At 38.3% G+C, this 72,089-nt stretch overlaps 1 protein-coding gene across 1 annotated transcript; it reads right to left on the bottom strand.

The window, feature by feature from the left end:
- Positions 1-12,698: 12,698 nt before the first annotated feature.
- LOC133993746 (gamma-aminobutyric acid receptor subunit beta-2-like) lies at positions 12,699-69,550 on the bottom strand. Its single transcript, XM_062432793.1, has 10 exons — positions 69,468-69,550; positions 69,222-69,319; positions 68,498-68,565; positions 41,019-41,239; positions 27,845-27,927; positions 18,756-18,893; positions 16,695-16,847; positions 14,098-14,342; positions 13,365-13,505; positions 12,699-13,073 (listed from the first exon to the last, which is right to left on the bottom strand). The coding sequence occupies exons 1-10, from the start codon at positions 69,548-69,550 to the stop codon at positions 12,699-12,701; spliced, it is 1,605 nt and encodes a 534-aa protein (XP_062288777.1).
- Between the last annotated feature and the right edge of the window lie 2,539 nt (positions 69,551-72,089).

Here is a 72,089-nt window from a genome sequence, read left to right as displayed (position 1 = left end):
GTACAACATGAGGGAAATATCTTTGATTTTCTTCCAGCAGAAAGCAACCGCCTGCCTGCACGTTGTACCATGCAAGGTTCAAAGTGACACCCTGCAACACAACAAAGTGGCAAAACACACAGACATCAGCAGAGCCACAAACAGGGGGACAAAGACACACATAAACAGAAAGAAAGACACATGAGCACACACACACACACACACACACACACAAATAAGCCCATTATTAGATGGATCACTGTGTTCCTGCCTTAAATACAGCATGTGATCTTCTGCAAACCCAAGTTACAGCTACCTCCTACTCAGCAAACCCAACTCCACAATCTCTGGTTAAGTAAGTTAATCAAGCTTTGTGTTTTATAAAATTGTAATTGACCATTTTAACAAAGAATCTGTTTCATTCTCTAGCAGAGAACAAACAGATACAGTACATTGTGTAATCTGTTCATCCAGTGAATGTTAGAGCTGGGGTTATTTCCTCGACAAGCAAGCCAGCAGCAAGACACACACATAAGCGCTACACAATCACACAGTCGCTCACGTTGCTGACAGTATCTTTGCTCTAATCAGAATCTTAATTAGTCTGCTAGCAGCGTCCCATTAACATATATTCCCCGTAATTACCTAGGGACACACAAAACAGAAGGAGAGAGACAGAGACAGAGAAATTAAAGAAGTTTCTTGAAGTTTCGTAAGATGAGAAAATAAATTAACAAAGCAGAATAACAAAAGTAAAGCTTTAATCTGTCAACGCCGTTCTCTATCGCTGACAGAAAAAAAAAGCACAGCTCAGCTTAATAGCTTTGGTGGGCAAAGACTTTACCAACCAAAGTCAACAGAAATGCAGTTGTATCATTGTAGCACTCTGTTCAGAGTAATGATTCGGGGCCAATTTCACAAAATTGATTTGCCAGCAGCACTGCTTACACACAGATCGCAAATTGTGCCAGGGCGTCATTTTCATAAATGATAGTAAACCCCAAATTGCAGTTGCAGTCCTACAGTCATCTCACATGTCTATGGTGTGGTATGGTGTTTCTTTTGATTAGTTAAGCCTGTCAAAAATAACCTGAGAATAAATGATCACATGTTGCAGGTCACGGCTTGCATGTTGCTTGCAAATTTGGTGAAACAGGCACACAAGAAAACTGTTTTCAACATCAAGAATTAACCCCTAAGGTAAATGTGTCACTCCAGTCATGGCAGTATCATGTTACAGTATGTGTAACAGTTATGTGATATGTTTTGTGTTATTCGCTTGACCTGTATTTTTTGTAATATGAAATTTGTTGCAGCCATGTCACAACAATTACTTTTCAGTGTTTTGTTTTTTTGACTCTTTATTATATGAGCTTGTGCTTGAGCTGTATTTGTGATGGATGTATAGCACTCAAATCCAATCCAATTATTAGTGTTTTCCCTGGCTCAACATGAAGCCAACATGTTGCCTAACAGACATGGACATTATTGCACACAAAATGAGTTGCTTAACTGACATAATGGATATGGGAAGTTTAATGTTTGCGCTAAGAGCAGCTGTGTCCTTGTCTACAATTTGCTTAGCTGGATTAAGAAATAACATAAAATAGATAAATATAATAAAATACATACATTATACCACACAATGCTCTGCAGAACAAACTCCATAAAGAGATGTCACATTTCCTGACTTTGTTCTGGAAAACACAGACTGCCTTTTGAAAGACAGACCACCCATGTCATAGTCGAGCAGAGCAGGTGCACCCAAATGCAGGAGGTAGCAGGAAATGAAGAATACTCATTATACTCATTATTGGGGTTCAGGCGTGCAGACAAAGTAAAACTAAACAGAACAAATTATCAAAAAAAAAACTTGAACAGAGCAACAGGACTTTAATTAACTAAACTGATGAGGGGATAAGGTGCAGGTGGAGAGATCAGGTGAGAGGTATGAGGTGATGAAATAGGAGAACAGAAAAGAAGCTGGCTGGGGAAAACACTGTGACAAGAACAGGGCTAAAGAGGCTGATGCAAGACAGGTGTGGAGGGAGAAGCAGTAGAGGAATACAAAAAGGGAAAGGCAGAGCAAAGAGAAAACCACAACTGAGAAAACAACACCTTTCTTCAACATGGATCAAATGTTAACACATAACACACAATTCAGGGGCAAAAGGCCAGGGGCTGAATAATGGCTGCCTGGGGGCTCTGCTGATGGATATAACAAATCTGGAGGGTAACCAGGATGCAGGACAGAAGAGAGGAGCAGGTCTGGAGAGCAACCAAGAGGAGAACCAAATGTGCAGTGCTGTTTTGGAAGATGACGTGGAAGCCTTCAATCTAGGCAGAACTGCTCTGGAGCTCAGTCAAAAGGCAGAATAGATGGACGGAACCACTTTTGAGGTCAACATCATAGCTGGAGGCTAGGACTGGAGGCCAGATGCTGGAGTGCAGGACCAGAGTCTGGTGGCTGCAGTACAGCAACTGGAGTGCGAAGCAAAAGGAAGGCAGCTGGAGGTCTGGTTGGGCATCTGCGAAGACGGCTGACTGAAGGTCTCTAAGTGGAGATGAACAATGAGAGGCTGGGCATCTGGGTACAAAGGCAGCCAACAGCTGAAGCTACGGTAGATCGGAGAGTGTTGACTGCTGAGGATCTGGCAAGACATTTGTATATATGGCCAACGGCTGCGGCTCTGGCTGCTGAGCTGGCTGTGTTCACCAGGAGACAGGCAGGTGAGCCGCTGGAGACAAGGAAACAGGAGGCTGCTGAAGAACAGGAACAGGTAACTGCTGTAGATCAACAGGAGCAGGCTGGGTGTCAATAGTGGCGTTAGGCATTGGAGGCACTATGGCGCTGGGCTGCTGAGAGAGCCGGTGATGTCTGGAGCAATGAGGACCACACCGCCTTTGTGGTTCCTTAGTATCATAGGGTTCAGGGAATGAAAAATCAGGGAATCGGGTTCAGGACAAGAATGAAGCAGGCTAGCCAGCTCAGGACAGGCAGGCCCTAGGCTTATGAACTTGAGACTAAAAGACTGGAGAACAGGTAAGTTGGGAGCAATCAAAAGTTAAAAGTTCGTTAAGATCAGAAATATTTCAAAACTCAGTAGTAAAATATGTCCATATTTTCAACTGAGGTTCAATGAGATAGAAGAGAAACAGTCATTGAGTTAATTTGATGAGAAAACCATCAGTCTATTTTGTTAAGTGTGATGAAATCGTGGTTTGGAAATGCCCTCTAATATCTGCTAATGAGTGATCTTGATGAAATTTAGTGAATTACACAGGGCCGCATACACACCCAGTGCTGTCGAAGTTTATTCACTTTTATTACCTGGTCAGTCTCAAGTTTTCACATATACTGACAAAAACAAACTGAGACATCTTCACATCAGATTCTCTATCATTGTTGAATGACATTGGAACATTGAAGCTTTCATGTTAGATTGGCTCTCCACCAGTGCATGCCCTCCATTCAGCCATGTTGCCAGTAGAATGACCTTTATCTTCACTGACACTAGTGCTCTACTTAAAAAAACAAAACAAAACATTGATTTCAGTGGAAAAGGCAAAAAAACAGTGCTGTAGCAAATAAGAAAATAAGATTGAAAGTAAAGACTTGTTTCTCCAACATAGAGTGTTGGTGTTCAACCAACATAGGATTTGTGGACAATTTGTGTCTGGATGCTTACTTGCCATTATTGGCACTGCTGCCAGACTAACCTGCTGGTTCTGTCAATGATTTCCCTTTGTATCTGTTTGAGTCCTTGGAAGTTAACTGTGGCTAAGGGTGCTGCGGTAGAAGGCAAAGCACTAATTGATCAGTCATATTGTGACACAGTTTTGCTGTAGCAAATCTTGCAGTATCAAACATGATTCACAAAAGTGCTTTACAAGAGTGGAAAGCAGGTTTTCATATGGGACAAACATGTGCATACATTCAGATGCAATTGTTCATGAAGTTCAGCTTTTATAACAAGTATCTTTCATAGGTGAGTCACCCCTTAACAATGGTGCTGGTATGCTATCTTGGTTGAACAAACACTGCTTTCCTTTGTAAATATAATCTGGAACACTGGATGATTTAGAAAAAACACAACGTGGGTTACACACAGACACACAGGCGGTTTGTGATGACCAAAAATGGTGTTGTGGGTGACAGATGAAAAAAAGCATTTTGCATCAGACTCATATGTCTTTGTGGTAATGCCAGGCCTGCCTACCGTTCTGTGTCATGACTCATGTCGCACTATCCAGTCCCACCCGAACTCTATTTCTAAATCACCTTGGCTCACTTTCAAGTCTATGCATCACACTGTGTTTGTATAAAAATGGCAATGCAGATTTGAAAAGATCTTTGTTGCCATGGGATGCATATTCTTTTGATTAAGCCGGCTTATGCTGTGCTATGTATGCATTTTGAACACACACATCATGAGCTGGAGATGGCACAGTATCTGCCAACAAAGATCTTCGACTGGAACTTTTTTTGTTTGAGTGCCTTGCGCAAGGGCACCACAGTTATTATTTTGTGGCATCTCATTTATCCCAGCATTATTTCTTTAGAAGTGACATTCCGTCAGATATTTTAAAGGATGCAGTCATGTGGCACTGCTTCAAATCGGCAGTCAGCAGTGACAGCTGTCTTCCTGAAATAAAACCACATTGTCTCATTAACAGCTTCCTATGCTCTCAGGAATGTCAGTGGCACAATCTGAACCAGGGACATTCTGGGCATGTCTGTCTGTCTCTTCCACCGCAAGGCCAGCACACATGGAATGTCCTGGGGCCAAAACAGAAACAGTGGATGATGATACAATATTCCCATTGGTCATACTGGGAATCCACATAATTAGGAGGGAGGATGCCTTGACTGCCAACAGTTTTAGCATGAGTAACACATTGAACAACTTTTTTGTGGTAAGTCTATTTGGTAGGGAAATATTGGTGATTTTTTTCAGTCTTGACATTAGCACAGCAATTGAGCTATGTCCACCACTAATGTAAAAATGACGTAGTAGTCAAATGATTATACTGTATAAATTGTGATAATGAATGCAAAGGCCTACATATGGTGACTTGATAAAACAGTATTTTGTTCTGAAAATGTTGATCAACACGTATTTATTTATACAGTATAAAGTTACAGGGAAAGTGCACATTAATAGACATTTCTGTAAATGTACCAGTTTAGCCATCTTGGCTAATTTCAGCTGCAGTCCCTAGGCAGGTGAAATGACAGCTACTATAGCATAAAAATGCATACACTTTAAAACAAGGACTATGATACATAAATGATTTTAAATTGTTTTTAAATGAATTAGGCTGCACTTAGTGCACTTTGTAATTTGGCTACAATATTCCTGAGATCATAAAAAAATAGGGGTGCAATGTTGCATGTTTTCATCCCAAACCGTCATGGTACAGATGTAACAGTTCAGTACATGTAGCTGTTCAAGAATATGCTCCGTGACCCAAACAATTATTGTAAAAATAGTTAAATAATCCACCTATGCCATTGTGCGGAACAGTAATTCTAGAGCTTGAGTTAATGAGTATTTCATATATGATATATATATATATATATGAAAATGTCATAACACTGACAATTTAGCCTTTCATATAAGTCATCTTTGTTGTACTATACAGAAGGCAACAACCTCCATTAATGATAATTTACTTTTGATAATGGCCTTAATAATTGATTTACAGTCACTTCTACTCATTATATCAGAAATCCAATTATTAAAAATTGATCAGCAACTGTGATGCATTGAATGAGTGAGTGATAGCGATAACTTTACTTTTTCATAATTTGTTTTTGCCATTACCCGATTTGAATTGCTTCCTTGGGCAGTGTTGTACACATGTAGCACATATTTTATGATAGGCATGGAAAACATCTGCATGTGGCAACAACTACAAACACCAATCTTTATGATGTGAGGCCTTGAAATTAAAGTGCAAATGTGTGAGCAGTGGTTTGGAAAATGTATCCACTGACTGCCAGCAAGTGTAAAAATGGCCTTGTAACAACTGAGCTTTGGAATAAAGTTGTTTGAAAACATACATACCTAACTCTAACTTAGGCTGTGAATTGAGTTTTATGGTGGCATATATGGCATATGGATAACTAGTAAGTCTCAGCTGAAGCTTACACCAATTCATTTTGCTATGTGAGCATGATGATGAACAACAAATGTGGAATATATTGTAAAATGTACTGCATACCCACATAATCCAAATTTTAGCAGGATCTCATCGTGAGTTGGGATATGCTGTTTAACTTGGTGTTGTACTGTAGGTAGGTTTATCATTTTAATACAGGTTTGTGGGAGTAAGACCACTGCTCTTACCTTGTAACTGTATATGTTAGGGCGGAATGCTGTGTTTGATTATGTTAAGAGGCCCACTGCTCTCCACTCATCCTGGTTTATTTTCAAATAAGGTATATGCTCTTTTGGGATGAGCAGAACATTGTAAGATGTAAAAAATCATATATAGTTTGAGGCCCTCACTTACCCGTGTCATGGAGATGTATAACACTCATGTAACATAGGCTATGTGTGTATGCAGATATTTGTCTTGTGGTTATTTGCCAATGGCTGTTATCATAAGCCAATATGTTTGACCAATTACAGATCATTTCTTTGTTTCTTCAGAAATTATAATAACATAAGTTTGTTCTCTGCTCTTTGAGAAGAGCTGATGCCAGTCTCTGTGTATACTGACTTCCTCTTGTATAATAATATATTTTTTAAATATTCGACCCAGCAGTGTTTTGTGTTTTATTGTATATGCAAGTCACATAGATCATAAACATACACCTTTCTTTCGTCTGTTTCTTTAAATAATGTGGCGAAAGAACTCACAAATTTAGAACTGTATACAATATTTATTGACAATGTATTCATTTCCATAGGTGTTTCATAATAAAGACAGACACTGACTTTTACAGGGCTTATCTTTGAAGGGTACAGATCTGGGTTTCTGGGAATGTTCTTGTGAATGGCACATACAAGGATTTTTCTAGGTGGAGGGTGTTGAGAGGGTAAGAAGGATTGATGCTGCTTGGAGTGAAGTCCAGGGCAGCAGGAGGCTAAGGCTTCTTCTGTGAGTGTGTGCAAACATACACTGTCACCAAGATGTGTCATTTAGGCTTTTAGGATGTCAGTCTGTCCTTGCCCTCCAGAGAGTGCTCTGCTGCCTGATGAAAACCTTGCATTTCCAAAAAACCTTAACTTTCCAGGAATGAAGAGAAACGCCATTTTCAAACCAGTTACGACTTTGTGTTTTTAAACTTTATACAAGGGATTATGAAAAGATTTCATGAGCATACATGTCATTACGTTTTCAGAACCCCTTAGAGGACAATGTAATAATTCTGTATAGTATAAATGTGAAAATTGCCAAAATTGGATTTACAAGGTTTTTCCAAACAACAGTGTTTGCAGTTTTTTTTGTTTGTTTTTTTTGTTGTTGTTTTTTACACAGGAGTATAGAAGTATAAAAATATATGAAACAAAATGCTGTGAAGTACAAACACATTTTCAAAGTGTAGAACTTATGAAGCAGACCTTTCTTGCCAGTTGTCGGTGTGCTTTGGAAACACGTTACTGTCTGGCCGACATACATCCACAACACACTCTCACACTCAAATACACCATGTCATACTACATACAGTAATAATTATTCTGAAGATTAAGAAATATATTTATATTGGGTAGGTTGAGACTTGTTTATGGCTGAAGTGGTCTTAGTACCTTAATGACTTAAGACACTTTTCGTTTTTTAAAATTCTGCTTATGCTAGAAAAGTATCTCATACTGTTAGTACTGTATATGGTATCATGGAATAAGACAGTACTCAACAGACAAAGCCAGCTACTTACAGATAAAACATTTGAAACAAGCTCACTAAGATACTTTTCCTTATAAGTAAAATTCTGGGTTTGAAGTTGTAGTTTGTAATTGTAGTGTTGTCAGTAATGTGTATTGTGCTGACCTGAGATGGTTGAATTTTGGGCTGATACAGAGGCATTACCAGCATCTTTATCACATTGCCCTTTGTGTGTGTGTGTGTATGTGTGTGTTTGAGAAGGTGGCTTACATTAAGCTGTAATTAGCTGATCATTGGTACAAGAAATTGTTATACTTTTGCTGACACATTACAGCACATACATGCTGCAAAAGAATATCAACTACATTCATGAATATATGTTACATTTTGGCAAAACCAAAGAAATGTGCTTTGACAAACAGCAGAAGGAAACAAAAAGTGATTAAGTGACACTGTAAAATAGACTATTTACATTGTTTCACATCGGCTTTGCATTATTTTTACGTTACAGTATAAATTATGTGGAAAATGTATTTTTGTCTTTTCTGTAGAAAGCTCATATGTATTTATATACATAAATAATATGCTCCAATTTAAGATTAATAACAGTGTCTCTGATATATACATACTTATTTAAATATGCTTTCTGGGACATAATCCCACATTTGAGTCATCCACATTTATATATATATATATATTTTTAAAATCCAATGCCAATAATCAATTTTCTAATAGAATTCAGAATCTATATGGATCCCTTTTGTGTGAATGTGTTTTTAAACCTACTTACAAAATAGACACTTTAGTTTAAGAAAAAGGTATATTCAAACAAACAAACAAACATAAATGATAAGAGGGATTTTGTTGACATAATCACAAAACTATCACCCCTCCTTGAAACAAACAAATAAACAAATGAAACAACTTACTTACGATGTGCAGTTTTTCAATAACTTGAACAACACATTGTGGATATGATTAGTTCTGATGAGTAACATGTAAACACTAGGTGAAAGTCCAAGGTTTGAGGCTCAAACTGTACTGGACTTCAGAGTTTGTGTCAGTTATCAGGCAGTGCTTTTTAAAAACACATATCATTATTTTAACAGGTATAACTGTTACATAAATGCTTTTTTTTAGAACAAAAGTAAATATTTTTAATATCATCAATATCAACATTATTTGCAATACCAAAATGTAATTACATACTTATGTACTTACGACCATACATACTTATGCATACATATATACCTATGCTCATCTGTGAGGTGACTTTAAAACACAAAAAGCACCAATGAAGTGAAACAACTGAGTGAGAACCAGGAAGAAAAAAAGATTAAGAACAGAATCCCAAGGAGTTACTACTATACAAAGCATGCACTTAGACATGGCGACATTTTAAGTAGACAATTAGAATATTTATGTTTTAATCTACTAATGTGTTAACTCACACATCCACAATCAAAAATGAATGAAAGACCAGGATAACTTAACCCTTTGAATTAGGTCCTTATTGTTTTAGGTGAACAAATAAAGAGGCATGTGAGACAAAAGACACAAAGACCCAATTTACACCTGACAAATTATATGGATAATGACATTCGATACATGGGTTTTGGCATTTATACCAATATGGTTTTAACATGTGTTCTCATTATCTGAATTGTGCAAATATTGTGACAGGATCTCAATGGCTGGCAGACTTGTCAATACAGTTGGAGACATAATTCATTTCTAAATCAAATGTATGTGGGGGGAAAAATTGCTAGCTACTTTTACATAGATTGCTTAAGTTTAAGCTCAAAGAGGCAGGTAGACCATTTAATTTGTCGGGCTGAGTTTCTTTTCCAATATATGTGGTCATGCTGCACAGATTGAGATCTGATCACAATGTGAGTCTGACCACCCTAGACTTGCTGAACTGTTCACATTCCGATCCCAAGGTATTTACACCTTGCATTAATAGGCATTTTCCTTATCCAGATAATGTATCCAGATACAGATTGCCAGGTGTAAATGGGGTAAAAGGGTCCATTTACCAGTCCTCATTCCAGTGTGATTTTTGGAATTACCTTACTTTAGAATTACCTTAGAATTTCACATGAGAGCCTTTGTCGCTCACAGCAAAAACTAATCAACTTTGCACGCTGGCTCATCTGACTTGAATTTTGAGAGAAGTTTGCATTTCACTCTTAAATATAAGATTCAGTAGTTTGGTGTCATGGCCTCTTCTCTGCATACACAGAGTTCATTCATTCGGACAATGTGGCAAATCTATGGGGAGGAGTATAGCGGGGTATGACACTCTTGTATACTACAGCCCCAGTTGTATTTTTATATTTTAATCTTGGTGGAACATAAAGTGTCATGTCATGTCAGTGAAGTTAATCTTAATACAGCCCCGATAAGCACCAGGTAATAGAAGAACTACAATACAGCCTTTATGGCTTTTAAGAACTTGTGTGCAAAATTCATCTTGATCTTACCGCTATACAGTATGTCCTTGATGGTAGTCAACCCATTTTTGTTTATTCTGGAAACAATGTATTAGGTTCTTAACCTAACATAATTAAATAAATCTTACTCAGGGGGCAGAAACAATACAACTCATCTGCAACAAAAAGAAAAATCACCACCACTTAAAAAAAGAAATACAAAAAAATTCAAATAATAGTGTCAATTGCTGACATTTTATGGTTTTTGTGCTTTTTATGCATTCTGACTTTTCTGGGGACATAAAGAGTCCTTTAAGCTTTGCCATCTATGTTTTCCTTGAAGCACAAAATAATCAACATGGATAATAAAGTGCCTTTTCAGCTGCTGTTCACATTTTTTAAATCAGAATTGTAAATGTGTATCCACCAAAGTGAGACGAGAGAACTGAAAATTGAATTTAGTAGGTCATATTAACTCTATTATAAATGCTATACATTAGATATTTACACATACCGTAAAAACCGGAAATTAACATGCACCTTTGTTACGTAAAATCCAGAGAGAGGTTTGATCTCGATGTGGTTACAGGTCTGTAAAAGGACATCCACACTAAGAACGGTAACTATAACAATAACTATAAAGATAATGATGTGAACATCCACACTTATGAACTATAACGTCCTGTAAACAGTGGTGTCAAGCACACGCTGCGTGCTCCAGCTGTCGATGAAGATAATTAAAATAGGCTATTGATGACCTGTTACTGCTGTATGTTGTACAGAGGAATAAAAAGAAACCCAGAAGGGTTCACAGGCAGGTTCTGTTTCGGTATGTTGCTCACAAGTATTTTGGGACACTAGTTGCTGTGATGTTTCAGTATTTACAGACCAAATTGATCCAACCAACAGATGTTGAAGCGCAATGTGCAAAAGCGCACAGGCGATGAGCTTTTATTGTGCTGTGGCAGAGACAAACAGTATGAGCACATATCTGAATCCTAAAAGATTCACTAACTTTGTTGTTTTTCCACTGGATGGAACAGAGGATGATGCTTTGTTTGACTCTGGGATTGACACAGAGTCCGAGGACAGTGTGCTTGGTGAGCCTCAGTGAGCATACAGCAAAGTTACGGTGTTCTTTTAAGAGGTTTAATTGGAACTCAAAGCCTAGCCCAAACTGTTACGAGTTAATAGCCTACCTACCGGTCCAGTTCAGTTAAGAAAAATATTACTGGTAGTAGTTAGCCGGCTATTAACACAACACTGTTTCAGGTGTAATATGTGTGTTTTGATCGTGTTTCAAATAAAAGTAAATTTTAAAAGTTTTGGAATAACTTGTAAAAAAACATGTGTTTATAAATGAATAGCTACTGGTGCATTCAAATAAACCAGTCTTTAATAAAAAAGCACTTTTCCCAGCATGACACCCCCCAAAATGGACTGCGTCTTATACACTGGTGCAACTTATTTACCAGTCTTTACGGTAGTTACTTAAGATCTAAACTAATTTCCTCAGACACAGTCCTCTCCAAAGACATATACTGTGTATGTGTGCCTTCGGGTGATATTCAATAATAATAATAATTGTAACACTTTAGTAACTGAACACAATTATTTGATATTCTCTTCTTACATATTTCTCTTTCCCCCTTTCGTTCTTTTATCTATTCCATCAGTTTGAGACAGTGGATAAAACAAAATTCACATATATCCTTACATTAAGTCATCAGTCAGATCTTCAGTCAGCTTCTTGAGAAAACTGATTTATTGGAATTGGAAAGTTTTGGAATGATCTTAGTTCGTGATATTGATGCCACCTTATCACATGGTTTATGGATTGAGGAATGCTAAGCAATAAATTAGAAAATGTATAGTTAGTGTATAGTATATTTTAAGGTAGAAAAAGTTTGAATCTGAAATTTCTTTCACATTACATGGTATTGTGAAATGTGAAATGCAGGCCCTTATGATGTAAGTATGAAATTAATTCTATTAGCAATATATTTTGTTTCTTTGACATATCTTAGAAAACCCAGTTGACCTGAGGCTTCCTTCAGCACTTGTAAGCAGTCTCAGTGAAAGTCCATTTAAAACCAATATGTCAAGTTGTATAACTGATATGTTGGCAATGAATTATATGTACTGTAAATCTAATATAATAAAAACATTAAAAATATGCAAAGAAACACAATTCACAAAATGTGTAAAATTCTAAACAATGACTTGGGAACAGGCACCTTATATGTTTGTAATCTCTCTTCTATAAGGTTTTCACGTGTTAGCCAGCAAATGCGGTATTCCAAGATATGATGGATCCAGTCCTGAATATAATAATTCAGTCCAGTGTTACAAGATCACAAAAATGAAACAAACCAGATACAAACAAGAAATGAGCAACATATTTTGCTTTTTGTTCTTGCCCTCGCTGATGTCCCTTTTGTTTTTCTTTTAATTGACATAGTAAAGCCAGTAAACAATGTTGAAAAAGGAAAAAACAGTTGGGAACATCACCCTTGACCATTTGTCAATGGAGTTTACATCAGTCAAATCTGGGATGGTGATCTTTAGCTGTGATGCGCTCCTCCGTAGTCGGCTCCTCTTTTGAGTCATGTGCCGCTCCAACGTGTTCCGGCCAAAGTTGTGCCTGGCCAGCCCCGCTTTGCGGTACTGCAGAGTAGAGCTGTCGTATGTCAGCATGGTATTCCGTGGGTCATTCAGGCCCAAAGCCAGCTCTGTAACTCCCATGTCGTTCTTGATGTCCAGGGTACCCAACAATATGTTTTCATGTGCGTCCATCTGCCAAAGGGAAAGAGTCGAGTTTGTCTAGTGTACTGACATCAGGCAACAACATTTCCCTAACAATACACATTTTACTGACAAAAATGATATTTATAGTGATGGATATCATAGGAATATATTGGAATTGAGCTTGGAATTGCTGACCTGTCTATATGGTTTGATGAAGAATATAATAAATGCACAGTCCGTAAAAGCTAAAAAAATAAACCTGCTTTACATTCTTTTTAAAAACAAACAAAAGAACAATAATGATGACATACATGTACAGTAGCTGTTAAGCCAAGCTTGACATTTTCATACAGGTTTTTGCAGTACCTTATTCTTTTGGTCGCCAAGTCCAATTGATGCATCATCTACAAAGATTGGTTCCCACATAGAATCATGACCATCGAGATCCCTTTGTTTCATTCTTGCATACAGAGTATCATCTCTGCCAACTACATTCCCCACCAGCCACTGTAAGCACACAGAATGACCATGGTTACTTGAGCACATCAGCTTACCCATGTTATGGTGGCCATTTTGCATTTCTGCTGAACGTTTGGTTCAAGTCAGGTGGGAACACAAAATGGGAAAGTGAAGGCAACTCTATCCAGACAAAGAGCCACTGAGACCTCCTTACCCTCTATTTCAGCTGGCAAAATGTCTCATTTGGATTTCAAACAGGGATAGTACAAGCTTATTAGACTGCTTTTACTTGGCACAGTGAAGGCAGGAAACATTAGGTCAACCCTTCATTTCATGTGGTGACATTTCTTTTCTTTGATTATAATTATTCTGAGCTCCTTAGACAGCTTTATGAATAATTAAATTAGAATTTCATGGCATGGTAAAAAAAAATTTAACTACAAGAATCTAGAGCAAAGAAAGTACTTGAAACTACTTTCACTTGAAAATGTGAACATACAGTGGGAGCAAACCTCTATATATACTGAAATTTCTTTTAAATGAGTTTGATAGAAAATAATCTGAACCTGGGGAGAATCAGCCCTTTATAAATGCATAAAAAATTCCTACAAATTATTGAGGTAAACTTAGCTTGACCTACCTTGTTTGGATCCATCCTCATCTTTTCATTGTTGGCTGCAGCTATCTTCTCTGCTGCCCTTTTCTGACGCTGGGGGCCCCGTCCAAAGAAGATGTAGTTTACCAGTGCATACTCCAGCAGAGCCATGAAGACAAAGACGAAGCAGCCCATGAGGTACATGTCAATGGCCTTTACATATGGGATTTTGGGGAGGGTTTCTCTCAGGTGGGTGTTAATGGTAGTCATGGTGAGCACCGTGGTAATACCTGATAGAGAAAGACCATATTCAAATAATTAGACGTGGTAAGAATAAAAAACATTATAAGTAAAAGTAAGAAATAATTATTTCTTAATACTATCCTGACTATGTTTTGAGAAATGTTCTCAAAGTTGTTGAAGAATGGCATCTTAACTTTGTGTGTGACAGTTTTAATCCCTCTGACAGCAAGGTATCGTTGTGATCAACTTGATACCATGACTGTGCTTTATTAAGACTGTCAGGATCAATAAGACTGAGGGCCTTACCCCCATGACTTCAAACCATGCATTAAGAGATGAGCTAAAAGATGTGCACCTGAAGCAGTGCAGTAATTTGCAATTCAAATGTCAACCTTGGTCTTGTTCATTAGCAGACAACTCCTACTGAGGAAACTTCGAGACAGTTTCAAAGTCTTTGCCCGGCAAGCTATGGGGATAGATACTAGATTGACTGTGCATATCAATGTGTTGAGTTTGTGCTTATAATGAGTGACATGCTATCCCTTGCAGTAATTTGTAGACTTGTAGTAATATTTTTGTAGCGTAGCATAGGCTCTTGGATATTGTGTGCTTACAATTGTGTGTCTATGGTATTATCTTTATGCAGGAATTATAAATGGCATGAGAGGCCAAAATCTAAAGCTTAAATATGATTTGCCATGCATGATTAAATAATTGTGTTCTCAGCTCCTATAGCGCTCATGAAATCCTCCTACACGCACCTGTGTTTTCTACTTTGAAAGCACACACAGTGTGATTATTTAAGGCCATTTCTATTGAGAGTCTCAGTAAACAATTACTAAATTATTATACAGCTGTCACAAAGCCACCGCTCAAAATAGGATTCAGGCAATTTTCCCAAGCTGTTGCTGCAAGAGCTTAACAATAACAACAAAGGATTTCAGCAGCACAGTGGCCATGTGATTCAACCATTACAGGTCTATTTTAATGCTTTAAACCAGGTCAGAGAAAAGTAGTTCCTGAATCTGGTGTAGATTGGGGGGTGACCGAACATTTCCCAACTCTGTTGACCCGTCCCCATTATGGAGCATTACCTTTTTTCCCATTAAATCCCATGCATGCCTTCCCCCCGGATCACTAAATGCAGCTCAGTCTTCAATCAGCGAAATTGCCTTGTGGACTAAAGCGAGGGATGGGTAGAAGGATAGATGCAGCTGCATGGATGGAGTTTGGTGAAAAGAAGACAGGGAGCTTCTGATTAATACATAGTAAGCTAGAAGCGCAATCCAAACCTCACAGGCTACATGGGGTTTACATAATCAAGGGCAAAATGTGACTTCCAGAAAAGCAAGGCTCTCAAATCACAGTGGAAAAAAGTCAACGTGGTCATCCACCATAATATACTGTATCTCTGGGCTAAAGCAACTTTTGTTGTTCTGGGGTGAATATTGTATCCTCTTAACATGCTGAGTGAATGTAAGAGAAGTAAAACATACTGTATTTGAGGATCAGCACAGTGCTTTCTTTACTAGAGCTGTATGTTGATCATGTCTAAAATGAGTAAATGTCACAGACATAAACATTCAAGATACAACATTCTTAACATACTGTATCTCTCTGATGATGAATTTTGTAGACAGGGTTCTACCTAATTACTATATTTGCAGCTAAAACAATATATCCCCTATGAGACACAGGTCAAGCAGCTCTACCACAGACAGCATATTCAGAATATTCAGCATTTAGGTCTTGCAGCAGATTTTATTGGTTGACATAATGTCTTGTAAAATCCTTATAACTATGCTAGCGGCAATTTTGGTCTACTTGTGGTTGGGGAAATCTGTCAATCAGTTAACGACTTGGCCCAGATTGAAATACACTATTGGATACTATTGGACACTACTGGATTGTCGTGAAACATTTTACACTTTCATGATATTCAGATGATGAATACTACTGACTTCCATAACCCCCTGAAATTGTCCAACATGTTAGTTTATGATCAAATACCTGCAATGACTTTCCTATCAGCCTCAGCTGGACTTTGTAATTAGTGCTAATTAGCACATTTTAGCACACTAACATGCTAAACTAACACTGTAAACATGGTAAACATTCTACCTGCTAAACATATACATACTACCATTATCATTCTGATCAGCATGTGGCCTCAAACAGCCACTAGCATGGCTGTAGGCTCTTATGTTTTCCTTCCACTTGTGTCCATTTCAGCCTCCAAATGAATGATGTAATGATGTGAAATTGGAAAAAACATCATAGCTCTCCATTGAATTTCCCCTAGTTACTTTATTTCAGTGCCAGTGCAATCACCATTAAAAGGTCCATCCTTATTTTGACATGGCCTGCCTTTCTATCTGTATTAGTATCGCAGGCCTCACCTAGAGCCACTCTGGCAGCGGAAGCATCATAGTTGATCCAGAAGGAGACCCAGGAGAGAATGGTGATGAGGATAGAAGGCATGTATGTCTGCAGGATGAAGTACCCAATGTTTCTTTTTAGCTTAAAACTCAGGGAAAGACGAGGATAAGAACCTGCAGAGATGGGGCAGGGGAAGAAAAATAGCAAGCAGAAGCAGTATTAGGTGATGTATTTCCACAATATTTGCCACAGATAACAGGTTTCCAGAACATTATGTTTATGTTATTTGAGAGAGAGATTTGGAGCTTTCCCTTACAGTGCATATTTTGAAAATCCTCAGACCTCAGCACAAGTTCAGACAATTCCTCCTACCTCACAGGTTGATATTGTGATTATTATTGTCATTATTATGATTTTTTACAGCAATTCTGTAAATTCTGTTCAGTTTTATGATGAGAAGGCTCTCGAAGAAATTATATCAATTAATATTATATCTGTTAATCCTAATTATTGATTATTTATACATCTTCAAATTAATTAATACCACTCACACTGAAATATATTCAGTGAAGTAAGTTTTTATTTTTATTTTTGCTTATCTTTGCTCTACTTGAATGAAGCCCATAGCATAGTCTTGGTAAAGGCAAATCGTATCAGCACACATTTTTCTTTCCTTAGGGAATTGGCTGTATTTTGGTTGGGGTTGCGTAACTAAATTTCAACCTACATGCATTACATTCGAAAGTCATGCAGAAATAGAGGAGCAGCGAGGGAAGAGGATTAAATCTTTTAAATTAAAGCACCAACTATACACTAGGCTCAGCTCCTTTTAGTTAATGTCACCACTTAGATCCACAGTTTCAGTTAACTTCAGCATGAGCCACCTAGAGAATCACTGAATTATTTATTCATGGAGTGAGGAAGCAACCGAGGTAGAAAATATATGAATTATTCATAAAGGCACCAATGACATTGCCTATCCTTTGAGTGATACATGACACTTGTATTGGATAAACGCCCAGGCACTTGTGCTGATGTTTGCATCTCTGAGTGACCCCAGGGTTGATCCCTCCATTTCGCAATAGACAGCAAGTTAAAAGGGAATCCCCTGTCTTCCATATCTCATATATAAGGTAATATAATCAGGCATTGCAGGGACACACTTGGGTAGACTTACTTGCATGCTTCTTAATGGCACACACACACACACACACACACACACACACACACACACACACACACACACACACACACACACACACACACACACACACACACACACACACACACACACACAGGCATACACTGTGCATTCATCAGGAAGCATTGTGTTATTAATAGAGTTCAGAGGAATATGTAACCTCTGCGGACAGTTCATGCCCCTCATTGATGGAATCTCTACATTCTTAGTGTATTAGAGTTTTGTTCTCATCCAATACAGTAGCTACCTCAGAAACAGTATTCAGCAGAACCACTGTCCCGCTTACAGTTGCTTGCTGGCATGACAAATTCATGAATATGAAAATGCTACAGAGATGAATATTTCATTGTATCAGACAACATTCTTTTTTGTTTATTGCTGTTAAATAAATAATGGTGTCTTCTTTCTCTGGGGGCAGAACTTGATTCAAACGTTTGTATGTGTGTTCATACATTTGCATAAAATTGAGCATTTCTGGCAATAAGTGAATGCTATTTTCAAATCAATAAGTGCTGACTGATGAAATTAATCAATATTTGGTGACAATTTATATATATATGAAATCGATATTCATGATTTATGATATTTACAGTGCCCTCTTATTGATAGCATAATGATAGCAAAAGGTAATAAATTAAATGACTCTTTAAAATGGAAATAAAAGCAAAATAATGACAATGATGTTAGTATGTACAAACACTTAACATAACATTTATAAAGATAATTATTTCAGGGTTTTATATTTGATATAATTTATTTATATTTGAATGCATATCTGTGCTGGTGTTGGTGTTACTGTGTCCCATGAACCTTCAACTACCACAAGCCCAACTTGGTCACTTTTTATGATTGGCGTAATTCATGTTGCTCAGAGCATCACCTGTGGAGAAGACGACATTCTTGGAGATAAGCTTATGATCCACAATGGAGAACTGGGGCAGTTCAATCCTGTCAACGCCTGTCACAGCATTGTCTCCTCCTCGCCAGTAGAACTCGATGTCATCTGTTGTATAACCATCTGAGATGATAATGAAAATACAGAGCATGGGAATCAGTATTGAGGATTGTTAATTGTCATATGAGCAAGAGTACACACACACACACACACACACACACACACACACACACACACACACACACACACACGCACACACATTGGACACATGTTGGTTAGTGAATTTGGTACGCTGATTTTTTAAACCTTTATTCATGAGTACCCATAAAGTTAGGTTCATTCAGCTGCCCACTGCAACCACCACAGACTACAGTAAGCCACACAGCAGTTGGATGCCTTGTTCAAAAGGAACCTAACCATCCACCTTTGAGTTACTCTTGAGCAAGGCACATGCCTGTTAACTATAAATTATGAAATTAATTTAAACATACAGCATTTCACATAGTAGCTGAAGAGATCTCTTATATGAGTCACCTTTATTATGTCTTGTCCTATGTGCAACTAAATTATTAATACCTAGAGCGAGAATGATTAAATTAAGCTTGGCATCCATTTTCATCACTAAAACCCACTAACATTTGTAAAGGGACAGGAAACATGTCCATTAATATTAATCTGAACCAAAGCTACTCCTTCTTTTGCTCTCATTTTGGCCAAATCAGTAGAGACATGGACAGCAAAGCGGCCAGTGGGCAGAAGCAATAAATCATTGAGTAACATGGTACTCTAGTTATAGCTGAAGACAAGTGCTGTTCAAAAAGGCAAGAAGAAAAGTAGTACATTTTCATTAGACCATGAACCTTGGTTGTTGCATAATCCACAGTCTACTGTCTGTAGTTGTCATGTCTGCTGACTTCAGGGCATATGAGAGAGGAGAAGGATGAGGATGAAGAGATGAAGATAGACAGGAGACGGCCAGGGTTGGTGTACTACATGAACACAGTTACACTTGTAATTTACAATGTGTATATTTATATATTCATCATGTGAATCCATCTTCGTGCGTTGCAATGCCTCTTTCAATAGTGCTGAACTTTGGGTTTTCTTTATTTTTCTTTTTAAACCAAGAGAGACAACAATTAAAAAGCACAGCAAACCAGATCCTCTTCCATCTTTGCATCCTGACTAGATAAGTCAGGATGACTGACTAAGCTAGCAGAAAAGTTCTCAAAATAAACACAGATCATCACACCAAGTGTAAACTTGTTTAGCTGAGGTGGAGAAAGCACGGCATGCAATACACTTTGCAGCCTGAAAAAAATAGTGTAGTGTTACATCATGAAACAAAAAACAAAACAACATCACTCTTTATGTGCATACAAAGCATTACATTTGAGGTAACAGCAGGAAATGGATTAAACTACAACAGGGAATGTTTTCCATGATCTCAACATACAACATAATAACCATTTGTGATGGTTGCAACAATTATTAAGACTGCATGTTAGCTGCAGTGGGGATTTACACGCATGTTAGTTGAGCGATTACTGTTATATCATTTTGATTGCATGTGTGGAAGTTTACTCTCTTCTTTGTATAATAGTGTATAACCATCACTTTATTGCATTAATAATCATGGAGATTTAGGAGCAAGAAGGGAATTAAAATGTTTGATTTGCAATAGTATATTCAGTATGTGTGTGTGTGTGTGTGTGTGTGTGTGTGTGTGTGTGTGTGTGTGTGTGTGTGTGTGTGTGTGTGTGTGTGTGTGTGTGTGTGTGTGTGTGTGTGTGTGTGTGTGTGTGTGTGTGTGTGTGTGTGTGTGTGTGTGGTATGGCGGTGGTGATGGGGATGGACTGGATGATGAATGAAAGCCTGCTCAACAGAACAATTTAGAGGGAACACCCACACCATTTCAATGATGAGTTCATAAAATACAGACCTTCAACACCTCCTTTCATCTCTCCTCTCTTTTCCTTTGGTCTTCTTTCCTTTTTCTTCTTACCTACTCTTCTTCTTTAACTTGTTCTGTTTTTATCTCACTTTTTCTCATTTGATTAAGCTCTCCTCTCTTTCTCTCCTCTGAGTATTTTAATCAGTTACTTCTATGTCATAACTACCAGTATGTGTCCATCTATCTTTCAGTCTACCTTATTCCTCACTTTTCTCCCTCCCCCATACCCTGCTCTTCTTAATTAATACTTGTGTGACCTATTTAGTTGCTATGAATTATTAAAAAAGACTCTTCAGTGGCTGCTTTCAACACTCTCACATTCTGACATCTCTTGTTCCCCTTGATGAAAGTGGAGTTTTGTGCTGAATACATTAAAAAACTATACCTGCTTTTTCTCTCATAAAAATATTGTATGTCCATTTATGTACAGTATAATCTGGGTGGTCATAATCAATACAATCTCAAAATGAATTCTAAAAGCAATATTTAGTCAAAGGAGGGGTGGTAAAATGAGATTAATGTGGTCTCTTCACTCAGTTCCAGTAAAACATCTGGCTGCATTTTGAAACAACTGCAGACAGTTAAGTGCATCTGTACTAAGTGCAGAGTGTAAGGTAATTATATTAGTCAAGATTGAATGAAATAAAGGCAGGTCAGTTCAGGGGCAGACTTAAATAACTTAATTTTGGATACATTTCTTAGGCGATAAAACCACTGCTGACTAACCTCCTCTACTTGAGTTGCAAAGTTTGACTTAGAGTCAATACGGATTGTCTGCATAGAATTATTTTCCATTTGATTGGTAATCCTTTGATATTTCCTCTTGTGCCACTACCAGAGCCAAATTCCCACTTTTCCACAGGAAAAGGTGGTTGCCATTATATTTCCAACAATGCTTCTCCCTAGAGGATGGACTCTTTGTACACTCTGTGAGCTTTCCTTCAGCACTCCACACCACATCAAAATGCCACATTTTCATATTATATCTCAGCATCTACTGGGAAGACTGTGATGCAAACCATAGCTTTATCTAAGTAGTTATTTTAACCCAAATTATGATATTTCCCTAAACCTAACCTACCCATTTTTTGTGTGTCCAAATGTAACCAAACTTTACCATACCATTATCAAATTACATATATTAATAATATAATATTTATATTCTGCCTTTGCATTCATACTGAAATTATTATTTTGCAGTGCATAGCTAGATTATCTTAATAACATTCTGGATAAAAATGAACTGAAAGAAGAGAAAGACAGTGATAAAAAACAATATATATAAAAAAAGAAAATGATCTGCAATATGTCACAGACAAGAGAGTTAGCCTAGAGTCTATCTATTAACTATGAAACGATGAAATGAGAAGAGAGGACATCATGTCCTTAATTTCACAGTGGTATGAGATGCAAAGTCATCCTTTTAGTAAAAAGAAAAAAAATAGTTTGGGTATGACTATATATATTTTATACTCTAGCACAAAGGCTTCTGTCATGGTTTCCAAAGTCTGGGAATGTTGGCAGGCCAAAAAAAAGAAAAGAAAAAAAAAGAAAGAAAGAAATTGCTCACGATAACATCAGAGGAGATAACCATACAATACTAAAGCTATTTAACTGGGACTCTGGCATATCTCCCTGACCAAATCTGACTTCAGGCCTTTTTATCAAGCTCATGAAATAATGTCTCAGTTGATTTGTTTTAATAGGAAAAGGGGGATTTTGGAGGGTGATAAAACACTGGCTTTGATATGGCTCTGGGCAAAACATGGAATCAGGAAAAACTTTTTTTTTTTTTTACTACTTAATGATGTGAAACATTATATACCTGTAATAAAACTTAAATATAGAGCACAATTTCTATTATAAACAGTCCTGTCATTATGGCATTGACATTGCTCAAGTCCTTTTATATCATTGTATTCAAACGTTTTACGCATACAGTGTTTACAAACTTCAGAGAACAGCACTTTAAAATCAAAAGATGTTACAACCCCCTTAAATTATTCACCATGAAAAGTAATATTGGGGAAAAATATTGTGTCACACACACACACACACACACAAGGACCATTCAAATCAATCCGCCTGAACAACTGCCTTCTTCTCGCTCTCCCCTGTGAGCTGAGAAGGCTATTCCACTCTTAAATATGTCTCAGATTAATTTTTGATTCTATGTAGTTCAAAGCGACTTTAATGTTATGCCTGGTGTCCAATTAAAAATGTCTGCAAACTTTTGCAATACACAACAAGCTGCAGCTGACTGCATGCCTGGACAGGGACCGAACATCTAAAGATAAGATAAATAAATAAGCCATGCAGGCCCAAGTGTAGAAACCATTCACACCCCAGAGAATGTGTGCAGCTTCTAAAAATGGGTTGTGATGGGCAGAGATAGCAATACAGAAAGAGTGGAAGTGGCTATGTCCATATGATGTGGATCGCTGGTGCAGAAAATATAACTATTACTTGGTAGACATGCTGTAATGAAATGATAGTTTCATCACGACCACACAGCAACTGCGTGAAATAACAGTTTTTTTTCACTCTCTTCTCAGTGAATACAGAAATAACAAGGATGTGTCTGTTTGTCATTGCGTGCATGTGTAAGGATGTGAATGTATCAGTGCAGTTGTACCCTGCAACTTTCCGTCAATCTGTGTTTGATTATCTGTCAGCACTTTTTTAACCAGTTGCACTTATGGTAAATTCACCATTATGCTGTCTCCTGAAGAGCCATCTGCAGTCGTACATATGCTTAAGGTAAAGCAGCCAATCAAGAAGTCAAAGGTGCGTAGTATTCAGTGTAACGGATGAGTGACCATACACTAGGTATGATTTATTGAAAAGGTGCACAGCTGCTGTTGTGAAGGCAATGTTACATATTTTACTAGAATCAGCTTCCAGTGAAGGTGCAGCAGCATATACAGTGCTATACGGTACTGTATAGTGTAACAGTGACCCAGAACATCAAGAGTTTAACCCTTTTAAATAATGGATGAAATGGGTTTCCTTGCTCTGATGTAAAATCTTTGTGGCCTATTACACTAGTTTGAGTCCTGGATTACGCATGCATTACAGAGATGCTGAGCAAGTAGCAACAAAACAAATGCAGGATGACAGGGTTTAGCTTGAAAGATTATAAACCAAATCCCCATCTGTTATTGCTGAACATGAGGTTGTGATAGTGTTATATTAAAGCCAGAGGTCCAAGGTAAGTTTACCTCACACATAATAGAAATACAGTAAGTCAGCTACTGCAGTGTATGTTTGTTATGAAGTCCTTGGAGCACTAACAACGTTAAAGATAACAGCAGAATCTGAGGAACAAGGAAATATTTTCTGTGCCTTCTATATATCATATCATTCATATATATATCATTCATGTATTCCACAAAAATCTGTTAAAGGGGTTACATTTACTGCTGCTGCTTTTGTTGTTGTCCTGCCTGTGATTTTGTGATTTGAGTGGAGATCATCTGCTCATCTGCATCATTTTATTCAAAAAGTGACAGAACTGTGTAAATGTGTGTATGGTAACTTGATAATGATAATAGGTGAATGAACTTGCTTTTGGAAATGAAAACAACACAGTGCTCATAAGCATGCTGATACAGCAACCACTGTGCTGAAACAGGGTGTTATTATGTGATAAGATGTTGGTAATTAAACCAGGGTCAGCAATTTAACTTTTGCCTAAAATAACAGTCAGCATGAAGGCATGAAGGCATGAATGCCTGATTCATAATCGAAAGTTTCTGTATGTTGTATTTAACCTGTCAAAGCTATTTAAATCACAGACATCATTTACTGGCTCAATACCAAGAATATAAGGAGATGTCGGAGCATTCAAAGTCACTGGAAACAAGCCATGGTTCCAAGATGGAAAAAAAGCAGAGAATGAAATTCTAACCTTGGCAAATGTGTGAAAAAAACAAAAGATGGGAAGACAAACAGAAGCACAAGCCGAGACTAGGATAGTGAGAAACAGACACACTCAGGGGTTTAGACAAGAGACAGAGCACAGCTGCATAAAAAAAACAACAACGACAAAAAAAAAGAAAAACAGCCAGACAACCCAATGAATGGCATCATTGAAGGCAATGCTAGATCACAGTCTAAACCAGCAGAGATCCCCTACATACCGCTGTTCCTTCATCTCCCATGGCTCAGATGAAACAAAAGAGGAAGCTTGCATGTTTTGGTTTCACATTTTTATCTATCTGGCACATCGCATTTTCAAGTGCTTGTAAAGTACACACATGTACACACACATCAACACCTAGATGTGTGTGTTGATATGTGCATGTATACACACACACAGCCACACACACACACAGCCATAGTCACTAACAGTTACTACTCCAAAGCCAGTGTGTTTTAACATAGTGGGGAAAAGCCTGTCTCCAAATTAAAAGAGAAGGATATGTGCTTGGTGTACTGTTGACTGAGACACACTCATTTTGTAAACAGCCAATGTCCCTCAGTCCCCCTCTCTTGCCTATCATCATTCCCTGAATTATGTTGAAACAAGTAGTTAAATGGACACTGCACAATAGGAGGTAACACTGGCAGTTTGAAGTGCTACACCATCTGACCAAAGGTATACCAAGTTCCAAATTAAGGCATTTTTGCTTGTTGGTACTTTTGGCAAGAATAACACTAGATGACAAGCGAGCAGTCTTATGTACAGTAATATCAGAATGAAGGTCATCCTCTGCAGTGTGAGCACAATGCTGCTTTAATACCTAATTTCTCCCCTGAATGTGAGGAATCAGAACATGAGGCCCAAGAGTTTCTTCCCCTTTTTTTTTTGATGACCAGTTTTTCTAAGCAGCAGAGCAGTTGGTTCAGATTAATAGAAGGGAAAAACTATGTTAACACATAACAATAATTGATTTAGGATGTCTGAGATTGTGAGAAATCTAAGATGGTACTGTTTCTCTTTTTACTTCATTAGCACATGAATGCACCATGAGTCATCTTTATGGTTTTCATTTTTCAAGTAAATTGTTGTACTGCACTCCTATGAATGGAACCCAATGAAAGGTAGAAACATACATTTGACTATTTATATCCTTTTGGTGTGCTACATATGTTCCAGTAATGTAAATAATAGTGTTAGTGTTTTGTCAGGGCAAAATATGTAGAAAAAAACAGCTACAATTTTCTCAAAGGCCCCAGGATAGAAATGATGCTGAACAATCAGAAAGACTGAAAACATAGAAATATTTGCATCAAACATATTATTTGTGCTTTGACAAATATCCTGTTTGGATTTGGGAAAAATTCAAGTGAAGCTATCTGTAATCCAGGAAATCCTGTCTCTGTGCATAATGCTTGCATCCCTCCTCAAACAGAAAGGGTTGGAGGGTGTTCAAACCTCTCGGTAAATCAAAGAAAATCATTATCACTGGACGTCTCTCCATATACTGTAGGAAAAAAGATCCTCCGTGGGACAAAAATATTAACATATTAACATTTTCTTTAGAGGCTTGATAACCATCCTGTCACGAGTACTTACTGTGAGCAGATCATTAGGGACAGTGGTACCTTAAGTTCACTAGGAAATGGCTCATGAGTGGGATAGCCTCTGGTACTTGCCAGCATCTTACCCGAAACACTCTAACTTTTGCACAAAGCATTCCTAAATCCGTGCTAATAAGTGGCAGTGACAGACAGATTTGGTAGGGGAAAAGGGCAGTGATACCAGTTTGAATTTGATAAGGAGCTGTGATGCCAACTGTACTGACATTAGTAAAGAAGAAGATGATGCTGAGTGAAGTCACTTTGTCAAACCTGTTGGTTTGCACCTACTGATTCCCTTTAATTATGTTTGATTCCCTCCATATCAGTGTTCTTTCCATGCTCAGGGTTTTCTTTTTAAAGTTTTTTTGGATATTTCTGGCTACCAGCCTAACAACTTATACCTTGAGTCCAGATGGTCCCAAATTATTCATAAGAATTATTATAAGATGTGTTTTAATCCACCATTTAATATGAACAAACATTTTTCATGGTTAATTGTCATTTCATGCAATCTGTAATGCAGTTGGAGAGCCTTATGTCAACATCATTCACCAGACAGATATATTTTGTAAAGTGGCTAAGCCATACAGTTGTGATGTCTTACTCTCCAAATTCACACAAAAGAGAGAGAAAATCACTAGATAATATGATCATGGAGGCACTGGGATCATTGCAACTCTGTGATGACAGAGCTGAACTGATGTTAAATTATCAAAGTTTATGATATCAGTGATGTGAACATTTCCAATGAAGGTATTGTTACTATAAGCATCGTGTTAAGTATCAGGCCTTTGCAAAATCTCAAGATCAAATCTTTTGTATTGTGCCTTCTCAAGTCAAAAAAACTTTGCTCTTCATGTTCTATGTCCCTCTGTGCAACAGTGTCAGCTGTAGGCCTTCAACTTCAGTTACACAATTACAAATTGGAGGTGCCACAGCACCCACAGGACACTATTTGTGATGTGCTGGCCATGAATTGCTATCATTTAAAACTAAGCTACTGCTGTGAGCTTTGGACAGCATTAGCAATAGCGCCACTTTATCACTTCAGCACCATGGACAGCACACAGAGCACATAGTAATGCACAGCACTAGTTGGAAGCATTCATTGGCTATGACAAGTTGCCCATTTGATGAGGGCTATTTGGGTGTTAATCATGGATTGTTCAGAGCAAATGGTATGAGACAAAGAGCAGACCAAAAGGAACAACTTTTTGGGCAATAAAAAAAACCCAACATTTATCTGAATTGGTTCAATATACTATCTTATTCTCTCCGGAAGAGCAAATGGAGCTGAGGATATATTAAGGAAAGGAACAGGGGTTTCAACTTTTACCAAGGGGCATACTGGAAAATCGGATGGGAGGGATTATGCTGAAAATATTAAAATTCTGAGTAAATCCATGTACAACAGTAAAGCACAAATTCTTGCAACCAAGTACAGGCCCAGTTAGACAAAATTCCTGACAGCTTACTGAACAAATCTGTGGTTATGCCAGTCAATGATGGTACAGACTGAAAGCGGTGACACAAGAAAGCATATTAATAAACAACAGCAAAGAATGATTAATGAATAATGGAAATATTTACTCACAACTCTCTATCTCTAGTGTGCAGTTTTGCTCATCCAGTGGATACCTTCTCAGGTCCATCATACAAGCAGCAGTGGTAGTGATCCTGAAAAGACACGACAATGATATATCATGTTCCATTTAATGCCATTTTGGTACAAACTGATAGAAAACAAATTTGATATCTGTTGTTTTCAGAATAACATTAAATTCAACATCTTGTCTTATAAGCAGATACAGACAAATTGAATTACACTGACTGATAATGCAGAGCATGTAAGTGATCAGATCTTAGCCAACACTGAATTGCATTTATGAGAGCAGTTTTCTGCATTACATTTATTTAAGACAAACCCTAAAGAGTAATCTATCACCAAACAGAAAAGCTGTGTTTTGCTGCCCTCCCTGGTGGTGTTCCCTTGAGGGATAAGTAATTTGTGACAGCTGTCCCAAATCTACCTTATACAGTACATATACTCACCACCTATCCCCATCTACTATGAGCCCTGTATTGGCCCTTGATTGTGAATTCAATTTTACAAATGTTTGTGGAAAAATATTAGAACAATTTACCTTTATTCATCAAATATTTTATAATCTTATATCATTTTATAATCACATATCACATTTATTCAAGAATAACAATGAGTATTTACTATCCATGTAACCATGAGTTACCAAACAAGGGTTAAAATCCTCAAAATCTCTACAGGAGCCCTTGGGGGTTTGGGGTGATGGTGATGTAAGTGGGAATTCCATTGGGGATTACAGGCCCAAAGCTAATCCTTATGTCCCAGTTTTAGCATTGTTTGGATAATCCTGTGAGTCCTCTGTTAGACCCTACCTGAGATGTGAGTCACTGCGGAGATCAAACACTGTGGGACAGTGGTGACAGCAATTGGCCAATAGTACAGTAGCAGTGTTTGTACTCTGACTGCTGCATGTCATACCCTCGTGAAATATGTGGGATTAAAGGAAGTGTATTACATCTCGATGACTGAAGACTTTTCAAGTCAAAATAATTGCTTGAATTAAATGCTACTTGCTTTTATTATAATACTGCTATTACCATTAACAGTACTACAGAAGAAGGAAGAAGCAGCAGCAACAGATGAAATCACATCTTTTTAAAATGTAGTCTTAAAAATAGCTTTTACAACAAAATTACAACAAATATGTCAGATAAATATAAGAGATCACAACATAAGTATGTCCCTTCACTGTCATCTCTCCAAAATCACAAAGCTTTATTTAAGTGTGGGATTTTCATGGTCTTTTTTTTGTGAGTGTAACTTTTTTTGTACCCATCCCTCCCTCCTGGATGATTTGACTGGCAGTGCTTTGCTTTGTGAACACTGTTGTTGAGAGTGAAAAGTTGTGTGAATGAATAACAACAATAAAAGAGAGGGATGGGAGGTTTTCCCATGTGTGTCTCAAATTAGAATCAAAGCGCTTGTCATGTTTCTTTTATTTAATATATATATCATTGATTTTCAACATGCACATACACATAAACATAAAAAACAAACAAAAAAACAAACAAAAATCTTAATAGCACCTAAATCAAGAATCACAACCATGTAACAACATTATCTACACATGCTATATGTTACTAGTATAGCACAAAAAAGATATCTGCTGCATTACAGCATTAGGACACCAGAATTCAGAGAAAGAGGACAGGAAAGGAGATACATTCATAAAAAGAGAAGAAAAAGGGAATTTAAATTTAAGGATAGGATTCACTTTTAAAGTTAAACCACCCCTCTGTACTAAGTCTAAAATCAAATGAATTAATATTGGTAGCCAGATTTTTAAGAAATACATAATGTTCCCCTTTAAAGTAGCAGAGAGGCTTTCCATCACTAAAACCTTGTATAATTCTCTGTACCACTGTGTTACCATTGGGGGTTTGTCTTTAGCTTGTCATGTATCAAATCCTTAAACCCTAAAGTGTCACTTCAGAGGAAAGAGTATATGAGGTGCCGCCACAACTTCACAAGAAAATATAAAATGATTTATGGTGAAGTGTTGATCTTTAAGCTAATACATGTATCTCTCCTCTGCATCTGAAGACACTGGTGAAGTCTAAGGAGATTAGCGTTCAGAGAAGATATGATGCATCCTACACATAAATAAGTCCAGCAATGTTCCTCTCTAAACATTTGTGACGGCCTCATGGCCTCTAACCTAAATTCTGATTGGTTATTTGGGATCTGGGAAGTGGCTCATCATGAGAGATGGTCAACACCTGGATTGGTGTGAATGCTCCTTTATAAATAGAGCTCTGAGCATTTACTCTCTCTCTCTCCTGTTTGAGTTGCTGGGTTTGTTTGAGCTTTGGTTATTTATATTCTTGTTTCATCTTACATTTACACACACACACACACACACACACACACACACACACACACACACACACACACACACACACACACACACACACACACACACACACACACACACACACACACACACACACACACACACACACACACACACACACACACACACACACACACACACACACACACACACACACAATTCAATACATTTATGTTTTCTAGTTTAAAGTCATGTGTGGTCTCCATCTTTTGTCCTACTGTACCTCTGAGCCAGGTTGTGACACATTGCATAAATTAAGGGAGTTTTTGGGAAGTGGCTCTTCATGAGAGATGGTCAACACCTGGATTGGTGTGAATGCTCTTTTATAAATAGAGTTCTGAGCATTTACTCTCTCTCTCTCCTGTTTGAGTTGCTGGGTTTGTTTGAGCTCTGGTTATTTATATTCTTGTTTCATCTTACATTTATACACATTCACACATACACCCATACATTACAAACCTTACTGATGAACTGACATACATAGTTACTTTAGTTTAATTCAATACATTTATGTTTTCTAGTTTAAAGTCATGTGTGGTCTCCATCTTTTGTCCTACCTCTGAGCCAGGTTGTGACACATTGCATAAATTAAGGGAGTTTTTGTAATTGCGCATAACATAGGGCCACTGGAATAGACTTCAAACACACTGTATCTCGTGCCAACATTGTTAATTAACAATAAGTCTCAAAGTTATCATTCATATAACAAGTATCATCTAAAGAAGGTACTTAAAATGACAAATGTAAATCATACTACCCTGTAGCAGGCTGAAGTGGGATCTAGCCTTGATGTCAAGCTCCTAAGGTGCCACAAATCAACACTACCTGACACTATTGAGCATGTTGAGAAAAAAGAGATCAATAAGTCTGTAGATTATTATCATCATTTCAACTCTGGTGGCCTCAAGAGTGAGTGTATAGACAGATACAAGAGTTTCAGGCAAGAGGGACAGTGGAGCATAAAGCTGACACCTGAGGCTTAAATGTTTTGCTTTTCCTCTGGAAGAATACAATTTTGACATAAATGCATGTCACCACAGAGGCTAGGATAAACTCAAAGTTGATATAATCAGTGATGAGATGGAACTAGATTATATATTTAGTTCTTTAGCATGAAAAAAAGTGCTGATTTTTCTTTTTCTTTAACATGTATTTATCTCTATTGTTATTTTTCTACTAGTGAGAAAAACATGTATATAATCAAAATGCCAAACTCATTGATATAAAGTATTTCAGCATCATGCACATTTTTTGACACTGAGCTTGTCTTTATTTCTTAAGAGTTGGTTCAAAAATATAACTGTGACTTTTTGACAAGGACTAACCGTAACACCGCATCTTGTATAATTCTACTTGAAATCGTACTCTAGCTTGCATACATACATGGATTGTGTGAAATGAAATGCAAATGAAACAAAACAGTTTAAAGCTGGTTTATTTACAGATTGCTCATAAACCGAGACTATACTATTTAATAACAAATAACTAGTTTGGGGAAATGATTCATTAACAGGTGCAAACAGCCTTCTGTTGTACTTATCCCTATCATGTTTTGTGTATAAATGTCAGCATAACATTTACCCTTCCAATCACTATCAAAAGAAAAAACAAGGATGGATAGTAAGGGATAATAACAGCAACGAACCATGAGTCAATAGATAAGGTTATGTTGTCCATCAGACTTTATGAAGGGAACATAAGGACGAGGCTGTGAGTAATAGGCTACCATTCTTTCCCTGGCTCTGGTCTTGTGTGAGAACTTGACTCCCACTGAGGGAGTCTCCACAGAGCAGCACAGCATGGTGGGTAATCGTCTAGGCACACCTGACAACATAGATAAATTTGTGCCAAAGAAGAAGCTCATCTTGAGTCCAATCCTCTGTGTTACACAGCAGAGATAATCACCCTGTGTGTCTCTGTGCCTCTCTTTCTTTATTTTGCTCTCTACTCTCTTTGCTCCTTTTCTCACTCTTCCATTATTCAGACCAACAGTCACTGCAATGGCAATCTTTTTGCTTTGTATAATCTTTGTATTTCTACAATCCGAGCCATGCAAGATTCATGCAATTGCATGCTGAACAGCAGCACAAAACGTTGTATGTGATCCAATTTGACAGCAAGCTTCTGAAATAATGATAATACGTTCACAAACCTGCTATGGTCATTGTTTTTCATATTTGTTCATGTGTCTTTTAGAGAGGCATCCCATTCTGTCAATAAATCATCATAGTATGTCCAACCAACCACACTCACCACAGGCACCATATGGTGGACAGGTGGGCCCATCCCTACCCAGTTCAAAACAGTCTTTATGGCATACTCAATAATTTTGAGGTCATCCCAAAACCAATAAAAATAAAAATGTAATTAAAAATAAAAGGAAAACAAAGAGATTTGTTATTTTGCAGTGCTTGAAGGATTGTTTCAAGGACTAACAAAACTATACTATCATATCCCCCTCAAGGGCAAGGATAGCACTGGTCCCTATTAGCCTCCTCCACAAATACGACCAGACATAACAAGACAAGTTTCACAAAAAGTAAAGAATGATCAAAATCCTATTGGATTGTGTGTCTCCTAACCAAAGTGTGATGAAACAAGTTTGGTGGAGATCATAAATTGGACAATAATATCTAAAATAGCAGGAAAAACTTTCTCAATTTCAAAGAACTTATGTTTACATTCAGTGCAAAGCATATATCTTCAAAACTCACAACCTTTCTCCTTCCCACAGTCACACTGGTTTCTTTTTAACCAAACATTGACTATGATCCAGAGCATTGGTTCAATATATTTTACTGACACACTGCCTATTTGTTCTGTTAACATATGATTATGGCTCTCAAAAAGTCCTAACAAGAGAGGGCAGCAAGGCAAAAGAGACCACAGGAGTGAAATGATGAAAAGAGAACAGATGAGAGAAAATGAAAGGACAGAGGATGTCAGGTGAGACATAAAGGGGGGCTATCATAACAGCACATTTTAATAGCAATAAAGAAATTCAAAGGAAGGAGTTCTGGCATTCTGTTTCATATTACAAACCTCAGGGGTTTCCACCCCCCAGAGTGAGATGGGAAGGTTGTTTGAGAGTAAGAGGTTTAGATGGATTCTCCTTTTCTTTCTCTTGTCCCCAGTCTTTGTCAGCGTTTATTTCTCTCTGATGGATTTGCTGCTGGTGATGGGGCTGTGGCTTCCAAGTGTTTAACCAAGGAGTAAATTGCCGGTTACTTTCTGGCAACTTTCTGATCTCTGTGTCAAGATGGAGTCAGTGGTGTAGAACCAAGAGCAAGAGCCTCTGGCAGAGTCTTTGAAAAGACTGTGGGAAAGGTAAAGGTTATGCATGTTTGTGTGTGGTTTTGCGTGTGCACTTGTGCTTTTGTGCGTGTTTGTTATGTTGCTGTCATTCTGTGGATGTGTGTGCATCTGTAAGTGCCTGTTTGTGTTTGTAGCTATCTAGCTCTTCATTTACCCTCACATAGTTCCCTGCTTGTCCCCAAATGATGCACAACAGCTTTTCTTGCTCAGTCTTAATACAGCCCTTGGTTGCTTGGATACTGCCTGAGGACATTGCCAACCACACCAACTGAGCTCCATATGTTGCATCACCTGCAGTGACCCTCCATATTTATCAGACTGAGCTTGAAGCTTCTGTACCTGGATGGATGAAACTTGTGAGGTCAAATCAGGGCCAAGTAGCCTTAAGGGTTGCCAGCAGTCATTGGGATTCAGGCCAAGTAAATGTGTGGACTGTTTGTCACACACTCGGGATCCATCCATATTTTGAACAAATACAGATGAGAGAAGGTCTCACACTTTTATTTATTTTTTTACGTAATGTTTTGACCCAATAATAATCTTCCTCAGTTCCTTCCTTTTTGTTAATTTTAACTTTTTTTCTTTTACCAAGTAAGTGAGTTTTCTGGTGAACCTGTTTCTTAATAATTTTCAACGACTGCTGAATGACAGCTTTGATAACAGGCCAAAACAAGACCCACTGGTGATAGAAAGGAACTAAATACATTTTCATCAGTTAATTATATAGTTAATGCTGCCCTTAAGATCAAGAAAAACAAGATTACTGTAGGTCAAAAACTATATAGCTGGGCCATGTATGGCCAATGTGTGAAATTGTGGCCACTTTGTTACAGGGACAGTCAGTGGTAATGTCTATAATATTAATTTCTAGATCTAAAATTCTCTTTTGCAATTTTCTGTAGTGGTCGCAGTAATATGTGCAGATAAAGTGGACTTAAGTAGCATATCACATGACAGTGTTAAGAATTGTTTGAGTAAAAAACATTTAAAAAGCTATAAATGCAATACCTTCCACTCATATGTTGGGATCAGGATTTATTTTAATTTGAATTATAACTACTGTAACTATGTGAATTACCTATCTGTTAACTCTGTATGCTTTTTCATCTGTTTCACTCACTTTTTACTCCATTGAGTGTTTTGTCAGAATGAAGGTTTTTTGGGGTGCTTTAAATGTACGCTCTTCCTCTATGTGCCTTTTTTATGCCACTTTCCCAATTGATACAGTATGTGGTGGAAACTGTAAAGGAAAGTGTTGACTGCATATTCGGTGCCAATTCAGGAGGCTTATCCCTAACCAGTTACAGTCAAATCAAGTGCCCCTGCAGAGCAGCCACCCCACACTTAACTGATATAACAGCTATATGAGTCTCATATTTTATCTGCAAGACTGCTGTTCATTGTTTGTGATGTAAAAACATCACAAAGCTTGTGTCCTAGTATTAGTTCAATACAGTCTCTTCTGCTGGCTGATGACAACGCTGTCAGCTTATAAGTCATTCACACTGGACAGTGGAGGAGATGATAGAGAGGCTGGTATATGTCTGTTTAAACAGGAGACATTGCTGTATTTAACAGAGAGTGTCAGAGCTCGGAGTAGGAAACACAGTGTCTCTGCATCGCACTGCTGTCCTCTGCTTCCATCTTCCTGGACTGATTCACTTTGAAAGAGCAACGGCCAATGGGGAAACTTCTGCACTTGTCAGGGCTGACCCATGATGTTACTTCATCACTTACTCAAACACTTACTCATGGACAACTGTTACAAGTTACAGTTGCAAGTCCATCTTGGCCAGTAAAAGTGACAATTTGGGTCAATATGTACAAGTCTTAGGGGGACAAATGATTGGGGAGAGTGTGGGTCTGGGTTTGAATGTATTTTTTGAATTTATAAAAGGGGCATGTTCAAATTCAAATTGGGGTGTGAAGTTACTTTTCAAGTAGCCAGATACGTAACTCTAAATCATTCAATTTGTCTCAGTAACTGCTGGATTTCCAACTAGGCAACTGCTACTGACATGTTCAGTATCAACTTAAACTTTTTTCTGTTACAAACAGGCCAAAAAAATCAGTTAATGCAGCCTTAAGTGACATTTTGAATGCAAGACCTGTACTTTGAATGGAATGTTGTTTTATATAGTGGCATTGCCACTTCTTTTGTAAATGATCTGCATTACATCTCTTCAGTTTCCTGCAGAGTTCTACCATTTCCATTTAGAGACACAAAATGTGCTGTGCTAGAGCCACATTACTTGACCCCATGACTATGGACTTCCAGCACATCACCTGCCCAGCTTCTGCATCAGTGGATGAACAAGTGGCATTCTACGACACATTTCTGAGTGGTGTCTTTGATCTTCATGCCCTTATCAAGACATGTTAGGTCATTTTTTCATGCTTTGCTCCCTGGTTCGGCCATGATCTGTGTAAAATAAAAACAGATGGATGTGACATTTCAGATGCTCTGGACTCATTGTCCATAAACTGGCCTTCCATGAACATCAAAAGACTTACACAAACTCCCTTAAAGATGCATTGTCACAGTTCTAGTCCTAACTTAATTGATAACAATCCTGACAACCCTAAGCATCTTTTTGCCACCATAAACCATCTCCTGAAGTCACAATCATCTTCCCCAGTTGAGTGGAGCGACTTTTTCAGAGCCAAAGTCAATCCGCCCCCTCCTCAACAAGCCCACCCAGAAGTTCATGCCAGCTACAAGATCTATCTCCAAGTTGGAGAATATGGTTGCTTCTAAGATTCAGGACCACCCTAAATACAACTAACTATTTAAAAAAAATTCAGTCAGGTTTTTGTTCATCATACAGCACTGAAACAGCTCTGATCAGGATTGTGAATGACCTGTTGATGACAGCTGATGCTCTCTGTTAACTGTGGTAGGGCCAACTTTTGACATCAAATAGGAATGAGAGTTGTTCATCTTGTAGAGGCCTGTGTGTGCATGGCACAAGGGAAGAGGGAGATATGCTGTGCTGCTACAAGAAGAGCCACTGACTGAGATTACATTGAGCAACATGCATGGGAATAAATCAAAATATAATAGATGTGTGTGTATTTCTCCCTTTCCCTTGAATGGTCTGAAATACTTGCTCCTTCACAGTGCTGCTGTTGTGGTGTGTTGCTCTATCTTGTATGTATCTGTCAGTGTCCTCTTTGTACACTGTGACATTATCATTTATGAATGTGTTTTTTACTGTGTGAAGCAATGAACATGTGGTGTGAGAGTGTGTGAAAACTGTAAATTGCGTGATTCTCACAGTCATGTGTGAGAGTTGGCAGCCCTGCCTGTGGTGTTCTGCAAGTATTGGTTCCTGGCCCTATCCAGTTTAACCTCTCCAAGCTCCCCCTTGCATGTGTCAACAGACATGAGATGTCTTTTCATTGCTATGCTAATGATACCCCGCTGTACATCAAAAATGCCCAAAGCTTTTCTGTTGCTATGTCATGCCTCAGCACCTTGGTACTCCACACCACATTCAGTCATCCCCCATACCTTGCCTCGCCTTTGATGGCCAGAATATCCTCCTTTCATCCTCAGTCACTAATCCGTGTCTTAGGTTTGACCCTCAGCTGATTTTTAATGACTATATAAGACATCTATGCAAAACCTCTTTCCACAGTCTAAAAGACATATATAAACGCTCCTCTCTAATCCTGTCAGATACAGAGAAGCTCCACTACATTCAGAACAGTGCTGCCAGGATCCTGATGAGAGTACGAACAAAAAAAAACATTTTACACCAATTCTGTTATCATTGCACTGGCTCCCTTCCTCCTTCGAATTGACTACAAAGTCCTGTTACTCACATACAAATCCATCAATGGACATGAAACCTCCACCCACACCCTCAGATCTGCCAGCAACTTGCTCCTCTGGGTCCCAAATACTAAACTCCACACCATGGGGGATCGAGCCTTCTGCTCTGCTGCACCACATGTGTGGTCCAGCCTTCCTAACCATCTGAGGGCAGACCCTAGTGTCTTTTATTCAGGAAAGGCTTTTATGTCTTAACTCTATTAGTATTTTGTGTGTCCTATGTTAATAATACTGTGCACTCCAAGGTTCACTATGAAGAAAAATTGCAGTAGAAATCAAATATATTATGTATTATTATTATTTAAATCAAACCTTACTTGAGTATGCTAATACCTCTAGTAGTTTGTCAGAAAAGATCTTTTTTCTGCAGTCTTGTTGTGCTAAGTAATCCTCTATGAACAAACTAGTCAGTTGAACAAATAACATTCAGGTCTATCTCACAGCAAATAAATCCTGATAAAGAACAAAGACAAGACACTCCTTTAGATGTGCCTTCTCAGACTTAACCTGCCAGAGATGTACAGAGAGGCACTTTTGTTCTTTGTTATCATTTGCTTTTGCATTATTATAATATTTTCTGAAGTCAATTGCTACTATTTGCTGTTGTTCCCCCAGCAGGTGCCTTTGGAATGATGAATTTAGTTTTAAAGATCAATATGAGGTTGGTTATGTGGAAGAAATAACTCTAGTTTGCATGTCAAAAGATGTGTGCATATGAATGTTTATTAGCCTGTTTGCCTTTTAGCCATCATAATGAATCCCTGGGATACATTTATGGTCCAACGGCAAATACAGCAAGTATGTGTGTTTGAATATTCATCAACTATTTGTACATTCTCTGTTCGGCTTTCTCTATTATCAGCATCCATGGATTCGCTGAATCCAATTCCATTTCCAATGAACAGCCTGAATGAGAAGAATCTCCTTTCCACAGACACAGATAATCTGGCCACTATTTCCTCATTAATGTATCCACATTGTATTTCTGTGACAAATGAACTGTTAACTCTGACGCACAGATTACTATTAAAATCACTATAGATCACAAGTCAGAAGAAGAATATTTTATTCATATATGTATCCTTACTATATCAGAATATAGGAAATATCACTTGCGTAGCCACTATTATTGATCACATTTCATTTTCTTTGGTTTTACTACTGATTTCTGCAATGGCCCAATTTCAGTCACAGGGACCATTTAACTTTCATGTAGTCTAATCTGACTAATTGGCATAATGAATTAAATAACTGCATAATTTGTATTAGGCTTTCAGGGAACATTAATATGTTGTATCTGCATGTGCTGCCTGGATATGTGTGCACTCACTCACATGCGCAAGATCCCATGACCCAATTTAGGATTTGTAAAAATCTGGTCATCCTACTTACATGATATTGAGTGTCAAGGGTGATGGATTTCTTCTACCAGTTTCAATCTAATCCTACTTCATCCAAAGTAATATTTGCACTGACTTTGTGTCAAAACGTCTGCTGTGCATGGGAAATTTTCAAAACCTTCTTCCAAGTGATTATGGAGTTTTTGCATATTGGATTCAATAGTGGGGTTGATACTGTAGGTTATCAATTTTAACTCATGTGACCTGACACAGGAATGTGTCATACTATTTGAGTTTTATTTCAGTAAGATTTGACTATCACAATCTGCGTGTACCTGTCTAGCTTTCTTCTGTATGCTTCTGTCCGCATTTGAAGTTGCAGCCAATGGTAAATGGACTGTACTTATATAGCGCTTTTCTAGTTGTTATGACCACTCAAAGCGCTTTTACACTACATTTCTCTTTCACCCATTCACACAATTATGGCAGGGGCTACCACACAGGGTGCCCACCTGCTCATCAGGAGGAAACTAATCATTCATACACATTCACACACCGATGGCCCAGCAACGGGAGCAATTTTGGGAAAGTGGTCATAGAGAAAATAGTATCATTATGAAGGATTTTTTTATTTTCCTTTTTTAATAAACTCAAGGCCTTAGCACTTGTTACATGAAAAGTAAAATGTAAAATGTGACTGAGAAAGAGATTTTAGTAATGTTTAGAGGGCAAGTAGCTGCCTGCTTGATTTTCCGCTGCACTCATTTTCCCTCCTTAATACTTGTCACTTTCTTTATATAAGGCATTTCTCCATCTCTACAGAATTTGATTGCTCCTCTTTCTCCTCCCCGTCTCCTTCTTCTACATTAATCAGGCCGCTGTGGCTCTGGAGGTAGAGCGGGTTGGCCACCAATCAGAAGGTCTTTGGTTCAATCCTCCTGGACTCCTCCTATCTGCGTGTCCTCAGGCAAGATACTGAACCCCAAATTGCTCCCAATGGTTGTGCCATCACCGTGCATGGTAATTTACCACCATTGGTGTGTGAGTGTGTGCGTGAATGTGAGTGTGAATGGGTGAATGAGCAGAAACATTGTAAAGCGCTTTGGATAAAAGCACTACATAAATGTACCCACTTAGCATTTCTTATTCATCATGTCCCCAACAATCAGAACTACTTCAACATAGAATCTTCCAACATGTTTATTTGGTGGAGATGAAAGCAGCACAAGAAACATAATGAAACCTTTTGTAAACATGCTGAACACTGTAGTAGGTCAGTGGGTGAGTACAAAAGACAGATAGCGTTGATGGAGAAGACCAACAAGAGCAGTATTGACAAGATGTCCCTCTAATCTTCTCCTTAACAACCCTCTCTCTCTCCTTTGTCTTATTGTATAACTCCCTCTCTATTTAATTTCATTCTCCCACATTGGTGCCAATGTGCTGCCATGACGACAATTAAGATGTTATGGTTTTCAATTAACTAGTCAGTTAATTGAAATCTAAATTGTGATCCTATTTTGATGCCAAAAAATATAATGTTCATAATTACTTTTTTTTTTTAGAAAAGTTATTTGGTAAAATAAAACATTTTGTTTTTTAAGCTCTTTATAGTGCTCCACCTAAATTGCTAAGTATCTATCTAGCCGACAACTGACCAGGGAAGCCTCTTTTATATTTGTTTGTTCGCTTGTTCAGCAAACCAAGATGTAACACAAATGTGTCCATGTTTGTAATTAAATAAGGAGGAGGGGTTGTTATTCAAAATCTGTGACGCTTGTGTTGGGTTGTGCAGCAGGCTGCTTTCTGGCTGTCAGTCAGTGAGACTATGTCTATGATAGAATGGTGATATTTCCTCTTAATGAAAATATATTTTACAATGCTTTTTAATACACTTGGTGGTAATGTAAGTTATGCAAACGTCACTTCATCAATGTTATAATTTTATCTTAGGGGCAATATTCCCGCTCACATCAATAGTTTTCTTCATCTAGCTCTAATGAGCTAATTATCGACTGAGACCAATGCAGTAATCCTTGTTATAAGCTGATAAAAGTTTGATTTTTTTTTCTCCCATGTTGTCTGTTGGATTTTTGAAAAGAAAGTATGCGGACAAAAAGTTAAGTGTGAAGTGTTTGACAACATGAAGTGGAAATTACTACAATTTTGGAAGCACAGTCTATCATTATCTGTTGCTGTACTCAATGTCGCTATACTCCCCCAGCATGTATTTCATTTGCTTAATTTCAAATGTAAATATCAAACCCTGCAGTCCTGTTGTGTACTGAAAAGTGTTATTTTAAGAGATTAAAATCTCACCTTAGACCGTACAGTACTGTACCATCCGGGTGCAGTCGGATCATTCTATTTTTCACTGTGACACCATGGACAAACGATTTCTTGTCGTTGAGGAAGTAGGTGTCGGGAACCCAAAGCTGGTCAGCCACCCGGTTATCTAAGGTCAGGTTGAGGGGAATTTCAGTGTAGGACAGTCGCTTGTCCCGCCAGGCCTGCTGGAAGTACATTGTCAATGTGTAGTCCTGTAAGTGCACAGAGAGAGCAAATGAGGACAGAGAGGGGAAGAGCCAGGAAAACAGAAGGGAAGGAAACAGATGAAGCGGGGGGAAAGCATCCAGGAGACAGAGGAAGCGAGATGGATGTGGAGAGAAAAGAGAGAGAAGAGACAGTTACTCCAAAAAGCAACCATTTTACACAACTATTCTGTGATACTTTTCCATGGCAAGCTCTTAGATTAGACCAGACTTGGCTTCAATATTGGATGAAGTTCACTTAAAAGCAGTAGAAGTACAGACCAAAAACCCTCAGTACAAAGCAAAGGGGAATTCCTTCTGTTCACAGAAACATGAGGTTATGCTTTTTGTAAGTTTAACTATTGTTTGTGAAATGGGCTTACTATGTTTTACTTGCATAGCATATTCACCAATTTCCTTCTATTTGTTCTTCCCAGAACTAGCATGGTCTATCCTCTCACATCACATCGAGTCCAGTACAGACATCAGAGGGACTGTATATTGTTCCAACACTGGTTGGAACAATGAAATGCACACCTGCACTAGAAAAATAAGTTGAAGAACAAAACTAGAGCGCTAGAAAACAATACAGGTTTATTTAAATAACGCAGATTTGCAAATGTTTTGTGAGGAAGAAGATGCATTTAAAAATAAAAAAATAAAAATTTGCTTGGTGTCAAGAACATATAATGTTATTTTGGTGAGAAAACAATGTACTTGAACATAACATTGATTGTGTTAAAGAAAAACTCAAAATTAATATTTAGAGCGTTGATTGAGATTAAATTCAGGATTGGACTAGACAACGATAGAAATTCTAATGTTATGATATCAGGCACACACACACACACAAACACACCCCCACACACACACACACACACACACACACACACACACACACACACACACACAAAGGCTGAAACACATATAGTAGGTTAATAATTTATAAACAAACAGAGGAAGTTTTATCTGTTGCAGTAAAAATCCCAGATGGTAAATCTAGGACACGATAAAACAGTCAAGCCAGCAGTCGGATGCTCATGTATAGCTCACTGAAGTAGGGAGCCTACCCATCATCCATGAAAAACTAAGTTAAATAAACTTGCTGTCTCAGGGAACTTTTTGTCATGACTGGCACATCCACTTCCTGGCAAAGAAGCTGAACATGCATTTTTGAATATGCCCCTCGGCTACAGATCTGACATCCTACAGCACCTTTGGGACGGGAGGCTTGGATTTTGACTGGATGGAGTCAAGGAAACGGGAGCAGCTTTTCCTCAGTGTACTTGTTTGAATTAAATGGATTTTGTCATGTTGTTTTTGTTTGTACCTTGTTTGGCTTGGAGTGCTGACAACCATGCGTTTGAGAATTTAGTTTTTCAAAGACATATATAGTATAGTGGACATTCTAATGTTCAGCACAATAATTTGACTTGGAGTCGGAATAGAACAATTTGAATAAATCTAGGGTTGAACATTGTATGGGATTGTCTTATTCTCATATAAGGAAGCAACACTGAAATGTCTTATTTAGGCTAATGTGAAGAAAACACATTTGGATGGGTTTGCAGGGGCTGGAGACTGCCAAAAAGCGAGACAGTGGATTCCTGCATAAAAATATGTAAATAGTAGAATATGTGATTTCAAGACAGTAAAATAACAAACAATAAAATAACTGTAAAGGTCTAATATTTGGGGGGCTTTTCACTTGCACCAATCCCTGGCTGCACGTGCTGCTTTCTCAACACTTCCATCCCTGGTTGATGGTTATGTAACAGCTCACACTCCATTCTCTCTGGCACGCTTTCCACCACAGCACGTGTGGCTGAAGAGATGCTTTTTGCCATGTATTCCTCCTATACTATCTCATCAATGAAGACCATCAAACAAAAGGGTTTTTCTGTGATGTGTGAAACATAAGGAAGGTTTCTCTAATTTGCATTGTTGTGTATGCACACACACACACACACATACACACACACGCATAATATCTCTTCTCATATTGTCAGTCATATGGACATTGAAAATGACATCTGCAATCTGTAAAGTGTACATTTGTATCAACACATTTTGTATATGTGGGTTTACATAGACACAGCTGCTCAACTATAGTGTGTGTGTGTGTGTGTGTGTGTGTGTGTGTGTGTGTGTGTGTGTGTGTGTGTGTGTGTGTGTGTGTGTGTGTGTGTGTGTGTGTGTGTGTGTTTGTGTGTGAGTCTATTTGCCCTGGCTGAAGAGAAACAGCAAAAAAAAAGAAAAAAAAGCCAAAACAATGCAGCTGTGATTTTCACCTGGCACGGTTATACAGCAGAGCCCCTTGCAATATGTAACAGCAGGGATTAGATAACAAGAGTCATGATATTGTGTATTACATCACTAGCAGCCTTAGCACTCATAAAATGCATCATTTGTAGAAGCCCTCAGTCATTCTGGCATGTGCACGAGTCCCCCTACCACAGAGTCCACTTTTTGAATCTGAATTACTCTTAAACTGACATGAAAAACTGACAGTCATGGTGGAGTAAGGAGGATGTTATGTGGCGTGGGATGTAGTTATTAAACTGAGTGAATGTTTACATTGTCATCCCTGAGAGCCAATTATTGGAGGCCTATTTACTTGAGGAACTTCTGGTCTGTTTTGCGGGTCAGACCCTGTGGAGCTGCCACTGTGGCTAGTTTACAGTAAACATAAAGCTCTCCTCGAAGACAGCTATGGTGTGCCTCTTCTTTTTTTTTCTTTCTCTGTGGGAGGAGGAGGTTGTAAATCACCAGAATAACTGCAGTGGCTGTGCGCATGTAAGTGCAAAGGAGGCTGTCATAACAACAGTCATAATGAGCATCAATACATAAACTACGCAAGAGAGAGAAAGGGATTGGGAGAGAGATGGAAAGAAAAGGGAAAGCAGACAGAGCATGATACAGGAAGAATGATGTTGAATTTATGAGTATGGAATATGCTGTGCTGCTAAGCTGCCAAGGAGAGGAGAAAACAAAGTGATCATTATACCCTTACATTCAAAGCTACTTCAGAATGTGAGAATTCATTATAACTAATAACTAATTCTGGTTCCACAGGATGCTTCCTACTGTGTTAATGTTTCCTCATTTTGAACATTTCTTATTGTTAAATACATTTCTTACTGATACTGTCAAACATCAAACACACACAATATTCAATAATATAAGTCAATCAGTTCCTCAAATGATCAAACTCTGTGATCAGTGTTGCGCACATCAGCTATATGTTTCTGTTTTAAAACCTTTGAACCCAAAGGTATAGTTACATCCCCTGGGATAGAACAGTACAGTACAAATAAATAAAACCTTTGAATACTTAGGTCGATACTCAACACCTTGACACATGCACCATATGCGACTACACTATCAAAAACCTGTGTTGGTGTGCTCATCTGCTGGGGAAGAATCTGGTAATATAAGAGCCTTTCTAAGGTGTGCTGATTCTGCTCACAAGGCCTGCCGCTGGTTTACACTGCCATACTGAGAGAGTAACTTTCATCCCCACTCTGCAGTAGCTTGTATCTATCTGGGCAAGTGAGAGGAAAATGAAACAGTGTACAATTATTGGCTACCTCACTTTAACCTGCTGTCATGTTAAAGTCCTTATTTCCCAAGCCACAAATCCTGAAGAAGTCATAAGGACCAGATTCAATGTCTGATATAATAGAACTTTTTGGCTAAATATGAACCTGCAATTGATAATATACACTAATTGTTTAAATGTGGACAGTGAAACAAGAATAAACAACTTCAGCCCATATGTAATCATTAATGAAAGCCTCTTTGGGCAGTGTAGCACTGCTATGGGATATAAGTTATTATTGCTCCCATTTTTTTCTCCTGGCAAATGTAAACTTTTTGACTGCAGCTATAGCCGAACTGTTTTTTTTTAACACAATGGCACAGTGTTGTAAAGCAGAAATAGAGTTTTCCTACTGCAATATTGAGTTGTCCTGGCAAATGTAATCTATATTTAGAACAAACTATCCTTTTAAGTTGTTTGGGTTCAACTCAGGTGGCCTTGGCTGCTGGCTGATTTTTTTTAACATACCTTGATAGAGGCTGATAAAACTTTCTCCCATCTATTACTCTCCAAGTTCAGTCAGACCAAACCAAACTCTGAAATTACAGTCTGGATGCAGCCTTTTTAATATAAAATACACATTGGATGAGGAGAACTGATTGCTGCAAGAGTTACTTTCGTGCAAGATAGTGTTTGCTTAAAGGTGCCCTGTGGAGTTTTGTAGTAAAGTTTGTATTTACATTCAGTGTTACTCACCAAAATTAAGTGTGTGTCATTGAGGTCTAACAAACACTTTGCATGTATGTAATTTGTTATATATTTGCAAAACAAAACAGATGCATAGAGTTTAAAGTCACTACTTTTTCTGCGTGTACCACATAACTGCTTAACATTCTTCAATTCTCTCCCCTAGTTTCATGTCTACACTGTCACTATGTAATAAAGTCACAACATGCTCAAATAAACATTTAAAAAAAACCCCACTGTGTTATGTGAGTGGGTGAGTGCTGGCACTCAGGGAGTCAACTGATGATCACCTGATCTGCCGTGTAGCATGAATGTCTTAATGCTCTTGCTTATGCAACTCTATGTTTCTTCATCAAACAATTAGTGACAAAGTTAAGCACATCCTCTTATGTACATGATGTGTTCCCAAATGTACTGTTGTAAACTTCAAATTGTGTTTCATCACTGAAAGGGCATGTTTTACAGCGAGAGTGTGGGCAGATTTCTCAGACAGAGACAAAGTTTTCAGACAATGCTGCAAGTATATGCTTGGTCAGTCAGCCCTTCAGGCAGTCAAATTGTGCAAAATCTCATATTGGCATTTCGTGCCATGGATATTACAATTTTGGTCCGATATAATTTGACTGCCAGGGAGACTCATGAATGCCAAAAGTGTGCTTTCCACTGCAGGGAATTTTAACATATGTCAGGGCTTTCCTGTGCTACACATTCACCTTGAATATATGCAATCTCAGCCTGGATCACTTTCTCAGAATTACAGAAAAAATGTTGAGTCTTGAACACACAGAAACAAAGATCAGTATTAATGTGTGGAGAACAAAAAACTATTGGAAATCAAAACAAAAAAAGATGCTTCAGCTGCCCTCTCTGACCTCCTCAACCCCACTCATTCTGTGAACTGCCCTGTCCACTAACCCTTCACATCCCATCCCTGCCCTTGCACCGCATGGCTTCTCTAATATTAGAGTTATTTTGCTGGACATGTGTTACTAGCCCTACTATATACCTGAGTATGTAATAATTGTTCTAACTTTCAATTTGACTTGTAATTGCTTGAAAGATCATTATCTTGCAAAAAGCTTTTTCTTACCAGCCAGTATGTTTAACGTTTAGCTGGGTTTAGGCACAAAAATGACTTTGTAAAAGCAGCAATAAACAATATTCACTCTAATAACAATTAATCAAATTGCCAATACCGTGAAGCGATTTGATTCATGCTGTGAAAGACGATGCTCGTAGTGATGAAAACACAGAAAACTCTCCCCTACATCTGCAGCTCTGCATCTAGTTTTCCAGCTCACTATTTTGGTTCACTCTAAATACTCTAATATTGTTGTTTTCAGCAGGAGGAAGCGTGCATTTCAGTGAACCAACCCCCGATAAACCCACCAGCACCAGAGGGCAGTCAATCAATGTTTCAGGAATTAACAGAGAGCAAAACAGAGCTAAAAGGGGAATTAATATTGGACTTATTACTTATTGGGTCATATTAGGCTTTGGAACAAATGACTGATGCCCCTTTTTTTCTCTGAGAGAACAGTTTGTTGAAATGGAAAGAGACAAAAAGGAAGAGGATGAAGTGAGACGTCAGGCAAAGGAGAGGAGGAAAAGAAAGTGAGGAAAAGACTGAGAAATTCACGAGGAAGGTTGTGAAAAATGTGGACAATAATGAAGTGTGATAGAGGAAAGACGACGATAAAGGAGGGAAAATGGAGGCATAGGTCTACTGGGATAGAGAAAAGAGAGAGGGATCAAAATGAGGATGACATGAGGATGACGAAACTCGTTACATGTACTGGTTATATATCTCTTTCTACCAACTACCCTTGAAGCCCATTTTCCATTTGAGAGCTGTGGAATAGTGTGGTGAGTTTGCTGGAAGGGATGGGGGTGGAGGGTGTAGTAGGGTTTTTTCGAGGGGGGTAAATGAAAGGCGTTGGAAAAATCAGTGGAGCAGTGATGCAAATTGCTTTTATTCTCACAGCTCTTCACTTCCAGTCTGATTTCAGCCCCAGCAATGACCTCTCTTTGGTAGCCCCCCCCAGGCTTTTCATCCCTCTCCTCTGCCCCATCTCGTCCTCCTTTTTTTTTTCTATCCCATTTTCTCTCACTCCTTTACATGAATATACTTCCATCTACGTTTCCCTATAGCTTCTACTCTCTCATATATTCCCTCTCCACCCATCCATCCATCTATCTCAATCTCAGAGGTGCTCCTGTTGCATCTATTTAAATGTGGTAGGGTAAAAAAAAAGGGAAGCGGAAACACATTTGAGGCAAGTGTGAATGGCTTAGATCATTACCACTAAACAGACACAGCCTAGGGAGCCTTCTAGAAAACATGACAGGTGTTGGAACAGCCTCTGAGGTGCTAGATGGGCTCTGAAGGGCCTCATAAAGGATTCAGATTTGAATATCTCTTGAAAGCTCATCGACATGAAGCTAGGGAATATTTAATTTCCTAAACTGACATATTTTTTTAGTTTTTGTAAAATGGCACCTAATCAATCAAATGACTGGCAAAAACAGATTTCACAATTTCTTCTTTTTGAGAATGATAATCCTGAGACACATGTATATGTAACATATGTCATTTAAATTATTCCTATAGTTTACTGACCTTGAGGAGTAGGACTGCAGCCAGATTACAAAGCCTCCTGTGCCTCTATCCTATTTGTGTCTCTCTCGCATTCTCCTCTCCTACTCTCTCTGAAATACCTCTAGTAGGGAGGAAATGTGATCCCACCAACACTCAGCCATATGTCCATACCACACTCTTCAATCATCCAGCTACTTCAATGTCTCCAAAAAGCCCTCCAACAACAAGTGGCTTTCAATTTCCTGTCTCACACTGTCCTCATGCCATCAGCCACGGGTTTAGGGTATGAGAAACCTGGCATAGGCCACAGCATTTCCAAAGATGCCTAATAATAAACATGCTGATCCCCACAGAGCTGAGTGACATATATTCCCCAGTCTCAGGAGATCTGTGTTTGGAGTCCTTGGGTTTCAGCTCTGTAGCTGGAACAGCTTGTGCACTGCATGTCGTAACTCTGCAACAGGAAAGCATACAGGAGTGCTGCAGGGGTTTCATTTGGCCCTTTTTCTCCAGAATGAATAATGTCGATTTTTTTTTAATGACTTTATTGACAGAATCAATGTATGACAGTCTGACTGACAGCTTAAACAAGAATAACAACTACAACCAAAATACTGTGATAGCTATAGTAAGTTTGCAGTGATTTAGAAACAGTGTCTCCATTATCAAGTGTGTCTATCAAATAGCACTTACAAGTTTATTTTTTCCTATGTGAAATGTTCTGCTTGGTACATACTGTGGTCTCAATTCTTAATAGGGGATATGTTATGGATTTTCACAGGGCCATTTTACTCATTTTTTTATTCTTAGGCTCGACTGGAATATCTTTGTGTGCTTTACAGTTCAAAGAAATGTCTTATTTAACTCATACTGACCCTGAATTCAGCCTCTGTCTGAAAAAGGGCATTTTAGCTCCTGTATTTTTAAGCCGACCCTCTCCCAGGGAGACCACTCTGTTCTGATAAACCAGCTCTCAGAAGCTGCCCCTCAAGAGACTTCCTCTGGCTCTGGAGGCAACATCAACAAACCATGCAACAAACAAGGATTTCAATGCTTTTTCTCATTCTATACTCAAAATGTCAACCTCTCAAATACATCCATACATGTTTGTATACAATTCAATCCGAAGAGTAAGTGGACAATGCAAACAATTTAGGTTACAGAAAATCTTCAGCAACAAAGGCTATGGAACGAATGGTGGTTTATAGGCATGTGGCAGGGTAGAAATAAGAAAAACAAATGAAGTATACAGATCCGGTTGAGCCTTGGCTTTTGACTTACAGGGAGCATTTCTACATAAATTAGTCTGAGGTTTTGTAACTTTAACCATGCTTAGCATAAATATCTGACCCTATAACAGTATATAACTAACAGTAAATCACAATATGTCCCAATATGCATGTCACAAACAGTTATGCTAAAAAGCAAATATACTGATTGTGTGGCCTTTAAGGCATACATTCTAATGTGCTTTTATTTTGAAATACTTTTATTTTGAAATGTGTTTATCTTGCTTAGGAAGTTACAGGCTCGCTGTTCACTTCCTGTTAGGAGTTTGAGGGAGCCAGCTGAATCTGCACACCTGTGTTTGTTTGTTCATCGAATGTAATCCACACTGTAAACGCCATAGAGGCAATCTCGTAAGTAAATCATTTCATATTTGGATGCATAAATTAATGTAACATTTTCATTTATATCTATTTACATTGGAGGAAAAGCACATGTTGCAGAGTAAAATGGTGATTTTTGTATTTTGTCTTGTTACAGTTTGCACTCTGTCCGTGTAAGATGATGTAAAGAGCCACAGTAAACAGCAACTAAAGCTCACTATGACTCAAGTCATCATTTGAAAGGAAGAATTTAGCTAGTTGTATAGCTGCAATTCCTACACTATAGAGCCAAAATGTGCTTTTCATACAGCCGTCAAACTGTTAGCATCAGTTGGACTCTAATTTCAATATAAATAAATTATCCAATAGGTATATGTACACGTATACTTGTACATGTGTACGTGTATGCATATGTTTTTTGAATAATAGCAAAAAATGCTGATTGGCTGGTGCATGCATTTGTGTTTCTTATAAAGTCCTCTACATTGAATTCTCATAAGGGCATTATATTGACCCGAAGCTCTTAGACTCAGTTCACTTTTGCTATTTTTCTTCCCTTCAGACCATTTCCTTAGTTTATGGCATGTTGGAAATTAGATAACGGATTTCAATCAAGTCCAGCCTCTTGTTTACTTCTACTCTGCCTAACCTACCTTTCCATCACCCCTCTCTCTCTCAGTGTCATGTACCCTCTCTGTGTATATATCCCCATTTTCCCTCCATACTCTGCTCTTTCATCATTTACTTTGGCCTGGACATAGCTTTCAAGAGACCTTGCTGCTGTAGGTGAATCAAATTTAGAGGAACATTTATTTTTTTCCCAGTTCTCCCAAAGCAGAGGTTCACAGCTTTGCCAGTTGGCAACCATGCAGCTTAACTGACTACATACAATTTATTAGAGTTGACTGGAGCATCTGCAGGCTCTTTTATATCCCCGGAGAGGAGTGTAGTGGAGTGGCAATTCCGAGAGGGGATGTTCAGAGTAGGTGGGGAAGGGTCCGGGAGAAGAGGGCAGAGCAGGACGCAGATTATTAGGGTGCTTTTGAATCCCTCTGGAAGACATGGGGGAAGTTGATGGAGGTTTCAATCTCAGCTGTCACAGACAGAAGGTTAGCTGGCCAAAGAGATGAGGGGTAAAAAATGAATCTGTCTCTGTCCACGTCATTTGTCCCACTTACTGTGTCTCTTGCTTGAACATATTGTGTGTGTGTGTGTGTTTGTGTGTGTATGTGTGGTGGTGTGTGTGTGAGCGTGGGTCTGTGGTGGTGGGGGTACAGCAGATTTACACTAAAAAATGAAGGTCGAACGAATTTGAAATGACACGCAATTTGTTTGAATGAAATTGGAAGCTTTCCCCTGCCCTATTCAGTAGTTCATGTAATGTGCAGTGAATGACAAGAATAATTTAATCCTTTTTTTTCTTTTTTTTCAACTTCACATTACACATGTTTGATTTCACTTTCTACCAACAGTCTTTTTTTAATAGCTGTATGTAAACAAATCATGTCAAATCACAGACAACACCAGATAATTCTGATAGCTTTGAATCGAAAATGTAACAAACCAGGTAAAATATAGAACTTTGAACTTAGACTTTAATCTTATTATCTAAAATTGCAAGTCTATCAACTTGATTCGGATCAAGTGCATCTCTCTTATTTCCAACATTACCTGCCATTCAGAGCATAGGTGGTTCCTGTTACACACATGTATCTACAAGCCAGCTTTGAGAGTTGCGTGGTATCTATGCACCCTGTATTTCACCAGTAAAGCAGTGTGTTACTGTCTGCAGAGAGTCCCCGTCATGTAAGCTTGCATCTCCTGAATGGCGTCACCATTGCTTTAGCACTTGACATTGTTCCACTCATCTGTGGCACCTCCGCAGCCTCACTTGGTTTCCACGCTTGCAAGTGAGTCTGCAGTATAGTAATACAGCTGCTTTTTTCCCCCAAAAGTCGACAAAAAGCCTTATCTTTGTTATGTACTTTGCTTTCTACGGTGAAAACCCCAAAATACTTCCACACACTGCTTCTCAGACGCTTTGGTGTTGTGATTGCCTGCTCAGGATGCCTTTGCTCCTCCATTTAACCTTGTCAACGTAGCAAACACCACATTACTAGCTTAATTAACTGATAGGTCAGGGGGTCAAGCTGATCATTATTTTTTTAAGTGCCTGCTGCTGAATCATAAGGCAAACTTATCTCAGATGGTCTGTTGTGCTTACAGACTGTAAATTTGGAATTTGACCAGGTCATTATAGTTTGAATGATACGTTTTATCCCATGTTCGAACAAATGCTTGAATTTTTTATAAAAAGTGACCCTGCTAGTGTGTTATTGTAAGTCAATAAGCAGCTAGACGTGCAGTTCTGTTTATGTTTTTGTATTTACTAAAACATGCCAAATTTCTGTCTTCCTGGTGATGCTAAAGCTTTAGACAATTGTCCTTTTCCTATACCCTACGTACACAATACACATACAAATTCACTGATCTACTGGAGGAGTCCCACATCTCATGCATTATGGAAGTCTGGGGAGCTGTGGAAGAAGCTGATTGCTATTCAAACAGAGTACCAAGAAGCACACACCACATCCACACATCGTCAACAATAAGGTAATGCAACACAGACTAATCTGTGGATCGATGGCACATATACAGCCTCAGTGAGTACAGTAAACTCGTTATCAACATATATCTGAACCACAAATTCAGTTTAGGCACATGTCTCTGTGTGTGTGAGTGTATGTCTTTGTCTATGGAAAGAGTTGTGTAAGTCCAGATTTGATGGCCTGCATACAGTATCTCCTTGAGCAAGGTTACCCTTGAAGAAGCAATATCTGCTCACAGTTGGACTGACCTACAAGAGACGCAGGGGTGCTTTAGGATGGTGTCAGCTTTAGAATGTGTGTGTGTGTGTGTGTGTGTGTGTGTGTGTGTGTGTGTGTGTGTGTGTGTGTGTGTGTGTGTGTGTGTGTGTGTGTGTGTGTGTGTGTGTGTGTGTGTGTGTGTGTGTGTGTGTGTGTATCTGTGTGGCAATGACATTCAAGGATAAGGATAGATCCATGTTATAAAAATAATAAATAAAAAAATAATAATTCAATTTATCTTCACAGTATACCAAAACACAAAGAATGATATTAATTAAAAACAGATCATCTTTAATTTTGTATATTTATATTAACTATTTATTTTTAATTGTGTTCAGTGTGGTCAAAATTTGAAAGTCAAAGTTTGACTACTTTTACAAATGAAATAGTCCTTATAAAAAAATGTTGTCTGTGGAATGTCTGTAATTCAGACATTTCACATTTACTGAAGTTTTCAAATGTCACTTTTGAGTTCCTTAAACACCAAAAAAATGAAACTGCATTGACCTATTCTATTGGAGCTCACTGGTAAATTGTGCTGTGATTAATTGATACATATAACATGTTTAGAACATGTTTATTCCAATACAATAAACTGTTCTATTTGCATGAATAGAATACTATTTTCATAGTTTTGATCTATTCAAAAGACCTTGTGATTGTAGTTTATGTTAAACCTTTACATTATGATTAAGTATTTGACTGTAAGACACAAACATTTGGTTTCATGCATGCAACAATGAGTCATGAATCATTAATACCCATAATACTCCAGAATGAAAGCACATCTCAAACTTGCACACATCACATCATGCTCAACACTAATCCTTGCAATGTTATTTGTTTTTCTCCTCATCTCTCCCTATCTGACCTCTTCACCGGTGAGAAATATCAAGATTATAGAATTCAATTCAATGCCACTGGCATCAAATAAAAGACAGCAGAAAGTATTTTTGTAATGCTTGTTTAAAGTTTGATATTAAATAGAGGGTAGAATGGATGGATATTGCACAGAAATATATGCACTGCTCATTCCATATATAAATATAAAATCTACTCCTCAGCAGAAGGAGAGTGATTAAACATACTGTAGGTGTTTCCTGTTCCAGGAGAGCACTTCCTCTTCTTACAGGCAATAAAACACTCAGAAAACCAATACCATCAATGAATAAAACACACTTAGGAAAACCTCTTTGAACACAGTGCATCAATGTAAAAAATATGACCATATACACAAATACGAAAAGATGGACACTTTTTTTTTTGCATCCAATCTTCCCCAGCAGGAGATGTACAAGTAGGAGAAATTCCAATAACAGGAGAGAAAGCGTTAAAAAACACCTCATTTTAGACTGTGTATGGCTGGCTAACCTCTCATCCATATTTTCTCTTCTCCTTATCTTTTCTTTGGATAGTTGCTCAATATAAGACTGAATAATTAAAAAGCTGGAAGCTGTTTCAGACTTCATCTATAGCATAAAACCCCCTTTAATATTGCAACAGAGAACAACAGTACTTACTAGTGACTTAATTTAACCAACTGTAGAGAATTACAAAGAAAGCTCTTGAGTAACAAACCTGTGAAGACAAATAATTGTTGTTTTCTGATTATGAATTGTACAAAAAATAAACATTTCAATTAAACTCAAACTGTAACTTGCTAAATTAACACATAATAGTAAAATACAGACAACTGAAGAAAGTGAAGTGATGGAAAAAGTATCACTCAAACCATCAGGAACTGCTGCATTATCCCTCTCGGTGCTATCCCATTATCAGCTCTCAGTGTCATGTTCACCTGCTGTGAAAACCAATCCGCACCCGCTGACTCTCCTGTTTAGCCATTATCAACTTTATGTATTGTGACAAGCTTTGATAAAGCAGAACAGACAGCTGGCAATATGAGTTTCCACCCATTGTGAAATCTGTATGTTCGTGTCGGATATGAGCCAAACAGTGACCCATAACAAGAATCATAATGCTGTGATGGTAAGACTGAACATCTTAACCATGTAAGTAAATATATCTATTCTAAAAACAAGAAAAAATATATCTTACATAAAACATAGACTTTTCAAACTGAGCTTTTTCAGAGTGAATGGCTTTAAAACTGCTGGTTTTGTGTCATTGGGGTAAACAATACAATTTTGTATGACTTTGATCAGCCTTCACATACATGGAAAAGTATCTCTACACCGCTGCAGTGTTAAGAAAGCCTGCTGGTTTCTTCTTTGATTGCATTTCAAATGATACAGGTGCTATTTGTCAATGACAAATAGTTACACTGTTGGTGATTGCATGTGTATAAAGGAGTAATTTGATTTGAACTCTTAACACAGCAGGGATTATCAGTGTGTGTGAATTATTGCTCAAAGCATTATCAAATCATTATTTGATTATCATACAGTTGTCTGACAATGGAAACAGAAAGATATGTCAATGTCAACACTTGAATTATGTAATCACCTATGTCACATATAAGTCACTACAGTGGGAGTTGAAAGCAACCAAATGCTCCCCCAGCTAAGACCAAGTGAAGCAACCAGCCATATTTTTCAAAACTGGTAATAATTCACCAGTGATGGAACCAAATATGATTTAAATATATCAGATATTACACTGCCGACAGAGGTGAATGACATCCAAATTTGTGGAGTACTATTACACTATTTTATCACCTGACAGACACACTTTGCTTTAAACTCACACAACTTCCTCTCAGTCAGATTGTAAAACACTGATGCATAACATATACACACTTTTGGAATCAGCACAAGTCACTTTTTGCCTACATTGAGAATAAATTCCATAAATCCTGATTATATATGTTGTAAAACAGGTGTATGTTTCGGTGGGCAGAGCAGGATAAAGCTTGACATATGTTGCACAGGTGCTATTCTTCATGACCCAACGCTGTCACCTTGGGCGACAGCAGAGGGGAAGATGACAAGCTTAAGTTAGAAACCATCTTAAAACTGCCTGCAAAATAGCCAGCATTTGAGATTTCCTCATAGACACTGTAAACCAACTTCTTATCACCTGGGCCTCCTCTTATATTATGGACATTTTGTGCCATGTTAGCTAAGTGGCTAATTTGTACTTATCATTCTATCTTTTTTAAACTACACACTTCAGACTAACTTTGTTTTTAGGAGTAACACAACTTATTTAGATGTAAACTCCAATACAGAATTAAAATACACATTTAAAAAAAATAAAAAATAAACTGAATAACCAGATACACAAACAGACACAGATCATAACTCTTCATTCCACAACCACATTAGACCCTATTTTGATGTTTGACAACACTAAACCAGATACACACACCTGCATGCACACTCACACAGTTCATGCACACACATCGTTTTGACCTGAGTAAGGTCATTGTGAGTGGATGAGCCGAAATGAAGCAATCTCACTCTACTCACACTTTATAGGATATCATACTGAGTGTGTTAGTTTGAACATGTTACCTTGATTAACAATCTAAAAATAGGTCCTACACAGTAATGAGTGTTATCCCCTCTTCACCACACTGATGCTTACACACTCAAGGCAGGAATAGCAGAATGTTTCAAGTCCCTCTCCACTCAAAATTTTGTTTTTCAACTTGTTCCTAAAGGTGGATGTTTGAGCTTCACTTTGCAGAATCATGCACAGCATGTGCAGAGTTTGACACTAGAAGGCTGTTCTCACATTTAAATACTGAAAGGGGAAAGTTTGACTGTGATCATTGAAACTCCCTTAAACTCAATGAGTTTGAGAGGTGTACCTATGAGCATCATTAGTGACAAAACAACTAGTTTGAAGCTAAAGCAGTGCTGGTATGCAACTTACACAAGTGTAATGTGGAAACATGCACATACACTGATAATAGACTTGCAAATTAAGAGACATCTTGCTTCCAGCAGTTACATTTCTGAAATTAACAATATTTGCATATTCATTGAATCTGGATTTTCAATGAGGGAGAAGGAGATTTAATAATTAATAATTTAATAAGATTTAAAACCACCTAACTCAACCGCTGATTCACCTCATCATCCTTGACTCTTGCATGATTCTACCAGACTTCATATAATCCCTCCATACAATATGTCATTTACATTAAACTAATTTATCCATCCATAAGTGGCATTACATCTGCAAACTGCAGAGTTACAGTAAATCCCTTTTGGATATACACATCTAAATAATAATTCACAACTAAGACACAAAGACATACTTCAGTTTCCAGTTCCATCTTTGAAGATACACGTGCACAGTGTCAGAGAAAAATGTATCACTTTAATACATAAGCACCTGCCCTGGAGCGATGTCAGCTCTATGATTGTCAAAAATTCTCCAGTCAACACATGCCAATGCCAAATAACTGTCAGTGAACATTTAACACTTATTCAACACTGCCACGCCTTTTGTTTAGGGCACGTTTGGATGCTCAAGAAACTGGACTTATCTTTTTGACTTCCCCAATCAATTATCCAACCAGCCTGCCGTCTTACCTCACAATACATTATAGTGTGTTTTGTGTATAGTATTCATTCTGATCACAGTACATGAGTCTGTCAGTATTGTAATGAAGGAAAATTCAAATTCGCAATGATCCAAACACTATTGCCTCTGCTGGAAACAAAAAATTGCAATCACAAAGGGTCATTATCACTAACTATGCCGTTTGTTCTTTTTTCTTCCACCCTCAGCAACAGCCTTTTAAATACAATTCATTACATACATCAGTAAGCAATGGGATCATTGTTCATGAAGCTGTGGTGTCTAGTGCTGCTACTGACTTCAAATAAGTTCTGTCTTGCTTCTGATCCAAACTCACAGTTCAGTGCAGTAGTTGTAGACCTATATAAACAGTGTTTGTAATGTTATTGGTTCAGCAAACACCTACTGTATCTGCAACAGAATCAAATAACGATATTGTTTTGTGACTTTTACGTTGACATATCATAGAGCTGATATGCCAAAACCTTATGGTTTGGAAAGTGATTATTCAGTATAGTCAGTTTAGCTTGAGGATTTAGTGTTAAATATTATTATTATACATGCACTGAACACCTTCACTTCCAATCACACTTAGTAGCTCAAACAAATGGCACAAACACTCACAAGAAGTGTGGATGTAGGCCACAGATAATGTGTCATTTTGCCAGGTCAGAGATTTGGCAGCAAAGTAGAAGTAGAAATAAATCTGCAGTTTTGCTGTTTTTTACTATTATGAAAACACTGAGGAATGGCAATGGTTATATAAGGGCTATACATTTGTCCTCATTTAATGTTTTTATACCATGCATGAATAACTACTGGCTTATGATGAACTTATAGGTTGACTTGTATTGTTTTCACCTCAACAACTGAAACAAAACTTTGAGCAGGTGAGTGTCACTGGTGGTAACACACAAACAAACAGGGCAGTGGGGCCAGTGATCTAAGTGACTGAAATAGTAGGCCAGCCGATTAACCCACTTCGATTTGTAACTCTGTCTAATCCCCCCGGTGGCAGGGCCCCAGCCTTGTGTCATTATCAAACAGGCAGGGAAACGCAAAAGTGAGAGAGCGAAACAAGAGGATGAGCGGACATCAGAACGAACATCAGTTTGACACAGGACAGGTGTGGACATTATTGCCCTGCAATGAGCGACTGGAACAACAGCAATATGCTGTCAATTCCACACACTCTGCCCGCTGACAAGAAAACAAGATGTTGCTGTTTAACAGTTAGACCTACAGCTGCAGGGAATGGCTGGTGTCTGATGGCTAAACATCCACCCCATCATTCACTGTCACAGGCAACAGTGAATCAGATGCCTAACTAGTGAGCTTGTTTAACCTGGGGGAATTGATTACACGCCTTCCTTCCTCTGACATTTTGAGCTGTGTTACTAATTGTACAATAAGCAGTGTCTGAAACATTAACAACGATCTAGGCAATACATCTGACTGCATGTGTGTGTGTGTGTGTGTGTGTGTGTGTGTGTGTGTGTGTGTGTGTGTGTGTGTGTGTGTGTGTGTGTGTGTGTGTGTGTGTGTGTGTGTGTGTGTGTGTGTGACTTGAGTCAATGCAACTGGCCCCTTGATTTGTGTGGTTATGGTTGGGTCTCCAGGAAATTAAGTAAGATTATGTTCATACCCCAAAAGTGAATTAAATAAACCTGTGTTTGTGTGTTTGCATGTATGCTCATGACATGTGTACACTACGTCAGTCAATATGTCAATGTTAGATAATGTAAAATATGCTTTAAAAAACCTAATATGGTGCTGTTTTAGAGAGCGTGTTTTGCATAAGAGAGCCAAGAAAAAGGCTTTTTTTACAGAGACGGGGTGAGCATACACCCACGCTGTAGCTGAATTTTTAGTTTTAATACAGTTGTTTTTCCCACATTGTCTGCATACATTGTATTTATACAGTTACAGGGAATAATCCACATGAGGGCTAAATTAAGCAATGTTCATAGTAATCCATCCAATAGTTGTGGAGATATTTAGCTTGGAACCAAAACAGGTCTGTACCAAATTCTGTGCAAAGCCATCGTACTGATGTGAATACATTTCACTGAATAAGTAATAATCTTGACCTCCCGGAAGGTCTAGTTAAAAGTTGGAGGACCATACATTAAATAATGTAGCAAAGCTGTAAACTATGCTAGAGCATTAATGAAAAGTAAACTTAAAGATTTCACAGAATAAAGCCAGAGAGTTTGGTTGGCTTCAGGTATGTGTTGTACAGACTACTGATGAGATTTTTAAGAGATACCTACAGAAAGAACAGAAATAATGGCATCAGTCACCATTTACCAAGACATCTTTGTACACACAGCTTATGAGATTTTGACTGCACAAAAACCTGTGGTAATCTTGTCATGGCGACAGCTGCTCCGTCTACCTCTCCTCCCTCCGCTGCCTCTGCTTCTTGTCAGTATTCCATGTTATGAATATTAGCCAACCCTGTTGTTTAAGATATGCCATTCTTTGCCTACCCACCAGCTATTGCTACTGAGTTCCTGGGCTAGAAAGCTAGAAATACTGCTTCGATCAAAAAGTCAAGTTGCAGTTTATGTCCATGTCTGTCCAGACTCATAAACTATTAGTAGTGAATTTAATAAAAAAGTATTAAATGTATTTTGTGGTGAAACGGAAGTAATTGACATGTATGAATCCAGTAAATAATTATGCCCTGGCTCTTCCCAATCATCAAGATCGTTTTCTAAACGTCTCTCTCGATACTGGTACACTACAAGAATGTCATCCTAAAACAATATGTTTTTAAATGCCTTTAAAATGTTGACAAAGATGTTAATAGTCTGATGTCTATAGGAAGTCATTCCAGAGTTTGGGGACCCTGACAGCAAAAGCCTGATCCCCTCTAGTCACAAAATTAGATCTGGGAACAATGACTGACTGATTATATGATCTAAATGTTTATGTTCAATAAAGCTGATTCTGATAGAACAAAGTTATAGCCATGACAGATAATTCTTCAGATATGGATGACAAAGGATCTATGCAATCATCACTGTTGGACATTTAAAATTAATGTCACCAATTCAGTATCTAACCACATGTGAAGTATGATCACAAACTCACCTTCTGTTCCTGACTTGTGGTGTTGAATAATGGGTACAAAAAATGTTTTTGCAGAACATTATGTTGTCACAGTGAAGTTGGAGATAAAATGTCATCACTTAATCATTTTATAATATCAGACATTTGTATGAAACTTTGTCATATCAAGAATGTGTTTTATGAGGTCACAGTGAGTGTGATCTTTGACCACCAAATTCGAAATCAGTTCATCCGGGAATCCAAACAGACATTTGTGACAAATTTAAAGACATTTCCTCAAGATATTTCTAGAATATTAAGTTTTTGAGAATGGGCACAACATTGCCGTTTTTCTACACATTATTTGTAATTCAGACCAGAAACCTGCTGCTCACACCAGAAGTGCATTTCTCCACACAAGTCAAAAAGAAATTCTGCTCTTCTGTCCTTTTTTTAATCACATGTAAAGCTGATCTCCAATCAATACAATAAATATTCACTTAAATTACAAAATCTTGAAACACCCGACATTCAGCCACTAAATGTTGCACTCAAACCAAAACAAATGTGTGTGTCATTTACTCAATATGGTTGATTAAAACAGAAAGCAGTCCATCAACTGAAACTCTCAAACTGTCAAACTCTGTCAGGCAGTGCTGGTCAAATATGAATCAAGATTATGTTACTACATTGTCTATTTCTTACTTCAAATGTATTTTAGAAAGATATTTTAATATACTGTTTAATTGTAAATGCCACCTTGGAAACGGATGTGGAGGACGTGTAGGGACACATCTACTAACATGCGTGCTCACATACACGAACATGCACGTGTGTGCATGTGTGGCCAATCAAATCAAGGGACAGAGAAGCGCAGAGGTATGGAACACAGAGATAGTGTGGCATAATTCACTGCTAAAGGTCAGGTCTTTACATAGTTAATAGTTGTTTGCTAACATGTATTGCACCTTTAATAATCAAATCCATCTAATCAATGCAAATGAACAGACCAAGCCACAAGATAACATTCTAACGCTAGCAGGCTAACACATTAATACTATGTGCCATGCTACTGTAACAGCAAACTAAAATATATTTTAATGTTTCATACAGTAAAAACAAATCACAACAAAGATGTAAGCACACAAAAGCACAACTTCTTATTACAGTCAGTGCTCTGCAATGGCAAACAGAGCTGTAGGCTAATCAGTTTGGCATTTGATTGATCTAGGCTAGCCTGTTGCCAACCCATACTTATACAATCTCGGGTTACGATACATACCCAACAGTCGCTTCATTGGCGCAGGGTGTTTTCCTTTGAAAACTGACAGTATGTCCTACACTGTCCCTGTGTCTGACTTCCTTCCCAGCTTGATCTGCTCTGTTCAGCTTGACAGAGTTTCTCACAGCGCGCAGAGAAAATAGACCAGATGCTGAAACTATGGCTGGCTGCAGATCACAAACTGCAGGTCACTAGATTTGCTTATAAAAACTCCACAGAAGTATTATGTTGCCCAAGCTAAAAGCAATGCTTGTTGTTACTTGCACTTATCAGAATTTCAGTGGCAGAGACAGGTGTTCTTCTCATGTGGAGGGAGCTTTAAAATACCATTTTTTTATTGCTTGGTATAGATATAGTATCCTAGTTTTCTTTTTGTTGTTACTGATCCACCACATTTGAGGATTTAAAAAAAAAAAAACTTTCCTTCCTTATTCTTTAAATTTTGATCACCACCATCATCATATATACTGTATATAGTACCAGTCAAAAGTTTGGACACACTTTCTCATTCATTGGAATAGGAAGTTGTGTCCAAACTTTTGACTGGTACTGTACATTATGTTAGTTTTTTCTGCTTATGAGAAAACACCTGAGGTCATCTCGGACTGTCCTACTGGTTGTTCCAAGAGTTATAACAAAACACGATAAAGCAGTGTTCTGTTATGCAACACAGATCTGGAATAACCTTCGAGATTATCTGTATCAAACCCCAACTCTGACCGTTTTTAAGTCCAAACGAAAAACGTTTCTATGTTATATTGCGTACTCCTACTAGTTAAGTAAGAGCATTTGTTGTGTTCATTTATTTATTTTTTAATCAAATTGAGTTGCCTTTCTGTACGAAATGTGCTATACAAATAATGTTGCCTTGCCCTGCCTTGCCTTACTTGTCCATATGCTATGTATTGAACTGGTGACATAAAAATCTTCTTTTCAGTAAACAAACAATCCTCTTAATGTCTGTCCATTTGCTGCATTCAAGTGGCACATGAGTATAATCTAAATCATCTAAATCTAAATCTATGGGGAGGCATATGTAAACCTACCAGCATGAATAATGCAAGTTAGGGCTGGGTTGTTTCAGCAATCTACTCACACAACTCATCCATTCCTCTTTCATTCCATCCACCATCCCTTGTGATTTTCCTCTGCACAAGCTTGCTGTATTTCCTGTGTATGTATGTAATGGATACAGCTCCTGTGTATGTTTCATGTTTTTCTTTTCTTTCTTTCTTCTTCTTTTTTTGTGTTGCTATGCATCAAACCATAATAATTAAAACACTGAAATAGTCAGAAACAAAAGTTATCTAAAACAAATATTAATGATATTATGAGTAAACAGAATGCACCATCCCCAAGACTGTTGCTGTCAGACCTGATATTTGTTCACTGATCTCCAGGTGAGCTGGAGTTAAAGTTACTGCATTGGTAGAGGAGTAATAGAGGAGTTAAAGAGAGTGAATTACACTGGAAGCAGAATTTATTTACAGTACCATAGAAGTTTAAGTAGGCTGCTTAAAGCTGTCTAATCAGTATTTCATTTATTGATTAGCACAACCAATGCTTTTATCTGTGCAATGGACCAAATGACCAAATGTTTCCAACTGCAGCAGGAACCATAAACATACTTGTCTGATATATCATCTATCCTAAGCAGGAATAAAGTCAAATCCTTGCTGCACCCTGTTTGAGTTTCTGTCCATTATGTAACCCAAACTGATACTTTCCTGGAAGCCACATACCAGTTTATGTGCAAAAATTATTGGAGACTACTACGAGATTAAGATTTGTGATTATGTGTATGCACAAGGGACAACAAGAGAACATACATCCTCACTAGAGACATCCTAAGTGTACAACTATGCTGATGTCTGCCCTGTATGCCAGCAGGCTTAATATAGTATACTGTGGATAAGGAATGGACACTTTCACTGCAAGATAGGACTTCTGGTAACTAAACTTTTAATGCAGTAGTTTTGAGTACTTAACCTTTACAGTCCACTCAAGAGTTCTCCAAAGTAAACAGCATTTTATGTATTGATTTTATTTGCAGCCTCTCTTTGCACTATATCCAAACCAACTACAGCTCTCGGATCCATGTTACATTCATATCTTAAACTGTTCTTTTCTATTAAATTCTTTATCAACCAAGATTAATCTAATGCCTTCATAAATTCAGACATTTTAATTTAGTTTGTTTTTATTTATTTCCCCTCGATTGGGATATGTTACAGTATGTGAATCTTCACACATTGCTTTTCACTCTCATTGGTTACCATGCAACCATTATTGAGCAGGAGATAATTTACAGATAATTTGAGTACTGACAAAGACTGCAGTGATCAAGCCCTCTGTAATTTTGTAAAGCCTGGCTTGACAAAAGGGTGAATGTGCAGTGACAAAGTGATCATAGTGTCACTTTATCCTTTCAAGAAAATTAAGTTGCATTCATTATCTCCAACGATTAATTGTGTCATCCATCCATCGATGGGCATCATTAACAGTAGTACAATGATCTTATTAAGGTGATGTTTTCCCCATAATTACCATATCATTATATACTGAACAAACAACCAACATCTCTCTTTAACATCAAACAATATAACAGATACATTGGTACATAGCACAATATGCATTAGTTTCACAAACAAAAATAAATTTGCAGTGGAAAATGAATTATTATATTTTGAAATAGTTTGGCATTAAAATGTATTTTGGTAACATTTCCAGTGCAAAATGTGCATTTTATTTTCATAATTGTCATTAAGTGAATGTATATGATGTTTGGTTTGTGAGTTATTAGAAAGATTTTGCCAGGCATTCTATTGTTGCTATGACATTTGCTATGGACACTGCTATTGCTGGAAACATAAAGTTGCATGTTTATTAAATCATTAACTTTGCATTGTGTAGTTATCTGAGCTGTTATGTTTTATGTTTTAATTTTAGAGCACCCCAGGGATAAACAGAATTTGAAATCCAGAATTTCAAGCTTTGAAATTGGCTGACCAGAGGACCTGTCACCCACAAGTATTGTCCTCACTGTCACCTTGTTAAAACACAAACTTGTTGTTGATAACTCAACAATTTGATAAGTTAATGTTAAAGAAAGAATGAGATTGCAGATAAAAGCAGCCAAAGTTTCTTCCAGAGATTGTCTGGGCTGAGCCTTGAAGATAGGGTGAGGAGTGTAGACTCCGAGGGGAGCTCAGAGTAAAACTGCTACACCTTTGCATCAAAAGGAACCAGCTGAGGTGGTTTGAACATCTGGTCAGAATGCCTCCTGGATGCCTCCCTACGGAGGTGTTTCAGGCATGTCCAACTGGTAGGACACACTGTGGCAGACCCAGAACACACTGGAGTTACAACATATCTCTTTTGGCTTGGATATGCCTTGGGATCCCTGAGGAGGAGCTGGTCTGGTATTCTTACTCAGTCTGATGCCATCATAACCCAATCCTAGATAAGTGGTGGAAAATGAATGGATGGATAATACACGGTCGCCAATAAAGTTGGAATACAATATTTTTTACCTCTTTCCATGAAATGATTGTGACAATGTGATCTATTTTTGATAGATAAAGTGTATATATTCTCAAAATTGTATTGATCAATCTCATTATACCTGGTCAAAGGTGATTATTGATGTGTATACATAGAACATAAAAGAGGAATGTGTCTGAAAACAAAATTATTCCAACTTTATGGGCAACTGTGTATATTCTATAGGCCTAAAGTGCAATTTTGATGCATTTACAGCATACATCCAATCAGTGACATTTTCTGCTGAGCTGTTCAGTGAGGGAGAGGTAGAAATCACTAGGTACTAAAGGGGGGCTCTGAATTTCACAGGCCCTCTCCAACAATCAATAAGCCCCTCTTGACCTTTATGTGCATCAATAATGGTATTTCTGCCTTTTGGAGGAGGATAAGAACTTTAGTTCATACTCAGGCAGGAGTATTTCTTCCCCTGTGAAAACTGTTGGCTTAAGATTCAAGTGCTGAGGACCTCAACCATGAGCAAATATTGAGTCTTAAATGGCAGTGGAAAAAAGGGAAATGCAGGAAGAACCAACCAAAAAAACCAACTAATGCATCCACATGCCTACATATTTTGCATTCTTCCTTTGACTAGGGCATGAATAAAGGCTTGCCAAGCTACGTGCCTTGGGTTGAATGTCCAACATGACATTGGTATTCAGTATACGTGTCCCTCTTTGTATGTTCACTACTGAGTCATGCAGAATGAACCCTCAGCAGCACTAGGTACATGACCTTCCATCCAACACCAGCACTGCTGCTGGCTCTCCACATGGTAACTTGTTAATGTCAGAGTGCTGTCCTATTTATCTCTGCCTCTCTCTCTGTGTCTCTTTCTGTCATAGACACAGAGGTGATACATTTGACCCCCAGGTCTTACACACTCATATCCTATCCCTTTCAACCCCCAGAGGCATAGGACTGTGGCTCTGACACCCCGGAACAAGTGACCTTTTATGGGTATGTAATGAGCACCAGCCACAGCCTCCTCACTACATGTCTGGCTCCTGGCCTAAATGACATGTGATGTAGTTTTCTACATGCTATATGACACTGTAAAGTCAGTTATTGTCGAACAGTTAAAACCTAGTGGCTTGTCTTAACTTGTGAATTTAAGGAAAGTTATGGTGGGGTTTTGGGATGAGGCCTTGCAACAGTCCAGGTTTTTCACTTGGACATCAGAACTGCTTACATGAAAAATACTGGAGAGGACCTAATGTCCTCTAGGCCAGTCACGCTTGAAGGCTTGCATACTTAGTTTGGTGACTCATCTAAAGTGAGCAAGAGCCCTATGCTATTTCTAAATGGGTTTCTGTTCTGTGACATTGGTAACAGAGGGCTAAAACAGATGGTTTAAGACAAACCTCTTTTCATTCCCTTATTTTAATGGCCCCTCTGGTAAAATCAAGTATATACTATGCTATCACCTGTTCACATCTATGCTTTTAATGTGAGGCCTTCAACAGAGAGTAGTGGTGGGTGGCAGAAGAATATACTGTGGATGTTTGACTCTGCCATAATGGCTAATAGGGCAGGCACTGTTTGATACATCCCCTCAGTGACATCTCTCCATTATCTTTGTGCCTTCAATTCTACAAAGAAAGTACACAGGGTGGTTCTATCCCAGCACCAAAATAAGTGGCATACAGAGAGCCAAATGTGGGAGAGGAAATGGAAGAAAGGAAAATGCTTCTTCACCAGCTGCTATCCTGAAAAGTGGTTACATTTATAGGAAAGGGGAGCAGATCAAAGATGCCGAAACCATTACGCGCACATGTGGCCTATTCTTTTCATGAGACTCCAATGGGTCAGGTGGTAATGACTCCCCTTTCACATTAGAGGGTGTTTAGTGGGCCAGACCCGACAAAAGAAAGGGATGATCAAAGAAGCTGTGCGGCACTGGCTTTGTGTATTTGGATTCAGAGGGGCATTATTTGTTTGGGTGTGAGTGTGAATATAACTAAAGCCCAGATGTATTTCTGGGCAAGAGTAGGTGACCCTGGGATGTACTTTTTTTCAGGCCATCCAGAAAAATGTGTAAACCAGAGGAGATAGCGGTAGAGAAAATAACAAAGCACAACAAACTTTGGAGTGTCCTGTTGACTTAGAAGATAAAACATACGTCAGAATATGATATACTTGAATGCCATGGGTAGGATTTTGCCCTTTTCACTGTTGCCATAAAAAAAACAAGTACATCAAACATCAAAAAGAAATTGTGCCGTTTAATTAAAGATTCAAGGCCACTGTGGAGGCCTCTTTAGACCTGCATTGTGTGTGTGTGTGTGTGTGTGTGTGTGTGTGTGTGTGTGTGTGTGTGTGTGTGTGTGTGTGTGTGTGTGTGTGTGTGTGTGTGTGTGTGTGTGTGTGTGTGTGTGTGTGTGTTTGTGTTTGTGTGTGTGTGTGTGTGTGTGTGTGTGTGTGTGTGTGTGTGTGTGTGTGTGTGTGTGTGTGCGTGCGTGTGCGTGCGTGTGTGCGTGTGTGTGTGTGTGTAGGTCTTCTGTGTAAATACATGCAAATAGACATAGCATCATCTGTTTTCTCATCTCATCTCTACTCATCAACGTAGTCTACAGGAGCACAAAGATAACAACATGAGCAACAGCCTTTGGGTGCTGCTGCCGAAAATATTCCAGCGCATAATCATTCCCTGACATCACAACATGACTCATATCACAGCTAACAAGCTAACACCAAAATAACAGCAACAGCAGGACACATCAGCACAGATCAAAAAGGAAGATGCAAATGACAACCTGCCAGCTGCATCAGAGTAGGTCAACCACAGAGAGAGCCAATGTTACAAAAAAAACATAAAGACAATGGGCCTATCACAATCTTATGTAAATTACCATAAATATCCATTTCTGCTCACCCTCTTAACTGTATCATGAGTGTCAAAAGTGACCTTCCATGACGATAAAATGCAGCCTTGTAAACTGAGGTGCAGTTCTCAAATCTTATCACTAGGAGGTGCACTTGTATGAAGCAAAACTTAATCTCCACTTCTAATATCCACAGCTCTCAAGTTCTTTCACTGTCACTATTGCTAGTAAAGCACTTATAAACCAGCTATGACAAACAATCTAAAACATTTTTCATAAAGCAAGTTATTTTCTAGCCATAAATCTTGCCAGGGTTGAGACTTGGGTTTATATAATAAAGCAGATTGGACTTTTATTCCTCGTACATCCTTGATTTTGTGAAGTAACGCTTAGCTGTGTATGTGTTCATAAAAGCAGGAATCAGCTTATGAGACCAACAACAAATATATGTCAATCGATTTCAAAGCCCCAGAGAGGTTAAATCAATACCATCAACCCTCAAACAAAACGATCACTGTGGTTGGGTTTTCAAAACCCACAAGCCGATGCGAGTGATCTGGAGAAACCACACGACCTGCATTAGGGGTTTCCCCGGTGGTTTGGGAGGGTATTCCCCCTGGTAGACTATACGTTTATGCACAGCAGGCAACATTAATCCAAAATGGTCACCCATTGTTAAAACAGAGGTGATAATGGCCTACTTACCATATTGACTTCTGATACCATGTCTATGCTGGCTATGTCTATATTCATTCCCACTCCAACCGGGGCACCTGGGACAGATCAAAACAACGGTAAACAGCAGAAATACAGTACATCAGGTGCAGCCTGTATTCATCATTTATATATATGTTGTTGTTTTTTTCAAGAAACGGTTAATAATGTAGCTGTTGTCAGCCAGATAATAGTTTGCAGTGTTCATTTCGGGTGGGATTAGATGCGCTGAGCTGCGGTGAAAGTGCTGGTAATTCCCCGAAAAGTTGTTGGCATTAAATCATCCAGCTTCTGTTGTACTGAACACCTGAACTGGAACATGCATATAAACAATAATGGGTGCCTATTTGTTGAAATTCCAACAGACATGCGTTGGGAGTTGGCGGACACCTTTCACTGTAGTGATGTTTCATTCAAATGAATGAGATGGTGTCTTTTACATCCACGTTCATCATTGAACCACATCACTCATGTGTTTTTTTCTATTATATCGGTATTGTTGTTTGTTTTTACACATTGCCTCGACTGTAACATATGAATTATCACAGCTGTGGCACCTGCAGAAGCCGAAAAAAGGAGTCTCTCCTTTACTTTTCGAAATTGCAAATCAAACTGAGTTATCGATGATTGTAATCGTAAGTGTAACACTGTACTACTATACAGACTGACAAGGCGCAAACTCGAACAGAGTTGATGATAATAGCAGTTCATTTACCTCCGAAATCTGGCCTCAATCGTATATCATAACCTTTCAACAGTCTATCCACCGTTTCTTTAACCAAAGACATATTGCTAGGGTCATTGACACCGGCACTATGGAAGAAAAAAAGAGAGAGAGGAGCACAGTAGATTTAAACAAGACACATTCTTGGACCACAAAGTGTCCAAGTATTTTCCATGCCGCCTGTAACAGTCACACTTAGTAAAAATGAGTGGAGCATCTTCCGACCCGTTTACTTACCTTTGGGCGCTCACCACGACCACTACGAGGGGGAACAACCAGACGCAAAAACACAGCGTTCTTCTTACTCTAAATACTGCCATACTTTTGTTTTGTCTTTTTTTCTTTTAGTGAAGACAGACGAGGTCCAACTTATTCTTGCCAGTGCAGTAATTCCAATGCCGGGCGCATGCGTATTCCCGACCACAACATCAAGAGGCAGCGCTGCTGCTGGTGATGGTAGTGGCAGAGGTAGTACCCAGCCACGGAGGAAATTTAAACGAGAATCAAGTTACTCGGGGGCACACGGGAATCTCCCGGTGTGACCGTTTTAGAAGCGGCAACTGTGTCAGGAAAGTCGGTAGTTCAAATCCACGGGGAGAAGTGGATTATGTGGGTGGGATTGCCTCTCTCTCCCTTCGCTCAACCATCTAGTTGTCCCTGAGCAAGGCACTTAACCCCGCTGCTCCAGCAGAGCTGCTCCGGGGCTTCAGCTGAAGTCTAGACTGGACAGCTTCCAGCGTAAATGTGTGTAACTTCTTCAGCGTGAAAACTGGAGAGATCTATCAGCTTTACTTTAATTGATTCAAATAGGTTTTCAAGTTGACCACCACCTCAAACTTCCACTTTAGAATTATGTGGACAGCACACGTGAGATAATGAAACCAGTGAAGACAGTGTTTTAATTGATGGGCTATATCTGCATATATTTTCTGCTTATTGAAAAATATTGATCAATACTGTATTGATCAATACAATAGCGCTTGACAGCTCAAGCTCGGGGACCAGACCAGACTCAATTTGTGCGCACTCCTTCAAAAACACATACAAAAAGGACTCTGTTCATAGTGACTATCCATGGTGCTGAATTTAGTGCATTCAGTCAACACTCTCTCTCTGACTCTGTCCATTGTGCTGAATGAGCTCCCCTCTGACCCTATCATTCTCGCTACACACAGAAGGGGGTGCCGTTCTATAAATGTATCCTTGCACCAACAGTTGCTCACGCATCGATCTCCACGCAATCGGGCCTTTGACGAAAATGAGAAGCGTGGCTTTATACTCTGAGAGGCGCGGTGCCAATGCAGTGCCTCGGGGTTGGAAGCGGGATACATAGAACAGCGCAGTATGCACTGAAGCCTACACTCAGCACATCTCTCGCAGCCATGCACGCTAGTGGCTCCACGCACTGGTAAGCAGGATGTGCGCCACTGTGTAGACTCGGACAAGAATCGTCATGGATATGGTGGGATCAGAGGCGGATGCTAGAGCATTGAGCCCTGTATAGGAGTCATACAGCAGCTCTACTGTCTGAGAGAGGAGAGGAGCAAAAGTGTTCATATCAGGGGGAAAAAAGAAAGTTTAGTACTTAAAAAGAACAAAAGAGATGATTGCTCATAAATGTGAGTCTTCTCATGTTGAGATAAGTACTCAAGGCAAATTTCACATTTAGCTAATATACTGTATACTGTACTGTATAATTGAAAAATAAAATGATGGTACCCTATTGACCTGGCACTATACTTTAAATGCAGTGTAAAATGTGAAGAATATAAAAGTCAAATAAACACAGGTACAATTGGATAATAATTGCTGTTATATTTCCACTCCCATTACACAAATAGGCAATTTATCTGCACTGCCACCATGTCTAGTTTTTGTTATGTAATCTACCAGGGAGGGGTAAGAGACAATCGAAATCAAAACTGTTGTCTATCATGCATGCACCAATTTTCATGATTGAAGTAAAGCAAGTCAATCTATTTAAGTAATGCATATGTTTGTTTGTGCTGCAAATCTAGGAGATGATCACTATCAATCAAGGGTTTACCTATGATGACCTTGTTGAGCATGCATTTTGTATCTCACTAATATTCATTAGAAGGTTAACAGATGGTAGAACCATACAGTGCATTGCCAATCACAATACCGTGAGTATAAAGGGCTGAATTGTATTGTAACCTTTCAATGTCAGTGGGTGGATGTTCCTATTCCTTTGAAACCAACACCGATGCAAGCAAACCCATATTTTGCCCTGTTTAATATTCCCAAAAAGACTCTCTATTCTATTTTATATATCCAAATATTATTTTTGTGCACTAACAGGAATATAATGACAGCTTTTCCCCTCTGTAAGACACCATGTATTTCTGCCAGTGCAATATTTTCAGGTTGTCCTGTGCTGGTGAATAAAAAAACGATGCTCAGAATGTCTTTTTGGAAAAAAGATATTTGAGTTGTTTCATGTCAGTAAAATTGGGTTTGTTTGCTGGCATCTTGGCAAGATGATTGGGAATGTGTACCAGTAGGGAGGAGGCCTGTGATCTATCTCTCTGTCTCTAACTCTCTGTGAATGTGTGTGGAAGTGAGGACTCTGTGCCTGAGTACACAGATAACACATCTCAGTGCATTGTCTGCCATGGCATTGTTTTTTCTTTTGGCAATAAACAAGAAAAGCTCAAATACGGGCAGAGAATGTCACACAATGAGTGTTTAGTTGGGCATAACGTTCAGTGTTGAAAGTTTACACTTTTCACAGTATACACATACACACCTGCACACACTTCTTGAGGGGGGCAGCCTTTTGCCCACAAATGGTATGTGAGTCCCCACATTGTCGGTAACATAAGGAACATCACGCAC

This window comes from Scomber scombrus, chromosome 14 (assembly GCF_963691925.1).
Source record: "Scomber scombrus chromosome 14, fScoSco1.1, whole genome shotgun sequence".
Classification (NCBI taxonomy): Eukaryota; Metazoa; Chordata; class Actinopteri; order Scombriformes; family Scombridae; genus Scomber; species Scomber scombrus.
This window is presented reverse-complemented; position numbering and strand designations above follow the sequence as displayed.

What these genes read in the sequence shown, in the direction of transcription:
- LOC133993746 (XM_062432793.1), bottom strand. Translation starts at nt 69,550, where the DNA reads ATGGCAGTATTTAGAGTAAGAAGAACGCTGTGTTTTTGCGTCTGGTTG. An exon ending in TGGTATCAGAAGTCAATATG is followed by an intron (nt 41,240 to 68,497) that starts GTAAGTAGGCCA and finishes GTGCACTTACAG; the next exon opens with GACTACACATTGACAATGTA. An exon ending in TTGGCGACCAAAAGAATAAG is followed by an intron (nt 13,074 to 13,364) that starts GTACTGCAAAAA and finishes TCAGTACACTAG; the next exon opens with ACAAACTCGACTCTTTCCCT.